Source organism: Cibotium barometz, chromosome 22 (assembly GCF_041138505.1).
Source record: "Cibotium barometz isolate CiBa-2024 chromosome 22, ASM4113850v1, whole genome shotgun sequence".
Taxonomy (NCBI): domain Eukaryota; kingdom Viridiplantae; phylum Streptophyta; class Polypodiopsida; order Cyatheales; family Cibotiaceae; genus Cibotium; species Cibotium barometz.
This window is the reverse complement of record NC_141067.1, coordinates 27,085,957-27,158,045: the sequence shown is the minus strand read 5'-3', so window position 1 is coordinate 27,158,045 and position 72,089 is coordinate 27,085,957. Positions and strand designations below refer to the sequence as shown.

Sequence of the window (72,089 nt, the reverse complement as noted above, 5' to 3'; positions counted from 1 at the left end):
TTTTCTCTCTTTTTTTTCTTTTTTTTCTCTCCTTTTTTTCTCTTTTTAAAAAAAATAAAATTTATTATTTTATGGTTTTTTTATTTTTTTTATTTTTTCTTCAATTAACAAAGAAATTAATAATAAAAAATTAAAAAAAATTAAAAAAATAAAAAATAAAAATACCACTAACCTTATCACCCTCGAATCTCTCTGCGCCTCGCCGGATTCTTCGTCGGCGTCTTCAATGCACCCACGCGTTGCCAGCTGCTCTTCTTCAATGAACGCGTCTTCGTTCACCACGCCGATGGCTCGCTTGGTGACGTTCCAGACAACGCCGGTGCGCCCATGGTAGAACTTGTGTGGCATGCCCTTGTGAACAGCGCCGTTCACCTTGATGACCTCCTCTGCCGGCCTTCGCTCCCAACTCCACACGCTTTGCTTGCGCCTACTGGTGCTTCACCTTCTACTGCACAGCTCGGCTTCATTGCCTCTTATGCTACTGCACTGCTTCTCTTGCAGCTACTCCACGCTTGCGCCTACTTCTACTGCCACGTGAGCTGCAGTCCCCACGCAACGACGACCTCTCCTCCGCCCTTCTACAGGCTACTGCGCGCCTACATCTGCTTACGGCCAACGGCCTTACGACCGCCACCTCCACACCTCCCACAAGCCTTCGCCCGGGGTGCTTCAGTCGCCTTCAACGGATGCAGCCGCCCTCCACACGTAGCTTTAGCTGCCTCCACACGCTTTGCTCCTTCTGCTGGCACTCGCTTCACAGCTGCTAATCGCCTCACCAGCAGCTCACTCGCGGTCACCTCTTCGCCTTCAGCCTTCTTCTCGTCTGCTGTGCAGCCAGCCCTACATAGCTGCAGCCAGCAGTTCAACACCGCCTACAACCAGCCGACCTCGCCGTACACCAACGCCTTCTACAGGCTGTAGCGTAAATATATATATAAATATTTTTTTTTTCAGCCGCCTTCAACACTTCCCAGCTACCTCTCGCCAGCCACATCAAAAAATACAAAAACAGAAAGCACTTAAACCTAACTAATGGCGGGATTACTCTACCGCAATGGGGTTTTAATTTTTTTGCTTCTAATCAAAAAACAGAAAACACACAAGGCGCCCTTGAGATCACACACTCAATGCCCTTGCAAACTCTACTCTAATCTACCCTAATCCACGATTTTGCAATCAATGGAGTACTTAGTAAGAAGTAATGGTTAACACCCTTCACTAACTTAGGTGTGCGTTCCCCGGCCAGCGCCGCCATTGTTTGGGACATCATAGCATAGCGGAGGCTACAGTCCAACCCACACACTTTGTCAATCCGTGAATGCAACCCGGTTAGCGCATAGAGGCTATCCCGAATGGGAGAAGATTAGTTAACCACACACTAATGACTTCTAATCCTACTCAATCCTTCTTCAACAATCAAGCAATCAATCGTTGATTCCTTCTCAATCTAACATAATCAACGCATCAAGATTAGGCTACACTTAAGCACAAAAATGCAACTTATGCAAAGAATCTAACATGCAAAGAGCTATCACACAAGCCTCAACTACACATCATTTCATGCACAAGCTTCATCACATGCACTCTACAATTCACAAATCAGATTTTAGCATCAAAACATCATTACGAAATCTAGATTAGCAAGTGTGTAGACCGCAACCTCAAATCATTGAATACGTAGAGAATAGAGAATACAAGATTGAAGCAAGAATGGAGATGGAGAGCCTTGGGAGAGCACATGAGAAGGAGCTATGGAGCAAGCTCTCTCTATGAGCCTCTCAACCAAATGACCAAAGAGTCCCCTTAGCTCTCAAATGAGCCACTTTTTATACAAAAACTCTAAAACTCTCAAAAGTTCCCATGTGGGATTATTATCAAGCCCACTCCCACATTAATCTACAACTTGGAACTCTTTACAAGAGCCCTAAGTGTCTTTTTTGTTGCATCCTTGCATTGATCTTCACTCGTCATGCAACAGCAGTAAAAGGAGGGTGAAGTGGTTACTTGCACTTATTGGTTTGTCGGGAAGATGTAGACGTCAGTGTTGCAGTGATCGTTGCCTGATTACCAGTAGCTGTTGGTGGACAAGGGATGGACAACTTAGTGTCAAAACATCATGCCCAATAGTTGTTGTTAGTGTAGGCAACAAGCATAAAGAAAACGCAATTCTACTTGATTGCTTGCCAATGCCGAAACTGGGGCAATGCTAAAATCTGCTTAGCTGTGACACTGCATACTAAACACAAGGTGGGTAGTGCATAGTTAATAAGGCATCTAACAGTTCGTAGATAAGAGGCAGCATCAAAAGCTTCTTCGCAGGATGCCCCCTCAATTGCTATAAATTGGATATCCAAATAGTGCAAAAGCCCAATGTCTGAAATATCAAACGCATGCTGTAATGTCACGTGCAAATCATGGCCAATTTCTACTGAATCTATTGAATGTCAGCCAATAGAAGACTGAATACATGACTATAACCCAATTATCATCCTCCAATGCATCAAAAAGAGAAGGTGGCTCCTCATGTAATGCCGAAGCAACAAGGGTGGAATCAGTAAAATAAAATGCATGTCCAAGAGGCAACATGTGTCCCGACCTTACATAATGTCTTAGCAGGGAACTCAATGGTTGCATCCTCTTCAATTAATGCATCACCCATGGCAGTAGAACAATATGGGAAAGGGGGGCTACTGACTTGACTGCAGAGGGTTGATTCAAATCCAAAGCGAGCTCATTTGAGTCAGCAAATAAGTAGAAGATGTCAGCACTGTGAACAACAACAATGTATAAGCTATCAAGATCCACTGAATGCCAATACATCAAAAAATAACCTATGTCAATGGTCAAGCCGACAAGGTGAAATCAGCGGTGGGTTAGACTGGGTTGATTTAGTAAACCCGGCCAAGAAAGTGCTGATATAATAATCTGTCAAGTGGGGGTAGCAAGGCATACATTCAGCTATACCATGAGAGTATAAGGTAGCCTCTCAACATGGCAATGTAAAAGAGGTGTAATCCCACACAGATTGATGTAAAGAAACCCTGAATTATGCATAGTGACAAGACAACCAAGCTGAAGACAATGTAATAGTTTGACTCCATTAGCATCCATGTCAATGAGTTATAAAGGTGAGGCAACTCAAACAAGGAGTTGGTTGAGCATAAGTAGTACATCTCAGCAAGTAATCATTGCATACAGGTATGTCTCCAAGACAAAGAACAACTGAGAGGTCAAGTGCATAAGTGACCATAGACATCACCATCAGCAATACACATCATGTGTCCCCCCCTCAAATGCAAAAGCCATTGAGACAATTTTGCTCAAAACTGCTATAAAGCATAATCAGTTAAGGACAAATCATCACCAGGATCAATGTCAGGCGTAGCACCAATTGACAATCCTGATTCAGAGTATGGATCATCTCCAGGATCAATGTCACGCATAGTAGCATCATGCAATTTTGCATCAGATTTTCTAATAACTGACAATCCTACATGTGACAAGTATTTCCCCCTTCGATCGGTCCGCAATGTCAAGAACTTGTGTGAGAGCTACATAGGTGGAAACTCTTGAACCATAAACTGATGCCTGTTAATTGCATAAGAGAGTTGAAGTTAGGGTGACCAAAACAAGCATGCTAGAACTTAGTATCATGCATAATCTGTGATGTGGAAGCAATCATTGCATCATCATGAGAGTCACTACTCCTGTCAGACATGTCAAGCCTGTAAATGTATCGGAAAGCAGAAGTGAATCGAAATCAGTTTTGTCGCAAATAGAGTAGTAATGATCAGAAAACTGGATGAGCAATTTTTGCATGTGCTGAGATAGAAATTAGATTCTTGCAGATGCTAGGTACACGCAAAGTGGTAGCAAGAGTACATGTCTCCCCACAACATGATGTTAGTTCCACATTGTGAATGCCTAATGGCATAGAATGTATTATTAGCACATGAAACTGCACCACCTGACGGAGCATCACTCAAGGTGCTAAACAGCTTCTTTTAGGAAGAAATGTGCTTTGTAGCACCCGAATCGAAGGACTAATCAGCATCCAACAATGACATACACGAAGTAGACAAATCACTACATCTAACTTTTAAGTCATCGTACATTTTACACAGAAAGAAATGGGCAAACTAAAGTATATCTGACACAAGCAGTAACTTGAAGTGACTCATAGTACCTCAAATGTCTGTTCAATGCATGTGCAAACTTACCAAATGAGAAATCTACAGGTCGAAAGCTACAGGTGAAATCGACGGTCATAGAATCTTCAGGTCGAAATCTGCTGACGTGGAGTCAATAGGTCAGAAGCTGACGTGGCCATGGCCGTCAGAAAGCAGGTTGGAAGCTGATGTGGAATCAGCAAGTCACTAGGTCAAAAGCTGACGTGGTGGCATAAGCAAGTCGGAGACTGACTTGGAATCAGCAGATTGAAAGTTGAAGGCGGAGTTGTCATCAGGTCAGAATCAGCCAACTAACAGACGCGGAACCAGCTAATGGATTTGAATTGGCTAATGGATGGAAGCTGAAAGGAAAATGCCGATGAATCGTCTGATTGAATCAACTATTGTTGCTGCTCTATTGATGAATGCTTAAAGTCAAATGCCAAATGCCAAAGGCAAAAGTTTGAATTCTAGATCCCAAAAGCAGAGTGCCAAAGCAGAGAGGTGACTGCTAATGGGTGAACCCGGCCAAGAAAGTAAAGCCAGCCAATGGAGTAAGCCAAGCCAACTGCTAAATGCTGACAACTAAAGGTTAAAAGCTATCTGCTGACGCGGAAGCCATAATCAAATGCTGAATGTTGATGGCAAAAAGTTGAATGCCAAATGCCAAGCACTGAAAGTTGATCGCCAAATGCGGAGAGTGAAAGCCAAGCTATTGACTTGGAGGTTGCAATCAAATGCTGAATGCTGATGGCTGAAAGTTGAATGGGGAAGCTAAGCGCTAAAAGATGACTGTGAAAAGCCTAGCTGAATGTTGAAAGCAAAAAGCCAAGCGCCAAATGCTGAAGGCTGAAGCTGAATGGTTCAATGTGGAGATCGAAGAGCCGAATGTTGAATGCCATAAGCCAAGTGTCGAATGCTCAAAGTTGAAGCTAAAATAGTTGAATGCTGAAGTCGAATGCTTTAATGTGGAATGCCTGGAGCAAAATGACTAAACTAGGAAAGCCAAATGTTGAACAGCTGATCGTCGCGGCGATACACCTAATGAATGAGGAAGTCCAATGCCATGAGCTGAAAGTCAAAGATTCAATAGCTAGCTGGGCAGAACCGACGGAAGCAGCTGGCTGATGAATGTTGAAGTCCAATGCTTTAATGTGGAATGCCTAAAGCAAAATGGCTAAACTAGGAAATCCAAATGTTGAACGGCTGACCGGGCAAAGCCGACTAATACACATGATGGATGAGGAAGTCTAATGCCATGAGAGTCTAATGCCATGAGTTGAAAGTCAAAGGTTTAATTGCTAGTTGGGTAGAACCGATGGAAGTAGCTGAATGGCTTATCAATGAGATCAAGTACAATTGAAGTTGAATGTGCAAATGTGCAAATGTTGACTAAGAAAAGCCAAAGGATGTTGATCTACTGATAAGGCCAAGCTGACGAACTCAGCTTAATAGCTGACCAAGCAGAATTGACAGACATAGAAGTCTAATGCCAAATGGAAATCTGAATGGTTGACAGGGCTAAATTGACAGATGCAGAAGTCCAATGTCAAAAACTGAAAGCTAGTACTCAAACAGCATCAACAAGAGCAAAAATAACAAAACTTGGCGGATATCGAAATCCAATGCCGAAAGCTTAAGCTGAGTGTAGTGCTAGTGTGTGGGGTTGGCTAGAATGTATGAACAGAAAGAAAGCTAACCAATGTACAGAGGAGGTAAAAACCTTAGATTTGTGGAAAGTGAGAAGTGCAAGAGCTTACCCACAAGTTATGTGGCACAAAGATGAAAGGATGTACAACAGTGTAGATGTAAAACACTAACGATGTATACCAAGCTTCATTGCTTCAAAGACTAATGGAAAGGAGCTAATGGCTTTGCAACCAAGCTCTGAAACTAGCTCTGAAAAGCACATCTGGTGGCCACGCTGACACAAGGAGAGAAGATGCTCTGCACATTCACACACGCACACACAAGTGACAAACAAGCTCAGAGAGCAAGAGAGACGAAGTTCAATGCTAGAAAGTACTCGATGATGATGATTGAGAAATGAGTGGAGTACAAGAGTACAAATAGAACCCTAGCCCTAGGGCTGATGTGGCTAACACACAAGAGTGTGTTCACACAGGGAAAAAACCCCACCAGCACAGGGTAAAAATTGCACATGTCAGGGCTATTCACACCAGGGACTTCCAGCTAACCATGCTAATAGTAGCAATCAAATGAAAGCATTTACACATCGACATGATTACTTTGTATTGGCGGTGGTGTTGCCTTGTCGGCATCAATGTTAGTGTGCCAGATGGTGGCTTGTGGTTGTATCGAGATGCTTGGGAAGAACATACACATGTTTGTTATACTTGTGAGACTTTAAGTCCTTCCACAGTGCCAATAGGGTGTCTTGTAAGAGCAAGACATCACAAAACAAGGGGTGTCTAAGTGCACTTTCCCTTGGTTAAAGATTATGATTCTTGGGTTTGGGTAACACCTTGAGGAAAGGTATCCAATTCATGCAAGTTGATCACATTGGCAAGGTGGCCAATATAATAGCATGTAATGGCATTTTTTTTCATCTTCTTCATATGGCTTACCATGATAAGGTTCTTGTGAGACCAGTAGTAATGACAAAGATGTTAGCAGTCTTGATAACATATTTAAGAATCAAGATACGAAGTCCTTCCATCAAGGCTTGCCAAGCACATATGGAATCCATCTCAATGACAACCACAACCCTTTTCACTGTTGAGCAGAATTTGTTACAACAAGATAGTCATGTTCATGACTAAAGTGAATCCTTTGGTAGTGAGCTAAGGGTTGTTCACCCACTGCCAATACCTAATCATCCTTGGTGCTGCAATTCATCAGAGATACTACCACATCTTCTCTACCCAGGACCATGCTATTTTTTGCCATTGCTCGTGTGGCAGTGCCTATGTCTTTGCTTGGAAGAGCAAAACCCTACAAGATTATTCATGGTGCACTGAGAGAGCCCTTAAGTGGGGCCCAGGCATTGGCCTCTGGATCTGATTTTTGGATGATGGTGGTGATGCCACTCTCCTTGTCCATGAGAGTGAGAAGGCAGGAGAAGATTTTGCCAAACTTGGTACCCCTCTTAGATCTTGCTTTTATAGGAGAGTTCTTCACCTTTTTTTCCTCCCTTTACCCTGTACAACTTGCACCATCTCTAAACTGTTATTTCCTTTGAATGTATATGGATGTTGCACCTTATACCAATGGACTCTAATAGAAACTATTTTTTTCCTTTTATCATCCTTTGTAATTCCAACCACTTTTGTAACCCAAAATGGATAGCCTAGTGGATCATCCTCGGCCAAGATTGCGACCGATCAAGACTTGACACTTCAGTGGTTCAGAACCACTTGCTTGACTCCGTAGAGCAACGACTATCACTACTGTGGCCAATGTGATAGGCATGCAAAATGCAATTATGCCCGGTCTGCACTCAAGGAGAAAGTTAGTGTCATGCATAAAACTAGTGCACATAACTAAAGGAGAGCAAAGACATGCAAGATGGAATATGTTATATACTTGAATGGACAAAGATAGAAGGGAAAAACAACCATACTTAGACACCAAGCTCTTACAGAGAGGGATAACATAGAGAGAGCTTAGAAAAATAGATGATACTTTCCTTGCTTTATTCATATCTTTGCCCGAAAACATGCTCTCTCTCAGGAGTCATACTTAGAAGTCCTATCTCAAAAAATTCATCTCTTGTTTCCACCATAAGTTTCTCTCTCTCTCTCTCTCTCTCTCTCTCTCTCTCTCTCTCTCTCTCTCTCTCTCTCTCTCTCTCTCTCTCTCTCTCTCGTTACATTTAGAACCCCTATATCAGGAGTGTCCCCACTCTTTCTTTTTTTGGGTACTACTCATTGAGCAGCAGTTGTTACAACAAGATAGTCATGTTGCTAATGACTGAAGTGAATCCATTAGAATTCCCTTTGGTGGTGAGCTAAGGGGTTGAGCAAAAGTTGTTACAACAAGATAGTCATGTTGATTAATGACTGAAGTGAATCCGTTAGGATTCCCTTTGGTGGTGAGCTAAGGGGTTGAGCAAAAGTTGTTACAACAAGATAGTCATGTTGATGATGACTAAAGTGAGTTCGTTAGAATTCCCTTTGGCAATGAGTTAAGGGCTATTCACCTGCTAAAACCTTTAACTCCCAGTGGACACTGCATTAGGAGTGAACCTTGTTCTTCATTAGTCACGAACGATTTTTGTAGGATACGGATAGGCGGATACCCGCTTCTTGGCCAACCTCTTACTTATATGCTCCCGATGCTCTAGTAGATGTGGGGCTAGTAGCTTCTAATACTTAGCTGCCTTGTGCTTGGCTTTGGCAACTCTTGCCAGATGAGGGGCTTAGCAAATTCTAATACTTGGCTACATCGTTTTTAGCTTTGGCTACTCTCTTCCTTCCGAAAAGACTTCCAAAATCCCATCTTAACTCCTTTATGGTTTGTCCCATCCTTTCTCAACCGGATCCTATTGAAACAAAAGTGATATGCATTCTTGATGCATACCTTGGCTCATATGCTCTCCGACTCCTGCTGAGTGGGGTGTGCCTGAGCCTTATTCTTTCCTCCAGCCTTCTATATTCCACGCCAATGGGCTTGGCATGTGCAAATCTCACCCTTGTTGGCTGCATTATTCAAGACAATGATGGCCTCCCTAGTTGTAAATGCGTGTGGTTTAGTGAGCTCAAGCTGAATGATTCTCCTAAACATGTTGTTTCTACTTTTCAATCCTCCCTCTCCGGCCTATGCTCCATGCCCATCCATGCCCATCCATGCCCATCTATGCGGTGGTTTTCCTGTCGCTTGCTGGATGTTTTGTACCTCCTGTCTTTGTTCTTCCCTTGTTGTTAGTATGGCATGTTGGTGAGGAGCAGTGACACTCTTGCTTTGAAAATGAGCCTTGACATCCTCACCTCGGTCCAGGAGTCATGCCACACTACCACTCCCTCATACATCTCTTGATCTAGTTTCTCAGCCCATGTTGGGGGGGATGCATGGGTTGTAGTTCAATTGGGCTCTTTGGATGTGTGCCTCTTCTCCATGAATTTGTTGATTTTTGTCCAGTTGTAGGGTGGCACACATCCAAATTTTCATGCCAAGTGTGCCAACTATTGCATGTATCCAAGTGCTTCCCTCTAACAACTCATATGCTTTGCCTCTTCAACTGCATTTGCTACCTTTTCTTGGTTGGCCCATTCTTGGAAATGTAGGATCATCTGATCCTTGCTCCTAAGCTCTTCTGCATGTATCTTTTGATACTCATGAGTTGTTCATTTTCTTTTTCAATATTTAGAGTGGGTAGTAGTGAGGTCCATGTTAAGTTCTTGCATCGTTGCTTTGCCACCCTTGCCCCTCATTGCTCTTGGTACTACGACCAACTCCAGCTCTTTGGTTAGTTTTGCCATCCTTGATTTGTTGTTCCTTATACTCTTTTATCACTACTTCCATTTCATCCCTAAATTTAATTTCTATGCTTAGAAAGATGCATAATGGAAATTTTTATTATAAAAGTGTTGTTTTCATAAATTTAATTTCTATGCATAGAAAGATGCATAATGGGAATTTTTATTTATAAAAGTGTTGTTTTCCTTGAATTTGATCTCTATGCATAGAAAGATGCATAATGGAAAATTTTTTATTATAAAAGTGTTGTTTTCATTGAATTTAATTTCTATGCATAGAAAGATGCATAATGGAAATTTTTTTATTATTAAAGTGTTATTTTCATTGAATTTAATTTTTATGCATAAAAAAATGCATAAAGGATTTATTTTTAATTCAAAAGTGTTATTCTCATTAAAATTGAATTTATGCATAGAAAGATGCATAAAGGATTTATTTTTATTTCAAAAGTGTTATTCTCATTAAAATTGATTTTATGCATAGAAAGATGCATAAAGGATTTATTTTTATTTCAAAAGTGTTATTCTCATTAAAATTGATTTTATGCATAGAAAGATGCCTAAAGGATTTATTCTTATTTCAAAAGTGTTATTCTCATTAGAGTTGATTTTTATGTATAAATAGATGCATAAAGAATTTTTATATCAAAATTAGAATTCTCTTAAATTCTATGTTTAAATTCTATGAAATGATGTGAATCAGATAGATGTGAATGAAGGGATGGATAGATGTGATGTGAATAGAGGTTATGAGATGTGAGGTAAATAGATGTGATGAGATGTGTGATGTGAATTAGATAGATGTAAATGAAGGGATGGATAGATGTGATTGAAGGGATGGATAGATGTGATTGAATAGAGGTGATGAGATGTGAGGTGAATAGATGTAATGAGATATGTGATGTGAATCAGATAGATGTGAATGAAGGGATGTGAATGAAGGGATGGATAGAGGTGATAAGATGTGAGGTGAATAGATGTAATGAGATGTGTGATGTGAATCAAATAGATGTGAATCAGATAGATGTGAATGAAGGGATGGATAGATGTGATGTGAATGAAGGGATGGATAGATGTGAATAGAGGTGATGTGAATAGAGGTGATGAGATGTGAGGTGAATAGATGTAATGAGATGTGTGATGTGAATCAGATAGATGTGAATGAAGGGATGGATAGATGTGATGTGAATAGATGTGATGAGATGTGTGATGTGAATCAGATAAATGTGAATGAATAGATGAGATGTGATGTCATGTGAATCAGGATGTAAATGAATAATATGGGATGTGAGTGGATGTATGTGAAAGAATGGATGTGAATGTATATCAAAGAATGTGATGTGGATGTGTATGCGAAAGAATGTGATGTGATGAAAAGAGATGTGATGTGACATGAATATATGTGGATGTGAAGTGATAGATATGAATGTATGAATAGATGTGGGTAGTCGTACATGTGAACGATTGGATGGATGTGTATGAATGAGATATGATGTGGATAGAAGTGATGTGATATAATGTGGATAGAATGTATGTGATGGAATGGTTATGAGAATGTATGTGGTGGGTATGAATGAACGAATGTGATGGATATGAATAAATGTGATATGATGGGTGTAAATGGATGTGATGTAAATGAATGTCATGGACGTGAATTGATGTGATGTCATGTGAATTGGGATGTGAATGAATGAGATGTGATGTAAATTGGGATAGATGTGATATGTGATGTGACTGAGATGTGATGTAAATTTGGATAGATGTGATATGTGATGTGAATGATGTAAATTTGGATAGATGTGATATGTGATGTGAATGATTATGAATGTGATGAAAATGGGAATACAGATGAAATAAATGAGGATTGATGTGGAACAATGTGGAAAGACAAGAGTTCGCTATAGAAACTGTATTTATGACCTGTTTTTAAAATGACTGTTTTATGTCAAGAATGCTGGGGAAGCATTTTGACCATCTTGTGAATGAGGTCGTGGAGACCTAATCTGATAAAGTTGCAACAGTTGACGGAGAGTCAATGGAGAACATCTCACGTAGTAGCAAGGTCGGCCGAGGTCTTGACCAGCCTCGGTTTGATTGAAATGGTGAGCTTCCGGTACAGTGGATGAGGGACTAAGGAAGCGGCCTCTATGAGTGAAGCGCTAGGTGACCTCTGCGAAGGATACTAGAGGGTGCTGACCATACGGTGCTTAGGCTCTGGGTCGCCGAAGATACCCACACGTGCATCGTGAAAGATATTGGAACAAGGAGTAAGAGTTGTTTTCTGAATTCGGGCATGGATTTGGTTGATTGACCTTGCTGGTCCTCAAAAACGGATGAGTCCATGGTTCTTTTATATGGATCTGTTGGTTGATCTTGCTGATCTTCAACGGAGATTCCATTTTGATATGTGAATATATTGCCGAGTACTATGAGCTAGGAACCATCGAAAAGGCCCTTGAGTGGACAGGTGGTGAGCGTTCTGGTTGTCAATGATGCCAGGTACACCGATGAAGGAATGATTGGAAATTAGGATTCAACCGGAGATTTTGGAGGATTATGATCAGTGACACTATGATTTCATTAAATGATTGTTTTAAAGACAACTGAATCTGTGAAAAAGGCAATTTCATGTTGGGTGTGTAAGTGGTGTGACTAGTTTTAAGTTTGCATGAATATCTGGCTAGGGGGCCTGGGAACTTTTTTCCTTATCCGAGATAAAACCTAACCAAATTCCTAATTGGATCCCATCACTATAGTGGTTGGGCGGTTGGCTAACCCATGGGACTGGATGGGGTTAGGCTGGACTGATGGATCCCTGAATCGAGACTCAATTCTGTTATGGTACGATAGATGAAGTAAATCCTGGACAAAAATTGTTCTATGGAAAAGAATCAATGGCTGTGTTCTCAATGAGGAAAAAAGCATTGGTCTCTATGATCCAAGTGCAATCTTTTCCCTGATCTGACTATGGGACTTACGGGTTTGGTCAGATCAGTTCAGTTAGTTAAGGCTTTTGACTACGATAGAGAAAAATTTATCATGGAGGAATCGCCTATGCTTTCTGGGTAAGGGAAGTTTTTCTGGGTTCGGTTTTGGAAGAACCGATGGATTGGGCGAGGCCCCGAGTGAGGGACCCTGGCCCATCATACAAATTGATATTTAGACTAAAATTCATAAATTAGTAATTGGGTCTTTAGATGGAAGTACTGCAATTATATGGAATCCTTGACTTGCTTGAGGCCTAGACATGATGGTATTTACCTTATAGTTCCAAGGACTGTGACTACCCGTATATACTGAGGGTATAACTGCAGCTCTTTACTGGCAGTATATACGAGTAAATCTAAGATCTTGAAATTATAAGCAAAAATGCTATCCAGATGATGAATTCGAATGTGGTTGATATGATTTTAAAATTCTGGTTGAGAACTGATGAGTTGATTTGGATTCTGATTGAAAAATGATGATTCCTGAACTTTGGTTGAAAAGCAATAAGCTGAGTAAAACCACAATGAGGATGAATGGGATGAGTCCCTGTGATGATGTTCGTAACTGGAATGACGATAATGACTTCAGCAAATCACTATGAGATTAGTGGATTGTGCTGACAAATTGCTACTGTTAACACTTAACCCAGTGGATCAAGGGATGATAAATTAAAAATCTGTATAATTGAAATTCCCATGGAGGACTGTTCAGATGGAAATTTCGGTCTAATGGACCATTATTATGTTAAAGATATGAATGATATGTTCTGAATGAATTGTTATTTGATAATGAGTTCTATATGAATATCTTTATCCCATGATTCTGTGAGGAACTGACCAATCTAAAGAACCCCAGAATTAGTTGAATCTAAAATCGGATTTGAATCATATGTTCTGAATGAATGATATGTTGTGAATGAATTATTATCTGATAATGAGTTCTATATAAATATCTTTATCCCATGATTCTGTGAGGAACTGAGGCCAATCTAAAGAACCCCAGAATCAGTTGAATCTAAAATCGGATTTGAATCATAAATAAAGGGACTTAACAAGAATTTTCGTATTGGTAGGAGCATGGATCGAGGTCATCGTGGTAGAAATGATAACCCCCAACTCAATGAGGAACAGCTCAACTTGGATGTTTGTAAAACTCTTCATAGATCGCAGCCTGGACCTTTCGAGGGTGAAATGGAAAACTTGGGTGAGGCTGTGGAAAAGTGGATCGAAGCAATGGAAGAGTACTTCGATGTCACCGGGCACAATGAGAAGAGCAAAATGGCTCTTGCAAGGCTGAAGATAGTAGAAACAGCCAGAGTGGCATGGAGAAACCACTGCGAGACAAACCGTCTGGATCGGAATACCCAGACATGGAATGATCTCAAAATTTACCTAAGGACGAGGTTTTGTCCTCCCGGCTTTTTGGAAACAAAGATGAATGAATTCTTAGAGTTAACCCAGGGGAGCAGAACTATTGAATTATATCACCAAGCGTTCGCTCTCCTCCTCAAATACTCACCACCGCTGGATGAAGAACAGCTGATGGCTAGGTTCATTTGGGGACTGAACGAACCTTTGAATATCCTGGTGATGAATGCCAAGCTAGTTTCCATGGCTGAAGCAGTGTGGATGGCGAAGGAATTCGCCAAGGCCTTTGATGTTAAAGTCCCGCCGAAGCCAGCACCATCACCTTTCAAAAGGTTTTTAATTCCAAAAGGTGATTCCAACCTTTCGCCACCTAAAAGATATCAGGGTCAAGCCCAGGATATGGGAAGTTCCAGAATGGAAGAAATGTCCTTTTCCCAAAACTCAATCCCCTTGAATTCAACTTCAGAAGTTCCACCCTTGAATAAGGGAGTGAAATGCTATAACTATCAAGGATTTGGACATCACAGTATGGATTGCCCAACTCCTTTTGGATCAAGGTTTTCGGGGCAGGGAAATCAGGGATCAAGATTCAAGATTCCAGCTCCTTCCTTCCAGAGTACTCAGGTTTTATTCCGCCAAAATCAAGGAAATCCCAGAGGTAGACCCTCTAATCAACCCACAGTCTCAATCCAAAGTAATGCAAGACCTTTGCCTTAGAATAGGGGAAGTCAAAGAGAGATGTTCCCAAATCAGCCGTTCCAAGGTAGTAACGCCGCTGGAAGTGATTGAAGAAGAAGAAGAAGATGAAAGAGATCATACTCCACCTGCAAGATGAGGACATCTCGCGTATTTTAAGTGGGGTAGGATGTAAGATTCCTCCCCAGCCCCTCAGGATGTCCAGTTTCTCCCCCTGTAATCAATCCCCTTTTTAGAATAATAACAGATCTTGTTTCTATCTATTTTGGCCTGGAGAGAGAAAATGTATAGAGGGAGGTAATTCAAAATTGAGATATTTTTGGATATAAAAATCCTCCTAGTGTCTAAAATGATTTCCCTTGAAACAGAAATTCAAAAAGAACTTTCCAATGTGCAATTGGAATTAATTAAAAATAAGTATAAAGGACCTTAGCCTGAGGGTCCAGATCTTCAGAAATTTTTGAATTATGCTCCAATTAAGGTTCCTATGGACCAATAAGATTAATCCAAATGTAAGGAGGAGATAAATTGAAGAATAAAAGAAAATCTCCCAAAAATGAGTAAATGCTCACATAAGATGAAGAGTTGACTAAGGACAAGGTTTATTAGTTAAAAAAGAAGAGATATTTAGAGGAAATGATGCATTTTTGACACCTCAGTGTGGGGAGCTCCTATTTCACATGTGTGAAAGAGTTTTAAACTAAAAAATAATGCGATATTTTCATCTCTTCTCTCTCCTGTTTCAACTAGATCCAAAAAGTAAGCTAAACTGACCCAAAAATGGTCAAAAATTGACCAAACTGATCTGGAAAATTCTAGAATCAGTTTGCTTGGTTAGAGGCTCACTTTTTCCTATAAATAGAAGCCTCCCCTTTTGTAAAAGGTTAATAGTGTTTGTGCACTGTTACTCTACTCCTAACTACCCAGAGCCAATTGCATTGAATTTTCTTGATAATTCAATGTAATTGGCTTAATCCTCTCCAAAGTAATTGGTGGCCACTCTTGCTCCAAACAAGAGTAGAACCCTCAATCCCTTAAGCCAATTACATTGAATTTTCTTGATAATTCAATTGTTTTTGTCTTAATCCTCTCCAAAGTAATTGGTGGCCACTCTTGCTCCAAAACAAGAGTAGAACCCTCAATCCCTTAAGCCAAAGGAAAGCTTACAACTCCATGTAAGCTAAAAATTTCTACTTTTTAATTTCAAATCTATAGTTTTCTGATTTTTTTATTTTTTATAAGGTGATTAAAGTAAATTCTGATGCTAAGCCTTGACCATCTCCTTCTCTTCATTATCTTTATCCTAGAATGATTAACAAATAGATTGACTAAACTTTTCTTATTGTTTACTCTCTTGGAAATTGAAAATTGTGTAGATTAGAGTCCTTTATATATCTAATTGGGGTTAATTTTAATTGAAAATAGAACATTAAAAATTGAGAAATGGTTAGCCATACAAAGGAGGTTATGGCAAAATTTTCTTGAATTTGGTGGAAAGAAAGTTTATTTTTATGTTATTCTAAAGGAGTAATTCCCGCCGTTTGTGCATTCTAAAAGAAATATTCTAATTTACTCCATGTACATATTCACCTATGAATATGCATGGATATCACTGATATTAAATTATTAAAATTAATTTCTATGCATAGAAAGATGCATAATGAAAATTTTTATTAAAAAATGTGTTGTTTCATTGAATTTAATTTCTATGCATAGAAAGATACATAATGGAAATTTTTATTATAAAAGTGTTGTTTTCATGAATTTAATTTCTATGCATAGAAAGATGCATAATGGAATTTTTTTAAATTATAAAAGTGTTGTTTTCATTGAATTTAATTTCTATGCATAGAAAGATGCATAATGGAAATTTTTTTATTATAAAAGTGTTATTTTCATTGAATTTAATTGTTATGCATAAAAAGATGCATAAAGGATTTATTTTTATTTCAAAAGTGTTATTCTCATTAAAATTGATTTTATGCATAGAAAGATGCATAAAGGATTTATTTTTAATTCAAAAGTGTTATTCTCATTAAAATTGATTTTATGCATAGAAAGATGCCTAAAGGATTTATGAAGGTGCATTGTGAAGAAACTATGGAGATAAGGTTTGAGTGGTAGAGAAGGAATTACAGTAGTTCTGGAAAATCGTGTGTTGGAAATGTGGGTGAGTACTTGTTGGTAGTACCTAGAGGAAAGCTACACTTAGTTTTACCTTTAATTTGGTTGTTTTTCGTTCACCAATTCCTATAGCGTGAGCTAGCAGCAGTTGGTGACACACATTGTGTTGTTTTTTCTAAAAATTACAAAAACTACAAAAACAAGGAGCCATTGGTTGTGTTCATGACTTGTATTGCATTCCTAAATCCTTGGCACAACCTTTTAGGATCATTTGGATAGGAAAATCACCCTCTAACCATCATTCTATCTACATGACTGTAAACACGTGTGTGAAAGTGTAGGAAACAATTCACGACATCAATCATAACCTGCTACGTCATGTTGTGAATTGTCATTTTCTAGTTTATGGAGACTTGCTAGTTCATGCATTAGGGATTGTCAAAACAGTGGTAAGATAGGTTCAAAAGTGCACAATTAGAGGTGCCCCGACTCGAATTAAGGTAATTTTGAGCTAAAAATGGGAAACGTGAAAAACAAGTTCCAACGGCGTGAAACACAGTTCACGATGTGAACTGTAGTCTACTACTTCACGATGTGAACCATTGTTTGCTATTTCATGGAGATCTGCTATTTCACGAGACCGAAAAAGACAATTTAGCAAAAACACCATGTGAAACGGTTGGAGTAGTGATTGAGCCTATTAAAACACATTCTCATGCACTTAAGGTCCGGGAAACTCATTGGAGATGACCTTACCCCCGAGGAGAGTGCATCAAATCACCCAGGTTCTTCTTACAAAAAAAGTGTTAGCTTGGGCCGCACGACGAGCACTCAATTGAGTGTTTCAGCTTGCAGGAATTTGACCACCGTAGAAACAAGTAGCGAGGAATCCATGGAAGAAGGGCTAAGATTCTTTTGCTTTGGAAAGAAAGAAAAACCTTCTTCTCTTGTGAGATCCAGCAGAATCTTTGATATGGCCAGGGGATTTTTTGGTCTTCAACACGGCATGGCAGATGAAGCGTAATTCGTGGGCACATGCCCATTAACAAGGGTGGGACATGTTCTAAGACCGGATTTACCAACACAATCTTTTGGCCCCAGGAGTGCTAACACAGTGAGGATTAGTGGGATGACCCCCAGGGTTAGAAGGGATAAGGAAAGCGCCGCCAGGACAGTTCAGGTCTTCTTCCCCACATTAGAGGAAATGGAAACGGACTTGTTTGATTACTTAGATAAAGGGTTACATACACATTACCTCGGAAACCGATACATGAGGTCTAGAATTATTGCTTGAGGGTAACCGATGTTCCATTCTCATTCGGTTTTTTGTGAGTAATTGCATAAATGCTCTAATGATATGTTATGAACCTGTATACTACGTTTGAAAGATGTACATGACTCATTATGTTTCCTTTCTTATAGTAAGATACTAATAAGACAATAGAAATTCATTGGTTTATGATTAGGGTAACGTTTTATACGAAAGTATGATACAAATACATGATTATTTTCTATCTATGTGATAGAAGACAAATTGAATATATTAGGGTATTCTAATTGTTCTAAGAGTATTTTATAGACAACTCTTTTCTACACATATAAACCAAGATAATGTCTAATTCCTTGACTCCTGAAGGATACTAGGATAATAAACCTAAGTTATATCAAGGGTCCACTATCTCGCTACCGCATAAATCATAAGATAGTTTGGGTGACATCTATAACACGTGGTAGATCCTATGACACCTGCAAGACACACACATGCTAACTTTTTGGATGTCTGTTTGGATGGATGTGGGTACCAGGATCTACTCTCTCAAAGTATTTTCATGGTTTATGCTCAGAGGCTCAAAATTCTCTTTCACCTAATGGAGTCACTGGCTCCAAGTATTTGTAACATGGTTATTGTAAACAATTTTGATATAATTATGTTTAATGTTTTCACTAGTCAAGTTGGATAAGGTTCTTGGAGTCTCTCTGACTGTAGATATAAAAGACTGAAAACACACACACACACACACACACACACACAATCTACATAATACATACATGTATTATGTATTATATGTTAATAAATCTCTCTCTCTCTCTCTCTCTCTCTATATATATATATATATACACACACACATATATATATATATATATACATATACATATATATACATATACATATATATATACATATACATATATATACATACATACATACATACATACATACATACATACATACATACATATATATATATATATATATATATATATATATATATATATATATATATACATACATATATATAAATGTAAACAGATATGCAACATTAGACAAAAACTTGCATCCTTTATACAAAAGAACATACCTAAGATATTAAAAGCATATTATTAAACACCACATGTTTGGGACAAAAAATACTCAAACAATAAGCAACTAATCTAATTGCGGTGGTTAGCACCTTGTAGCTCACCTTGTCGAATTTGGAATAAGCACCATAGAATGATCAACTCTTCTTTCACTCCTACCAAAGACAATTTGCAATGAGAATAAGATCAATGACGATATAACAAGTGCGAGTATATATGCACACTATTTTTTTCCTTTATCTTTAAGGAGAACTCTCTCTCCCTCTCTCTCTCTCCACACACACACACACACACACACACACACACACATGTATAAGATTTTATACACAACACCTGTATAAAATAGATAACTACATAAACCATATATATAATATATAATATACATACATGTATCATATAAATTAACCATACCTATTTACTATGGGCTTTCACTATGCCAGCTTTATGTCTCTTCTTATCCAAATTTTTAAATTTATATAAAAACATAAAGACATACATATATTATGTGTATGCATAAAAAGAATATATATACATACATATACACACACACACACACACACACACACACACACACACACATAAAGTGTGTGTGTGTGTGTTTATATATATATATATATATACACACACACACACACACACACATATAAAGTGTGTGTGTGTGTGTGTTTATATATATTTATTAACATGTGTGTATTTGATCATTACACACACACACACACACACATATATATATTTGTGTGTGTATATGTGTATATATATATATATCTGTGTGTGTGTATGTATGTATGTATGTATATTTAAAAAGTATAGCTAACCCAAAATATAGTCTTGTACATTGAGCTAAGTGAGGGCGATGGTCCAGAGCAGTTTGAGCTGAGGGCGTGGTCTATTGTGTCTCCGCGAGTTCAGACTTTAAAGCCAAGAAAACCGAGCAAAGAGCTAGAGTAAGTTGAGCTAGAGCGTGGAGGTGAGTGAACTGAGCTAGAGCATGGAGGCGATGATGAGCTGAGGTTAGTGAGGAAAGCGTGTTTAGACCCGAGTGAACTAAGCAAGAGCTAGAGCAAGTTGAGCATAGAGCGTGGAGGTGATGATGATGAGCGAGCGTTAAGTGGAACCGAGCGAGCAAATAGACGGAGTCGAGCTAGAGCTAGAACGTGGATGCAGTGCAAACTGAGCTAGAGCATCGATAGAGTGAGCGTGCCATGTAGCGATGGAGAAAAGTTGTGCATAATAGATAGTAGAGATGAGTGCGAAGTGGTGAACGTCCAGGTCACGAGACACAAGCATCTTTCCTCCATTACCACGTGGAAGAAAGGTTGGAAATTTTTACCCCATTTTGGATTAAGAAAGATGCTCCTCCAATTGAGAGCATTAATAAGTGTTATGTAAAGGCACTATAAAAGTTATACATTTTGAGATACTGGCCACCCAAGGCCTTAGTAAGTTTTGGGTGCCCAAGTGTAAATAAGGGCCATATGTATAAAAGGCAACTTCTCATAATGAAAGAACACAATCCCCCTTTGTGCTATGAGAGCTCTTGCTTTTGTCTAGTGACTGAGTGAGAGAGAGAGAGAGAGAGAGAGAGAGAGAGAGAGAGAGTGTGTGTGTGTGTGAGAGAGAGTGTGCTCTAGTGCATGTTCCTCTTCTATGCATGTGTGTGGGAGAGTGAGAGGTAGACTGCCTTAGATTGTTGTGAGAGAAACTCCACGGTGGTAACGTGGAGGTGGAGATTGGAGGAGTGTAGCTTCCAAAAGCGAGCTTGGGGAGCCTCAAGGGATGTGAGCTCAAAGCATTGGTAAGTACCCAAAGAAGCAATAGACAACGATAAATGTTGTCTATTGCTTCTTTCGATTGTGAATGGGTAGAGTTCTCTCGTGGGAGGTGCAATAGACCATAACATTTTTGGCACCGCTACCAGGGAAGCACTATTGTTTCTTCCATCCTCTTAGAGCTCCAGCTCCCATTATGCAAGATTCACTATTGCATTTGCATTTGGAAGGTCCATTGTGAAGAAACTATGGAGATAAGGTTTGAGTGGTAGAGAAGGAATTACAGTAGTTTTGGAAAATCGTGTGTTGGAAGTGTGGGTGAGTACTTGTTGGTAGTACCTAGAGGAAAGCTACACTTAGTTTTACCTTTAACTTTGTTGTTTTTCTTCACCAATTCCTATAGCGTGAGCTAGCAGTTGGTGACACACATTATCTTGTTTTTTCTAAAAATCACAAAAACTACAAAAACAAGGAGCCATTGGTTGTGTTTCATGACTTGTATTGCATTCTTAACCCATGGCACAACCTTTTTGGATCATTGGGATAGGGAAATCACCCTCTAACCATCATTCTGTTGAACACGACTGTAAACATGTGAAAGTGCAAGAAACAATTCATGACGTGAATCATAACTTGCTACGCCACGACGTGAACTGTCATTTTCTAGTTCATGGAGACCTGCTAGTTCACGGATTAAGGATTGTCAACAGTGGTAAGATAGATTCAAAAGTGCACCATTAGAGGTCCCTGACTCGAATCAAGGTAATTTTGAGCTAAAAAATACGAAACGTGGAACACAAGTTGTTACGGCGTGAAACACAATTCACGACGTGAACTACAATCTGCTACTTCACGATGTGAACCATTGTCTGCTATTTCACAAAGATCTGTTATTTCATGACCAGAAAAGACAATTCAGCAAAAAAACCAGGTGAAATGGTTGGAGTAGTGATTGAGCCTATTCAAACACATTCTCATGCACTTAAGGTCCGGGAAACTCATTGGAGATTACCTTACCCCGAGGAGAGTGCATCAAATCACCCAGGTTCTTCCTACAAAAAAAGTGTTAGCTTGGGCTGCTCGACGAGCACTCAATTGAGTGTTTCAACTTGGAGGAATATGACCACCACCATAGAAACAAGTAGCGAAGAATCCATGGAAGAAGGGCTAAGATTCTCTTGCTTGGGAGAGAAAGAAAAACCTTATTCTCCTGTGAGATCCACTAGAATCTTTGATATGAGGGGATTTTTTGGTCTCCAACATGGCATGGCAGATGAAGCGCAATCTATGGGCACAGGCCCGTCAACAAGCGTGGGACATGTTCTAAGACCGGATTTACCAACCCAATCTTTTGGCCCCAGGAATGCTAACATAGTGAGGATTAGTGGGATGACCCCTAGGGTTAGAAGGGATAAGGAAAGCGCCACCATGACAAGTCAAGTCTTCTTCCCCACATCAGAGGAAATGGAAACGGACTTGAAGAGGACTAAGGTAGAGTGACAATTGTGGCTATTGAGGTTAAGAAAACAAGAGCTTGATACGAAGAACGAGGGTGGAATAGAGGGAAATGGAGAATTTGAATCTGTTTCAACCACGTGGCAAAGAACCAAAAACATCTAGAAATGTCACTGATAGCATGTTGATAGGAATAACAGAAGGAGGGATACCAACTCTAGAACTCATTAATGAGGAACCAAAGGAGGCCGACGAAAGCCTTGAAACACAAGAAGAGGAGGACAATCTACCTATGGCAAATGTAGGAGGTGGCTAGGGCAACTGTAGGAGGTGAGGATCCTCTCTACAAGAGAGGATATACAAGAAATGATCAATGATCCCATGTTCTTGTAGAGCATGGAACTCCTAATCCAACAAAGGCATGCTAACAGTGAACCACACATGAGGAATTACCCAGACCCAACCATAGACCCGAATTGAATAGAAGAACCTATCTAGGAAGAGGACATGGTATAGGTAGGGAGTAGCTCCTCGGAGGCCAATTACAGATCCCAACGCAGATCTAAACGTAGTCACAAAGGTGGATCTGCTGAATATGGCCGTAGAAATGGGCCAAGGTATGGTTAGGGAACTAGGCACTGCCTAGAATCTAGACCATCCTAGATGAAGCCACACATCATTTCAATGCCTGTGCAAAAATTCTTGGGAGATGGGGACCCGATCGTACATTCAGCGCAACACAAATCGACAGGCGATCGTAAAGGGGGGTGACTATTCTCTCTCCACAATTGCTCATTTTATTAGCGTTCTTTTTTTTGTAATTTCCGAGTTCTCGCATTGTTTTTTGCAAGAATTAAAGATGTCTGCTAGGCGTAGTGTGTCCCCACCGCCTTCTACTTCTCTAGGTTTTTCAGGTCTCTTGTCCTCTCGGTCGTCTCGCGGGTTTGACCCCGACCGAATTGTCAGGCCGTACATGCCCGACCGTTGTTCGGTCCGGAGTGCGCTCGTCGATCACGCGTGATCCGCCAGCGCCCTCCTCGTCTATTGACCCCGCCTTAGGACCCAGCGAGCCCGTAGCGGCCGCATTAGCAGATGAACCCTTTCTGGCCGATGAGCCAGAGGACATGAACACCGACGTCGCCGAGGGGACCGAGGAGGACCTCTTGGAGTACGACGACGTCGCCGAGGGGACCGAGGAGGACCTCTTGGAGTACGACGACGATGATTATGACCTATTGGACCCTGCCGACGTCCTGACAGAGATGGAGCTCTCTAGTGGACTGTTTAAATATCTTAATGCCAAACTGAACAATATGGGTAAAGTCCAGGTTGATTTAGTCACGATGCTACAGAGCATCTCCACACGGCTAGATGCACTGACAGCCGCCTCGGCTAGTACTCCGACTCCTCGTGGTAGCCGAGCTCCTGCGGCACGGGTGAGCATAGCCTCGCCAGTGGTTGTAGGAGTACAGGCTGATGCGCCTGCGGGGCCGTCTGTAGCGACAGCTTCGTCGTTATTAAAAGACTTAAAGCCGCCTAGTTTTGGTGGCGAGGAGAAGGAGAGAAACAAGGACTCGGTCAATATGTTTCTAGCGAAGTGGTCAGATTTGCACGCGCTGCGACAGAAAGCAGCCTAGCCGTATACAGCCCGTAGAGGCTAGCCTCTCATTAACCGGCAAAGCGTACAAGTGGTGGATGAGTTTGACAACTCATCCTGCCACTTGGACGAAGTTTGAAACGATGTTTCGAAAAGAATTTTTGCCTGTTAATGAGGTAGAGAGAAGCTGGGAGTTATGGGACAAGTGCTCGATGGAGAACAAATCCCTAACTCAGTACATCTCAGACTATAGGGAGATAGTACTCAAGCTAAAGGGAATCGATGCATTCCAGGACCCGTTTCGGGCATTTTGAGTTTTTGGTTATGCCATTTGGGCTAACCAATGCTCCAGCGACGTTTATGACGCTGATGGACAGTATTTTACGTCCATATTTGGGAAAATTCGTAGTAGTTTTCCTAGATGATATTCTTGTGTACAGTAAGACACAGAAAGAACACATAGAGCATTTGCGTCTAGTGTTCGAGTTGTTGCGAGAGCACAAACTATTTGCAAAGAAGAGCAAATGTGAATTTTTTGAAACAGAAATTCACTACCTTGGCCATATTATATCCGCCGATGGTACGCGGATGGAGCCAGAAAAAGTAGAGGCTATTCTTAAATGGCCAGCGCCGAAGAATCTCGAGGAACTGCAGATTTTTCTTGGCATGTCGAGGTTCTACCGACAGTATGTAAAGGACTACGCGAAGATCGCAGTCCCGTTGACTGACCAGTTACGGTCAAAAACTAAAAACATTAGTTGGGGGGACGCCCAACAAAAAAGCTTTGATAAGCTCAAGGTGACCGTAGCAGCTGCACCTGTTTTGACTATTGTCGATCCAAATGAGCCGTTTGTTTTGGAAACAGACGCTAGTAATGAGGCCATTGGGGCCGTACTTATGCAAAGGGGACGCCCAATTGCATTTGAGAGTAAAAAGTTAGATCGTGCGCAGCGTAACTACTCGGCTTATGAGCGAGAGTTACTAGTGATAGTTCATGCACTGAAAAAGTGGAGACACTATTTATATGGTGCTACTTTTGAGGTCCATACGGACCATGAAAGTCTGAAATGGCTTTCAAGTCAAAATGAACTGAAGGGTAGAAAAGCTCGGTGGGCGGAGATTCTACAGGAGTTTGACCTTCAGATACGTTACCAGAAAGGTAAGTATAACGTGGTGGCAGATGCACTTAGTCGCATGCCACAGATTAATGAACTTAGTTTCACAGTCTTCAAGAATGATTTCTTGGAGTCCCTACGTGGTTTATGTGAGCACGATCCATCTTTTACAGAGGTCTGGCGCGCTGTACGCGTACGCACTTCTTCACAGACGCGACCACCTCCCTCGTTGGCACGTATTGCTAGTCCAGAGAGACTGGCCGAAGGTGCAACGAGAAGGGAAGCGAGAGTTAGTCCGAAGAGACTAGCCGTGTCTTCTGGGTATAGTTTGTAGCCAGAGAGCTCTGACGTAGGCCCTTCATCACCTTTGACTGCCACGGCTTCAAAGGGGAGTGATAAACTTCGTCGCGGGGAGAAATATGCTAATTACTCCATTGACGACGACGGGTACTTACTCTACAAGAGTAGAGTATGTGTACCAACTATTGGTGACTTTTGGGCCCAAATTCTTAAAGAAAGTCATGATAGTCCAAGTGCGGGTCATCCTGGGATTCAGAAGACCTATGCACTAGTAAAAAGACAGTTTTATTGGCCTAGTTTGTTTAAGGACGTCGAGACTTATGTGCTGAAATGCAATAAGTGCCAGGTCAATAAACATGAACGTCTTAAGGTTGGAGGACCACTCCATCCGCTGGAGATTCCTCAAGGGAAATGGGAAAGCATTTCCATGGATTTCATTATTGGTTTACCCAAGACGAGTCAAGGGAATGACTCGGTGTGGGTGGTAGTGGACAGGTTAACTAAAATGGCAAAGTTTATCGCCACGAAGAAAACTGTTAAAATGCCAGAGTTGGCAAAACTCTTTATTGAACATCTCTATAAGCTATATGGCCTGCCCGCAGATATAGTGTCGGATAGAGATAGAAAGTTCAACAGTCATTTTGGGAGGGAAGTCTTCAAAACGTTGGATACTACTCTGAGTATGAGTACGGCAGATCATCCGGAGCTTGATGGTCAAACTGAAAGAGTTAACCAAATTCTAGAGGATATGTTACGTTCTTATGTTAGTAAGAAGCAATCTAATTGGGAAGAGTACTTGCCCTTTTTGGAGTTTACCTATAACAGCTCCAAACACTCAGCGACTGGATTTACACCAGTCATGTTAATGTATGGATTCCAGCCCCGAGATCTCCGATGGCTGTAGGCCTAGAAAAGGAGAAAATTAAATCTGTCAAGGATTTCCTTGAAGATATGAATGATATGCTCAGAGCCGCACGTGAGAGCATTCGTAGCGCTCAGGATCGCGCTAAAACTTATGCGGATAAAGGACGTAGAAAGGTGACCTTGCAGAAGGTGACTTTGTATTCCTCAAGGTTCCTGCGCAGTCAGAAACCATGAAAACGGGAAAGTGTGATAAACTTTCTCCGAGATATTGTGGTCCTTTTAAAATCCTTAAGAAGATTGGGGACGTAGCATATAAACTTGAGTTACCGGAGAGTTCTCAAGTCCATCCTATCTTCCATGTCAGTAAACTGAAGAAATCAGTTCACGGGTTAGAGAACGCAGTTTCTCCAGAGATTTTGGTGGACTTGATAGAGCCACCAAAGATACCACATGAACCTGAAAAGATTCTACAGTATCGTGATAGACAAACCTGAAATGGACAGATAGGGATGAGGAGGTAGCTACCTGGGAACGCCGTAGTGCAATTTCCAAAAGGTTTCCCCAGTTTGTTTTCGAGGACAAAAACTCTTCTTAAGGGGGGGGTAATGTCACGTAGGCTGTAACGCCTGTGAGACCGACGGCAGACCGGATGGCCATGTCCGGGGTTCAGTGGGAGAGGACGCCCATGCGGAGTCATGGGCGGCTAGGCTAGTGTGGACGGCAGGCCACACACTATATAGCCTGGGGGATGAGGGGCAATCCTCATTCTTCCTCTATGGCTGGGTGGTGAGCCAGAAGCCGTCCCCTCCTGTGGTAACGCCCGTAGCGGCGTTACAGGTATCTAACATAGCTTCTTTGAGGTAGACATGGGTCCACCCTACACGAACAAGGAGGACAAGCTCAGTGGTTCAAACTATGATCACTGGAAGCTCCAGATGAAGGTCTAGTTCACACACAAGGGACTCTGGGAGATTGTTCAAGGCCACGAACGAAAGCCCGAACGCCCTACCAGATCTAGGAAGTGGACTCAGGAACCAGGAGGATGCCTTTCTCGTAGAACTTTCAGCTTGGGAGAATCAAGACTCAAAATCTCACTCTGCACTTGTACGAGCCATCTCACTAGAGGTCTCCCCCATCGTGCAAACATTGGATTGTGCTACTTCTGTTTGGAGAAAGCTAACAGATCTATATGCACGGGACTCTACAATGCGGTCTATCAACCTATTGGGTCAGCCCTTTTCTCTAGAGTTTACAGAGGGACTTCCATGCAGTCGTTTGTGATGAAGGTTAAGGTAATCCATGACCAATTAGTGGCAATGGGTACTGTCTTGACCTCTTCTGAGTTAGCTGCTCTCCTCCTCATCAAGCTTCTGGCAGATTATGTCCTGAGCTTTGCGGGTTCAGATCACAACACGTTCCCTTGAGTTTGATGATCTGTGTACTCTCCTCTTGGAAGAGGAATCCATCCTAGTTTCACAGGGGAAGTTGACAGTTTCATCGTCTATTGGACCTGATCAGGCACTCCTGAGATAGTGCAGAAGAAAGTTCGGAGTCGGTGTTACAAGAGTGGTAAGAAAGGCCACCTATCAAAGCATTGTCAGTCATTCAAAGGACAAAGGCAAAGGTAAGGACAAGGGCAAGTCTTCAAAGAAGGGCAAAGACAAGTCACATGACACTAACACAGACTCGTCTAGTGATAACCCTAGCTCTCCCAAGGCCTTACAGACTGGAGAGAACATGGCTGGTGTCCTGCTCTGATCCTAAGGGCATCCCCCTGCATGCTGTCTTCCAGAAATGGCTTGTGGGCGGGAGAGGGGGCTTTCAAAAGCTCTCTTATATTAAATCTGGAGCATGGGATCCATATGTCGGAGTTCCAAGTATAAAGACAAGCAAGTTCACTTGATGGTCCGGATGAGTTCCAGGATCAACCAAGTTTCCTTCATGGTTCAGATGAGTTCTAGAACTATTGGTCAGTAGAGACTATGGACAGGATGTGTTCCACGTTCATTTGTTCAAGGTTATTAGATGTGATGTGTTCACAATTCTACTTTGAGTTTGGAGCCAAGTAGATTTTCTTTTGCTCTTTATAGTGGCATTATGTTTTCTGAAGACAACAAGCTGACATGTGCATTTTCTGAGGTGTACTTAGTACTGGCCATGTTGAGGTGTACTTAGTACTGGCCATGTTGAGGTGTTCATGGTCGCACCTTTGTCATCAGTTTTCTTCTGACTTTTTTGCACACTTCAAGATGCAAAGGGGGTGTTAAAATATTGCATCTTCTTTTACTGTCGTGGAGGTCCTGTCGGCCTGTTTTCTACAGCCCCGACTTGCCTCATGCACAAGTATATAAGAGTTACTCTCTTTTATTCATTCAATCATCTTACATTGCCCTATTTGCTGGCTCTTGTACTCTGTAACCTCAAGCTAATAAAGCTCTTGTTCTTGCTTGCAATCTTTCTCTCTCTCATGTTTATTTGCTTCCGTTTGTGCACATTCTTGCAAAACGGACACCCAGTGGGGCTAAGATATCTTGAGGTCACTAAGGTACACGAGGAGTTTTCTAAGAATTGAGGTGAGGAGTTGAGCAAGATAACCCTAGAAGGAAAACGAGAGGAAAAGGCTACGCCACAAGAGCCAGAAATCCCTAAAATCACTAAGGTAGGACGTAGAAAATGAAATAAGGCTTTGGCTGAAGCCAAGCACGAGGCAAAGAAGGCGATGGCTTGGACAAAAGATGAGGAGGATGACAAGCCAGATCTACTCTCAGTGATGGACCATTTCAAAACCTACACCATTGATGAACGAAAGGTGGTCTAATTGACGACCAAAAGAGTGAAGGAAAATGACCAATCCATGTCTTACCAACGGACCAACGAAAGTTAAGGAGGTAGACATTACAGAGCCAAGGGAGGATACCAAACCTGTCTATGTTGCTAAAGACTTAACTGTGGCTGAAGAAGAAGAGCTCATTACTCTCTTAAAAGAATTCAAAGATTATTTTGTTTGAAAATACACAAAAATAAAGGGTGTACCACTCAAGGTGGTTCAACATACTATTCTGATCATGGAAGGATCGAGACCATCTAAGCAAAAATCGTATCAGATGAATCTGAAATATGCAGCGATTGTAAAGGAGGAAATTGATACTCATCACTGCGGATTTCATCTATAGATTGGCTTTCACCAAAGATTTTGTGATTGTGCCAAAGAAGAATGGAAAATTGAGAGTCTGTGTTGATTTCAAAAAGATCAATGCAGCCACCAAGAAAGCCCACTACCCACTGTCATATACGGAACATGTATTAGAACGGGTAGCAGGTGAAGAAGCCTACTTTTTTAGGCTATAATCAGGTGCCCATAGCACTAGAAGACTAGCACAAGATGGCTTTCAATACAAATGTAGGGGACATATGCTTATAAGATTATTCCTTTTGGCCTCACCAATGCCCTAGCAACTTTCCAACAATTGATGTGCATGGCCTTCAAGGACTACTTGCAAAAGTGGCTGGAGGTATTCATTGATGATCTGTGTGCACACTCACGCTGGATCGAACACTTGGCTTGCTTGAGAAAGGTTTTTGAGAGATGACGATTATATCATATATCTTTAAATCTTTTAAAGTGTCAATTCTGGGTCAAGCACGGTGTAATCTTAGGGTACATTATGTTTAAGAATGGTATTTCCACTAATGAGAGTAAAGTAAAATTGATTTTGGAATTACCTCCAACAACAAACTACAAAGGTGTACATCGGTTTATGGGACACATTGGGTATTATTAATGCTTCATTATATTCTATGCTAAAATTGCCAAGCCATTGTATAGACTACTCATTGTCTTTGAATGGACTGAGGAATGCCAAGAGGCATATGATAAGTTGAAGAACGCACTCCCTAGTGCACCAATTCTATGACCACCCAACTGGGATGTATTCCACATGCACATTGATGCATCAAACTTCGCTATAGGATGCGTATTGGCGCAACCTGGGGAATTCAAATTGGATTACCCAATTTGCTTTGCCAGTCCTCAACTTATTGATGTAGAGATAAACAACACCACCACGGGAAACACTATTGTTTCTTCCATCCTCTTAGAGCTCAAGCTCCCATTATGCAAGATTCACTATTGCCTTTGTTTGTTATGCCTACAGGGAACCATGGAAGAGGAGTAGCTTCTAGGACATTCTTGGATTTGCGCTAGCTGTCACATCCAATGGGCAAAATGGGAAGTACAGCTCAATGATGACAAAGACACCATCACCATGGCATTGGAGTCTATCGAATATAAGGGAAAACAAGAAGTGGCATGCAACATGGAGTCTCAAATGCCAACAAAAGCAGAAGGCTTAATAGAACAAGCATCCACATCGAAAGATCATCCCTCTTCAAGAGAACCAAAACAAAGACAACAAAGGTATCCAGTCACACAACAATGGGTTTTGAAAACCCAGCTTCAAGCACAAGGATACTATGGTATAGACAAAACCTCATGCGTATCAAAGAAAAAAGCCATGCTACAAGCAAGAGACAAGGAAATCCAACCAAGGACACGAAGTTGTATTCCAAGCAAGCCCACACACAACTCAACATTCAACAATGCTGGGTCCAAAAAGAGTTACTAGCAGCACAGGGCTATTATCAAGGAAATGAAACGATATGGGTACCAAAAACCAATCTAAAACCCAATTCCGCATGTACCGCCAGAAGAACAGAAGAGGTCCATAAGCACATATAGGACCAAGTCTCAGCTAAAGCAAGTGCTAAGGAAGCACCAAAATTGGTTTGGAGAAAGAAACTAGTTCAACCAAGTAAACAAGGGAGTGCGACACTGCCGATGTCATATCCACCAATGAGGAAAAGCTGAACCAAGCTATGGACCAAGGTAAAGAAGGCGTGCACTCACATGCACGGGAACCAAAACAAGTTCACTAGGATTTGGTGGATGTACTCCTCCATTGGATGGAAGGAAAATTCAAAATTTCTCACTCAGAACTTAAGCGGTTGCAACAATACATACCCACAGGCTCCAAAGTACAACATTGGTTCCCATGACTAAAAGGACGGAGGATGACGAGCGGTACCCAGCTCCAAGAAACTGGGTACAAGGTAAAGGGGTATGCTTTTCATGCCGTAAAACATTTTCATTCGTTTCACGTGTACACTTCTACTCCTCTGAATGCATAACATGTGGCCTTGGAGTGTTCGAACATATAGGAATCCATAGGGTATCAATATTTGCATGCATAAGGGTACCAACTGTTTCACGTCATGAACCACTTTGGGCTAGTTCTCGCCGTGAAACACTCAAAGCTATTTCACGTCGTGAAACACTTTAAGCTATCGGTTTATGTCGTGAACCAACTCATGCTAGTTCATGCCATGAAACGGTCAAAGAACCTCCACGAATTGCAGATGGACACATGGTATACCCAATTAAGATGGTCGCCGAATAGATCATAAATACTTATTTTTTACTTTTTTGTGGATTCTTCGTTGGCTTTCTTCATGTGCTTCTCATCTGTCATCGTCTTATTCCTCTTCTCCATAATCGGCGCGCTTTTCGCCCAGCTCTTCTCCATCATCGATTGCTTGTGTGTGACCATTGGTTCTTAGGTAGGAGCTCAATGCACACTTTCACTTTTTTCAATCGTTAAGCATAAAACATTGTTGAAGCTCTTTTAAAACATTGAACACATCTTTGCACAAACTGAATCGATTGCATATGTGCCTTTTCTTGTTTTCATCTTGCCATTTCATCATCCCTCCATTTGCATTTTTCATCAAGGTAATAAAATCCCCTCACAAAGAATTAGGAAATTGATCCGTGAAATAGCCATCTGCTATTTCATGGAGTCCAAACTAAAATCTTACTTTGGATAATAGTACACCAAGAGCGCTAAGGTTTGATTTCCCACACCAACCACAAACCACTAATAATCAGTCCACACTATTAATTATCACACCAAAATCTGCTATTTCACGAACTAATAGACTGCTAGTTCACGTACTAACACTTCATGAGAGTTAAGCCCTTCACGGGTTACCACTTCACGTACTAACATTTCACGCTTCAAACTTTCACGGGTTAAGCTTTCACGCTTTAACCCTTCACGGGTTAAGCTTTCATGATTTAACATTTCACATACTAACGCTTCATGGGTTAAGCTCTCACCGATTAATACCTCACGCACTGCTACTTCATGGGTTAACACTTCACGGAATAAGACTAATTCACGCAAACACTAATTCACACACATCCCTTCTTGATTCATTGCTCACCATACTAAAACTCTTCCCATCATACATCCATGCACATATACACCCAAAAAAGGGGCAGCAAGCTCCTACTAGTCACAATGACTGATGTTCTTTTTAAATGTTATAGATGGCCTCCTCCGCTACTTCCAAACTAGAGGTTGAGGGGAACGTGGCCGTAACTCAGGCCCGTGCCATAGGGTCGCCAACAGAAAAGAGGAAAAGAGCACCATGCGACACCAAGCTCACTTACCTTGGTCCGTATGCACAAGAGCTGCAGGGGACAATGATCCACTCCAATGTTTAGAAAACTCAAGGGAAGATCATGTTCCAATATCACAGCCTGAAGTGTTTGAAGACATTGGAAGATACCAATGTCAAGTACAAGTTGGAGAAGGGGGACTTGGTAGAATGGCAGAGGTCCTCCCCCACACCATCAACCCAACCTTATGTGCAAAATTTCTGAAGTCTTACGACAGAAATACCAAGCGAGGTATAGTCATAAAGTCGGATGGATTGATTGAGCAAGTCCTCATCACGGAGGAAATGATACGGGAAGCTCTATAGTTTTCCCCACCCATACCGACACATGTCCATACAATCTATCAGATGCCCATGGAGGACATGCTGAAGAGGGTTTCCTATAACTCGAATGGGGCAGAGAACGAGAATATAAGGGATGAAGCAGATGAAAGAGCTTGCAGAGCAATGTCAATGCTCATGCAAGTAAAGCCGCCAGCGACTCATGTTTGACAGTTAATATACGAGGATAAACTTGCTGACCTTCAATCTTCTCAAGTACCCAGTTGTCTGGTCCCTCAATGGTTATATATAGCCAATCGTAGCTCTTCCATGCTCAAAACCTTGCTCGTGTATTTCCTTCATCTTCACCAATATTATATTGAATGCCCCCAACCATGTCGAACCCGCATGGCTACCGTATCTACTCTCCTAATATGGGCATCCATGTGCAATCAAAACCAAGTTAAGCAACCAATGGAGGCAACCCAAAACCGAGGATCATATTCACTTTGGATATTTGGAATCGAGGATTGAAGGTTAACAATTTATATTTTTGATTTCCTTTCTATTGATTTGTAGTGTTTTAAAAACATGACATTATATTTTATAGAGCCACCTCTTTGGTGTGCACCCCTTCCTTATCAACATGTTGCTGAGATTATGCTAGACGGTCTCACAAGGATGGGTATGTAAATTGCAAGAAATCATTATAGGTGTTAAGATAGAAACATTTGCATGTTTTTATATATGACTTCTTAATTTCTTCTTTGTTTTGGGATTCTACCTATGGTGGACTTTTTTATGGTTAGATTTGTGGATGAGAGGATTGAGAGATACGGGATTAGCATTCTTGATGAGGAGTATATTTATTTACAAAAGAGTGCGTGTTTGACATGGCCCATGACATGGAGAGATGTGTTGCCGCTTTGGAGGGTTATTCTATACCAGAGGCTTGGGTTTTATTCACTACATATAGGACCTTCTCCTTCCGATACGATTACTTTGTGCCTGGCATAGCTTTATTTCCATCTTCGTTTGTCTGGTAAGATTACTTATAATAGATTTTCATTATATTTTTAATTAATATTTTATCGTAGGTCTGTGCAAGAAGAAGACATCCACAGTTCATGGTCAATGTACTGGGAGATGTGTCACCATCGTACCATGTTGGGTGGTGATGTCATACATTGCCCATTGGTTGATGGCTATAGGAGGCAGAAGCTTGGCTTTTCTACCGATCGCTAGATTGGTTGATTGATTATGTTAATTTTACTATTTTGTTTTTTTTGATATTGATCCTTTTTACTGCTATACAATGAGGATGTTCTTTGCATGTTTATTTGGATATCGTTACTTATTCGATGATATTATTAATACATACATGTGTTTATGCTTATTTTTCATGGAGAGAGAGAGAGAAGAAGAAGCTCTTTTAACGTCGTAGGAACAATCCCAAGAGACCAAATATGATCTATCCGATGGGAGTGAGATTTGAACACAAGACGTGTTGAATAACAACTCCATGAGCTAACCAATCTACCACACATTGGGTGATAGGAAGGTTACACATTGGGTGATAGAGAGAGAGAGAGGTGTATGTACATGTATGTAATGGAGAGATGCACACGCACACACATGTAGGAACATTCATTGTACGCTAGAGGAACACGCAGAGAAAGGAGGGACACATGGCAGAATAAGGGAAGAGGGCACGAGGTGCAAGCACATGTAAGCCAAGGAGTGAACACTGTGTTTTTTTGTACCACAGTAACGTGCGGGGCACTAACTCCATGCATACACACACGCACGCACGCGAGCCGCCGCAGCAACGCACGGGTCACCTACTAGTCTTGACTCTTAATCCACGCTTCCTAATCCAACGGTTGAGAGTTTGGCACGTGGAGAAGACCGACTGTAAAAAAATGGTGTTTTCTGAAATACGCTGGGTTTGCACCCCAAGTCAAGCTTTTCTTGTTGCAGGAGGGCACAGTGAACACCTTCAATCTATAGAATCGCACACCTCCATGCGGCACAACGACGCTCTGCAGCCGTTTTGATCTCGTCCTCATGGCCCAATCGGACGCTGGCAGGCGCCATTCCCCTCTCCGTGTGGTATGCCAAATCGCCTCTCTCTTCCTGTTTCTGCTTTTCATCAGAGGGAGATTTGCCACTACAAAAAGATTAGAGCATGGTGGTGCGAGGAGAAGTTTGCTCGGTTTTGAAGACGAAGGGAATAAAGCCCAAAATAATCTGCTGCGGGATGAGGCTACAGAAACCCTAAATCTGCTGCAGGATCAGAGAGGGGAAGCCCTTAATTTGTTTCAGAAGGACGGCAGGGAAACCCTAAATTTTCTACAGGACAAGGGCAGGGAAAGACTTTTTTCGTGGCAAGAAACCCTCAGAGATGGCGGCAGAGAAACCCTAGCCTTACTCCCTGAGGACACCGTAACCCTAATTTCAGTGGCAAGCAACAGCAGTAGTAATGGCACAGACCAGTTGATGGAGGGTCTCCCTTGTGAAGGTGTGACAAAGCACATAGGGTTTGCTACTGCATGTGATTATGTGAAAGCCATCCCACAGTGCAAGTCTGCATCTGTTATTGATTACACAAGATTCTTCTTCTGCACCTGCGCCAAGTTCCCCATCATTGGATACATGGTCCTAACCATTTGGCTTTTGATCCTCTTCTATACCCTTGGAAACACAGCAGCAGACTATTTCTGTTGCTCATTAGAGAAGCTTTCAAAGCTGTTGAAATGCCCTCCGACCGTCGCTGGGGTTACCCTGCTACCACTTGGAAACGGAGCACCAGATGTCTTTGCAAGCATCGCCGCCTTTGTTGGGGCTGGCGTTGGACAGGTTGGCCTCAACAGTGTCCTAGGGGGAAGTGTTTTCATAACCACTGTTGTAGCAGGCTCTGTTAGCCTGCTAATTGCAAATGCTCAAGCAGTTAAGCTTGATAAGAGAAGCTTTATCAGAGATGTCTGCTTCTTTCTGTTCACAATATTGGCGCTGGCTGTCATTCTGCTAACTGGCCACGTATACCTATGGAGTGCCTTGGCTTTTTTATCAATATACGGACTGTATGCCATTGCGGTTGCTGCATCAGAGATTCTGAAAAGGAGACCACAGAAGCCACAATGGAGTCACATACAACTGTTGCCATTCACAACAGGCCCATCCCTACTTGAAGAAGAAGATGATTCCATTTATAGTCCTTTGTTAGATCCTACAACATTGCCGATTGCGGCAGTAGAGAGGACGACGCTGCCTCAGTGGATGTGGGCTTCTAATGTAGCAATATACTCTCAGCAATCTTTTGGGAAAAGAGGGGAGACTTCTCGTCCTCTGTGGGGATGGAGTGAGGAACAAGAGACACAGGGTTATTGTTCTGCAGGTAATATATTTAGGTGTGTGTTGGAATGGCCACTATCACTTCCAAGGCGGCTCACAATCCCTGTGGTGGAAGATGATAGATGGTCACGCAAGTTTGCATTGGTAAGTGCTGGGCTGGCTCCGATTTTCTTTGCCCTTGTACTGGACTCACAAGAAGAGAATGCTTTCGGCAGTAACAAGGGTCTTTACATCGGGGCAGCATTGGTTGGTCTCTCCCTTGCATTGCTGGCATTTTTTACAACTAAACCTGAGAGGCCTCCAAGAAAATTTTTGTTTCCTTGGGTCATTGGAGGCTTTTTTATGAGCATTGTGTGGTTTTTCGCCATAGCCAATGAGCTTGTCGCCTTACTGGTGACATTCGGAACAATGCTGGAGATCGATCCCTCTATTCTAGGGTTGACGGTTCTTGCTTGGGGAAACTCGATGGGAGATTTGATGGCAAACATAGCCCTTGCATGCAATGGAGGTGATGGTGTACAGATAGCTATTTCCGGGTGCTATGCAGGTCCGATGTTCAACACACTAATAGGTTTAGGGGTCTCTTTGGTACTGGGGAGTTGGGCATCCAGGCCTCAGGCTTTTCCTATTCCACGCGATGACAGTCTATACTATACTTTGGCTTTTTTGGTTGTTGGCCTTCTTTGGGCTCTAATTATTTTGCCAATCAAGAAGATGCGGCCAAGCAAATTGCTAGGGATTGGGCTCTTGACGCTATATGTATTGTTTTTAGCATTCAGATTGGCTCATGCACTGGGTTTTATCCCAGTTTCCTGGTGGTAGTCACTGCACAAGTCGTTACGCTCTTCTAAAAATAACAACTTTGTACATTATTATATTTCTATAATTACTACACTTGAGATAAAGCTATGTGATTCCATAGCTTACATTTACATGTCGCGGCATGTTGTTGCATAGGAATTGCAGGCTATACTGTTTTTGTTCATGTGTTTCCTAGTTCTGTCACAGCAGTTGTTGAATGTTGGGCTACACATCAGCAGAATACTGCTAGTTTTTTTGTGTCATTCTTGTAACCATTTGCTTGCATGCAAGTGTCAGGGCAAAATGTACACATGGAGACGCCTGAAAGGGGCCATAGTCCCATGTATCTTTTGTGGAATGTGTGCCCAAGGGGAAAAATATCAAAGATCAGTATCATAGGGCCCGGGATATTCTTTTTTTTTTTTTTCAAAAGCTTGGTAAGGATATTCTTTTAAAACCTTTGGCAAGGATGCATTGTAGTTGCTTGTATACTGCTAATTATTTTCTCCACGAATCACACGGAGGAAATTTACACTTTTCTTGGCAGCTATGCACTGAAAAATCTGAAATCAGTCAGGTATTAATGGTGCATTAACTGGTACTTTGGTTTCTTTGGTTTCACTACACTAGCTTGGGCATGATGTGGACCAAGAATGAGAACCTACTCTAAGCTACAGAATTTCACTATTTCTTGGCTCCCACTAAGAGTGACTACCATGTATTCACCGACAACCCCTTGATCTCTTGGCTCATTGGAGATGGACAAAAATGCGATTTTTGAATATTGGATAATGTATGGGAGAGTGTAGATATGAGAGTCCCATATTTGTCCAGTGTTGATAAGTCAATTATGTCAGTGCTGGTTAATAGTGTTGTAATAATCATTGCATCAGTCATTATGTTCATTGATCTTAACAATGTTGTAGTAGTACTCTTAGGAGTTTGGGTGAGTGTTACAAATGAGTGTGTTGTTACCCCTTGGAGTACACAAGTGCTCTCGTTGCTTTCTGTTGTATTACCACCTAAGCTACATAAGGCAAGTGGGTACTTCATTGAGAATTTGGTGGTCATGATGGGGGGATGCTAAGAAAAGGAAATGTTGCACAAGCAGATGCTTCAGTGCTTGTAATAATGGCTCCTTTTTGTTATACTAATTTTTTAGTAGGGGGACCTTAGATCGATTGTTAAGCTGATATACACCTTAGTCAGGCTGCCCTCCCACTTTTCTTACATAGGATGTGACATGCACTCTATGTACTATGCTACCCAAGTTTTTTTGCTGACTCTGGTGTAAATTTCGTTTTGGATTGGTGCTTTTAATAAAGCAATTCTGTTTGTGTGGATCTCATTTTTTTACCCTTATGCTCAAAATCTTATTCTTGTTAAACCGTTCTTCTCTCCATGTGTATGATAAGAAATAAGTATACAATACTATACAATACGAATCATGACTTTTTTTTAAAGATAGGGTCTTAAAGCTAGCGTATGGGCATAGGGAATTCTACCCTAATGCTACATTCATGCACACACCCGACTACCCCAAATGGCTACCACCCTTCCAAATATTGGACCACTTTTTGAAGGCAGTGGGCAAGCTAGAGGATGAGCCTTGCAAGTGAATTGCTCGGCCGATTGGAGTGAACACCTTGGAGAGTTATTAGTGACTCATCATTACAATTGAGTCACGATCTTGGATGTCCAGGGCAACCACTGTCCTTGACTGAGAGTGTTGAGCTTAAGGGGCAAGCACAGCATCCTGTTATCACCACATGATCGTTTGGTGATGAGGTGAAAACGTCTGGATGACGTAGCGATGATGACTTGACTAATGTGTGAGATGGCGACCTTCATGCCCACTTGCACACGAACAGATAGTAGGAAAAATGTCCTAAGAGGATTTGAACTCAGAAACTCTCAAATGAGAGATCCTAGCTCTATCCACTAGCCTACTTTTGCCTTGGGGATATTATAAATTAATGCCTGTATTCGTAGTATTTAAAATTCATTACAAGAATTCAGAGCATTCAAATTTGATTTACAAGTATTAATGCAGGTATTCAAAAAATTCATTTACAGGTCCCTGAGACATTATCCATTTTTTGGGAATATATTACTAGAATCATGACACTATAACCTTATGTAAGTACTTCAATAAAACAAATAGTTGGCTTAACATTTTTAAATATGAATGAACCAATATATTAGTTCACCATTGACATGTAATTGGTTCAGAAGTTTCATTTAGCTAGTTCACTAGTGTAAGATTCCTCTCTCCAGCTTTTGAGGTGTGCAGGTGTAAGAACCTCCCCTTCTAATCTTATAATTATTCCCCTCTTTGAAATAAAAGAAATATCCTGTTTTACCCTGTTTTAGCCTAGAGAGAGAAAATGTCTAGAGGAAGGTAATTCAAAATTGAGATATTTTTGGATATAAAAATCCTCCTAGTGTCTAAAATGGTTTCCCCTGAAATAGAAATTCAAAAAGAACTTTCCAATGTGCAATTGAAATTATTTGAAAATAGGTAAAAAGAACCTTAGCTTGAGGGTCCAGATTTTTAAAAAATTTTGAATTAAGATTCCTATGGACCAATACGATTAATCCAAATGTAGGGAGGAGATAAATTGAAGAATAAAAGAAAATCTCCCAAAAATGAGTAAATGCTCACATAAGATGAAGAGTTGACTAAGGACAAGATTTATTAGTTAAAAAAGAAGAGATATTTAGAGGAAATGATACATTTTTGACACCTCAGTGTGGGAAATTTTCCTCATGAAGGAGACGCCTATTTCACATGTGTGGATGAGTTTTAAACTCACAAATAATGAGATATTCTCCTGTTTTAACTAGATCCCAAAAGTAATCTAAACTGACCTAAAAATGGTCAAAAAGTGACCAAACTAATTTGTAAAATTGTAGAATCGATTTGCTTGGTTAGACGCTCACTTTTTCCTATAAATAGAAGCCTTCCTCCTTGTAAAAGGTTAATGGTGTTTATGCACTGTTACTTTGCTTCTGTCCCGAGCCATTTAACATTGAATTTCTTCTGTCTCGAGCCATTTAACATTGAATTTCTTGATAATTCAATTGTTATTTGACCTAATCCTCTCCAATTGAATTTGGTGGCCACTGTTGCTGTAAACAAGAGTAGAACCCTCAATCCCTCAAGGCAAAGGAAAGCTTATAAGCTCCATGTAAGCTTAATTCTTACTTTAAATCTGTGGTTTTCTTAAATTTTATGTTTTGTAAATGTTTGAATTAAAATATGATGCTATGCCTTGATGGAAAGGCCACCCCTTCTCTCTTTACAATTCAGCCCTTCTTAATCCTAGAAAGTTTAATTAAATGATTTATTAAACTCTTTTCATTGTTTACTCTCTTGATTTTTAGAAAATGGAGTAGATTAGAGATATTAGAATTTAAATCAGATTAATTCAAGTCATAAATTGAATGTTAAAATTGAGAAATGGTCAGCCATACAAAGGAGGTTATGGCAAAATTTTCTTAAATTTTGTGGAACTAAAGTTTATCTCATTAGGTTATTCTAAAAGAGTAATTCCTTCCATTTGTGCATTCTAAAAGATCAGTGTTATTCCCATTAAAATTGAATTTATGCATAGAAAGATGCATAAAAGATTTATTTTTACTTCAAAAGTGTTATTCTCATTAAAATTGAATTTATGCATAGAAAGATGCATAAAAGATTTATTTTTATTTCAAAAGTGTTATTCTCATTAAAATTAAATTTATGCAAAGAAAGTTGCATAAAAGATTTATTTTTATTTCAAAAGTGTTATTCCTATTAAAATTGAATTTATACATAGAAAGATGCATAAAAGATTTATTTTTATTTCAAAAGAGTTATTCTCATTAAAATTGAATTTATGCATAGAAAGTTGCATAAAAGATTTACTTTTATTTCAAAAGTGTAAATTGAATTTATGCATAAAAAGATACATAAAAGATTTATTTTTATTTCAAAAGTGTTATTCTCATTAAAATTAAATTTATGCATAGAAAGATGCATAAAAGATTTATTTTTATTTCAAAAGTGTTATTCCCATCAAAATAGAATTTATGCATAGAAAGATGCATAAAAGATTTACTTTTTTTTTCAAAGAGTTATTCTCATCAAAATTGAATTTATGCATAGAAAGATGCATAAAAGATTTATTTTTACTTCAAAAGTGTTATTCTCATTAAAATTGAATTTATGCATAGAAAGATGCATAAAAGATTTAATTTTATTTCAAAAGTGTTATTTTCCTTAAATTTGAATTATGCATAAATAGATGCGTAAAGAATCTTTATATCAAAAATTAGGATCCTCTTAAATTTTATGTTTTAATTCTGTGAATAGAGGTGAATAGGATGTGATGAGATAAGATGTGAATCACATAGATGATTGGATAGATGTGATGTGAATAGAAGTGATGAGAATATGAGATAAATAGATGTGATGAGATGTGATTTGCGAATCAGATAGATGTGAATGGATGGATGGATGTGATGTGAATAGAAGTGATGAGAATATGAGGTGAATAGATGTGATGGGAATATGAGGTGAATAGATGTGATGGGAATTAGATAGATGAGAAGAATGGATGGATGGATGTGATGTGAATAGCGGTGATGAGAATATGAGGTGAATAGATGTGATGAGATAGATGTGAATAAGATAGATGATGATTGGATGGATGGATGTGATGTGAATAGAAGTGATAAGAATATGAGGTGAATAGATGTGATGGAAATTAGATAGATGAGAAGAATGGATGGATGGATGGATGTGATGTGAATAGAGGTAATGAGATGAGAGGTGAATAGATGTGATGAGATGTGATGTGAATTAGATAGATGTGAATGAATGGATGGATGGATGTGATGTGAATAGAGATGTTGAGAATGTGAGGTGAATAGATGTGATGAGATGTGATGTGAATCAGATAGATGGGAATGAATGGATGGATGGATGTGATGTGAATAGAGGTGATGGATGGATGGATGTGATGTGAATAGAGGTGATGAGATGTGAGGTGAATAAATGTGATGAGATGTGATGTGAATCAGATAAATGTAAATGAATGGATGAGATGTGATGTCATGTGAATCAGAATGTAAATGAATGATATGAGATGTGAGTGAATGTATGTGATGATAATGGATGTGAATGTGTATGTGAGGAATGGATAAGGATGTGTATGTGAAGAATGGATGTGAATGTGTATGTGAAGAATGGATAAGGATGTGTATGTGAAGAATGGATGTGAATGTGTATGTGAAGAATGGATGTGAAAATGAGTATATGAAAGAATAGATGTGGATGTATGTGAAAGAATGGATATAGATGTGTATGTGAAAGAATGTGATGTGATGTAAAGAGATGAGATGTGACATGAATATATGTGGATGTGAAGTGATAGATATGAATGTATGGATAGATGCGAGTAGTCGTACATGTGAACGATTGGATGGATGTGGATGAATGAGTTGAGATGTGTATGAATGAGATATGATGTGGATAGAAGTGATGTGATATAATGGTGATGAGAATGAATGTGATGGATATGAATGAATGTGAGGTGATGAGATGTGAATCGGGATAGATGTGAATGAATGAGATGTGAGGTAAAATGAATGAGATGTGATTTGAATGAATGTGATGTGGTCTGAATGGATGAGATGTGAGTGAATGTGATGTGGTATGAATGGATGAGATGTGAATGAATGTGATGTGATGAGATGTGGATATGGGTAGATGCGAGTGGATGAGATCTGATGAGGATAAATTGAGGAAAGATGTGATGAGATGAAAATGATGTGATTGCATGAGAATAGGAATACTGTTACCATATTATAGTAGTGATGTGTGTGAACACACTTAGGACCGCCGGGGCATTTTTTCCCTCACTAGGAGGTTTTTTCCCCCGTGCATTGTATATACGCCCATTATCTTCTAGGGCTTGTTATCTTTAATTTTTGGCACTCATAATACACTACTGTGTTGTGCTCAAGCTTCCTCATCTTCTTGAAGTTGTGTGTGCATTCCTGCAACCCTAATTCCAACAATTGGTATCAGAGCAGGCTTCCTCCTCCCGGGCAGCATCACCGGCACCTGCCGCTTCATCTCCTCCGATTGCAACGAGGTTTCACGAGCGTCTGCAGGTTAGTATATGCCGTGGGAAAGCCCGTAGGGCTTGTTCATTTCAGAATTTTGATCTGAAGTCATTTCGCCCTCCGTTTTCGCATTCCAAGTACTGCGCAGGCAAAATCGTCCTACTGTGCAGATTTTCTGTCAAGATTAAAATCTGCAGGACAGGTGCCCATTCGTCTGTTTTGGGCTGTGCTACATAGCACAGGTCGATTTTATACAGGTTTACCTCTTACAGACAGCATTTACATCTAGTAGTACAGTCATTGGCCATGGCTGACAACAATGATGTATTCCGCATGTTGGCTGCTGAGGATAAGTTGGATGGCACCAACTATCCATTGTGGGCATATATGATGCGACATGTATTGGTAGCAAAGGGGTTATGGAACATTGTGCAGGGTATTGATGCACGTCCTATTGTGGCTGGGAATGCTGCAAACACATCAGAAACAGGTACTGTTGATGATGGTGCAGGCACAAGTGCTGTAGCAGCTGTTCGAGAACCACCACTTTCAGCAGAGCAGATTCGTTGGGATGGTAGAGATGCGCAGGCTCATGCCTTGATTGCGCTGTCTGTCAAACGTACCATTATCCCACATATTCGTTCCTGCAGGACTTCTAAGGATGCTTGGGATGTACTTGCCACATTGTATCAGGCAAGAAATGAGGCTCGTGTTGCTTATCTCCGAAAACAGTTGGAGAGTGAGCATATGAACGAAGGTGATTCTATGGATAGCTTTTTGACAAAGATCAAGGATTTCAAAGAGCAGCTCATTTCTGCAGATGAAATCTTGTCAGACAGTTCACTTGTGCAGACTGTTTTGAATGGTCTACCAGATTCTTATCAGGGTTTTGCTTCCACTCTTCGCTTGATGATGAAAGGCAATCCCAATGCCTTATCATTTGAGGAGTTAGTTTCTGTTTTGCTGCAAGAAGACCAGTCAAGGCAAAACAGGAATATTATGCGTGTCGCAGATCAAGCTTTCGTTGCTAGTCAGAGAAGCGGGAAAGGTAAAGCTGGCTTTTCTTCTAGTAAGCAGAAATCTGCAAATGCTGCGCAACCAAAGAAGGAAGACAAAGATGAGAAGAAGGGTGACAAACAGAAGACATTTTGCAAGTACTGTAAGGGAAATGATCATGTCATCAAAGCGTGTCCTAAGCTGGCTGCGAAAGAGGCTAAGAAGAAAGAGGCTGGTATGGCTGTTGCAGATGCCTCTCCTTCTAACAATGAATCTGCTAATGTTGTTCAAGATACAGAATGGGCATTCAATGCGCAGTGCAGTTATGACCCATCTTTGCATGACACATGTATGTCTGCAGTAGATTCAGATGTATGGTACTTTGACAGTGGTGCCACTAAGCATATCACCTCGCAGCGCAGTTTATTCACTTTTCTTGAGTCTGCTCCCACAGGGAATACTGTCACTTGTGCCAATAACTCCTCTTATCCCGTTAAAGGAGTTGGACAGATTGTGCTGAATGTTGCAAATTGCAACACCTTTACACTTTTTGATGCATTGTATGTGCCAGGGATCAAAAAGAATCTGCTGTCAGTCTCCGCATTTGCCAAAACAGGTTTGGTTGTAAAATTTGTGGATGACAGATGTACTGTTCATGATCTCTCTTGTGGTGACATCATTGTAGCATCTGGTTCACTATGTCGAGGGCTGTATAAGCTCAATATGGATGGCAAATGTGTAGAGGATTCAGCATGTGCTATTATGGATACGCAGGCTATTTCAAATGCAAAACTGTGGCATGCACGTTTTGGTCATCTGAATTTTGCAAGTTTGCTGCGCCTGCAGAAATCTGAAACGGTGTCTTCTTTGCCTAAGCTTGAGGCACCTGTCAAGCATGTTTGTGAGGGCTGCATATTGGGTAAAATGCAGCGTGCTTCCTTTCCCAAAGATGGATCAGTGAGAGCTGAACGCAGATTGCAGCTTGTTCACAGTGATGTTTGTGGTCCCATGCAAACTCCATCATTTGGAAACTACCTTTACTTCGTGACTTTCATTGATGATTTTACCAGGCATGCATGGGTATATCCTTTGAAGGCAAAGTCCGAAGTGTTTTTGTGCTTCAAACAGTTTTTGGTTATGGCTGAAAATGTGTCACAAAGTAAGATGGGCACCCTCCGTTCAGATCGAGGGGGGGAGTATATGTCTTCAGAATTTAATGCATTTCTGGCTGAGCGTGGGATAAAACACCAATGTACAGTGCCGTATACACCACAGCAAAATGGTGTGGCTGAGAGAAAAAACAGGTCTCTCATGGAAATGGCAAGATGTATGGTTAAGAGTCAAAGTCTACCACATGGTTTTTGGCTTGAGGCTGTCATGTGTGCCACTTATGTACTAAACAGGTGTCCCACCAAAGCATTACAGGTTGTCACTCCATATGAGGCTTGGCATAGCCGCAAGCCATCTGTTGGCCATTTACGTGTTTTTGGTTGCCTGGCATATGCATTAGTGCCTGTGCAACATCGCAGAAAATTGGATGACAAAGCTGTCAAATGTATTTTTGTTGGATATAGTGCTGAGAGCAAAGGCTATCGTTTGTATCATCCACAGACAAAGCGCATTTTGGTTAGCCGTGATGTTGTATTTGTGGAAGATGCAGTTCAGCCCTTGGTTTCATGTACTAAGGAGACAGATATCAGCTCACGTGATGTCTATGATACATTGTTGCCTCTTTTCAGTGGTGCACAGTCAAGTGCAATACCTCATGAGGCAGTTTTTCAGCCTATGCAAGTTTTAAATGATGGCACAGATCAGCCTATATCTGATGCAGATGTGCATGATGCACTTGAGGATGAGAGACAAGAGATTGAGGGCTCTAGGAATATGCCTAGATGGCTGGTGCAGACTTTGCGTGACAGCAAGTTGGATGCCCCTTTGTCTAGTCGCACTCGTTCTGGCTCTCATGGTGCCTCTTATGCGTCAGATTGTTATGCATTGGCTGTTTCTAGTATGTGCGATGAAAGTGAGCCTGTTTCATTTGATGAGGCACAAAGTTCAGAAAATTGGATGGCTGCTATGCAAGCAGAATACGATGCTATTATGAAGAATAGTACATGGTCTTTATGTGACTTGCCCCCTGGCAAGAAGGCCATTGGCACTAAGTGGGTATACAAATTGAAGCGTAAGCCTGATGGCACAGTGGATCGCCATAAGGCTAGGCTTGTTGCAAAAGGTTATGCTCAAGAGAAGGGCATTGATTTTGATGAGACTTTTGCTCCCACATGTCGTATGACCACTGTTCGTAGCATCTGTGCATTAGCAGCTCATAATGGTTGGAATGTACATCAGCTGGACATAAAGACTGCGTTCTTAAATGGAGATTTGCATGAGGAGGTGTATGTATCGCAGCCTCGTGGTTTTGTTCAAAGAGGGCAGGAAAACAAAGTGTGCAGGTTAAAAAAGGCTTTATATGGTTTAAAGCAAGCTCCACGAGCTTGGTATGAAAAAATACATGCATATTTGACTGCACATGGGTTTCAGAATAGTCCAACAGAAAGCACTTTGTATGTTAAACGTGTGGATGGTGTACATCTAATCATTGCTCTCTATGTCGATGACATGCTGCTCACAGGACCAAATAAGAGTCATATTGCTGATTTTAAGGCTGATTTGAATGCCTCTTTTGAGATGTCAGATTTGGGGCATTTGCATCATTATTTGGGGATACAATTTAAGCAGTGTGATGGAGGTATTGCTTTGTGTCAGACAAAGTATATTGAAACATTGTTGCGGAGATTTGGCCTTGAAGACTGCAAGCCTATTGCTACTCCAATGGAGACAGGTTTGAAGTTGAGTCTTCATGATGCTGGAGATCACTTTGATGTCACACTCTATCAGACAGCTGTTGGTTGCCTCATTTATGTATGCATTACGAGGCCAGACATTCAGTTTGCAGTCTCACAGGTGAGCAGATTTATGCATAGCCCAGGCATTAAGCATTGGCAGGCAGTGAAGCGTATCTTTCGCTATTTGAGTGGTACTCGGCATCTTGGGTTGTTTTATCCCAAGGGGGGATCATTGCCGCCAGATTTACATGCTTTTTCAGATTCTGACTGGGCTGGTTGTTATGACACACGCGTGTCCACGAGTGGTTTTTGCTTCATGCTTGGAAGCTCATGCATATCATGGTTGAGCAAGAAGCAGCCTACTGTGGCCACTTCTAGTTGTGAAGCTGAGTACAGGGCAGCTTTCACAGCTACGGTTGAGTGTGTGTGGCTCAGACGCCTTATGGCTGATTTGGGTGTTGGGCAGCCATCTGCCACCACTATCTTCACTGACAGTCAGAGCGCATTGGCAGTTGCGCGGAACCCAGTGTTCCATGCTCGTACGAAGCACATTGAGGTGCACTACCATTATGTCAGGGAGAGACTCTCTGCAGGAGAGATCAGTTTGGCTTATGTGCCAACACAGGATAACCTTGCAGACCTTTTCACAAAGGCTCTGCCTCGTGAGAAGTTCGAAGCTTTTTGCAAAGCTTTGGGCTTACTCCCTTTTGTGGATTCGTCCACATAGCTAGACACTTCCCTATACATGAGTGCTAGCTCTTGTTCACCGCATCACTCCAGGGGGGATTTGTTACCATATTATAGTAGTGATGTGTGTGAACACACTTAGGACCGCCGGGGCATTTTTTCCCTCACTAGGAGGTTTTTTCCCCCGTGCATTGTATATACGCCCATTATCTTCTAGGGCTTGTTATCTTTAATTTTTGGCACTCATAATACACTACTGTGTTGTGCTCAAGCTTCCTCATCTTCTTGAAGTTGTGTGTGCATTCCTGCAACCCTAATTCCAACAAATACTTATGAAATGGTTGTGGAATTAATTAATGTGGTTTGATGTGGAGCAATGTGGAAAGACGAGAGTTCGTTATAGAAACTGTATTTTTGAGAACTAGTTTTTAAATGACTATTTTATGTCAAGAATGCTGGAGAAGTATTTTAATCGTCTTGTGAATGAGATCGTGGAGACCTAATCTGATAAAGTTGCAACAACTGACGGAGAGTCAATGGAGGACGTCTCGCGTAGCAAGGTCGGCCGAGGTCTTGACCAGCCTCGGTTCGCGATTAAAATGGTGAGCTTCCGGTATGGTGTGGATGAGGGACCAAGGAAGCGGCCTATGAGTGAAGCGCTAGGTCACCTGCGAAGGATCCTAGAGGGTGCTGACCATATGGTGCTCGAGCTCTGGGTCACCGATGATACCCACACGTGCGTCGTGGAAGATATTGGAACAAGGAGTAAGAGTTGTTTTCTGAATTCGAGCATGGATCTAGTTGATTGACCTTGCTGGCTGGTCCTCAACGGATGAGTCCATGGCTGTTTTATATGAATCCGTTGGTTGATCTTGCTGATCTTCAAACGGAGATTCCATTTTTGATATGTGAATATATCGCCAGTTACTACTATGAGCTAGGAACTATCGAAAAGGCCCCGGAGTGGACAAGTGGTGAGCGTTCTGGTTGCCAATGATGCCATAGGTACACCGATGAAGGAATGATTGGAAATAAGGATTCAACCGGAGATTTTGAGGATTATGATCAGTGACACAATGGTTTCATTAAAAGATTATTTTTAGAAGATGTTGATTCTGTGAAAAAGGCAATTTCATATTGGGTGTGTAAGTGGTGTGACTAGTTTTAAGTTTGCATGAATATCTGGCTAGGGGGCCTGGGAACTCTTTTCCCTGGTACCCGAGATAAAACATAACCAAATTCTTAATTGGATCCCATCACTACAGTGGTTGGGCGGTTGGCTAACCCACGGGATTGGATGGGGTTAGGCTGTACTGATGGATCCCTAAAATGAGACTCAATTCTGTTATGGTACGATAGATGAAGTAAATCCCAGATAAAAATTATTCTATGGAAAAGAATCAATGGCTGTGCCTCTCAATAAGGAAAAAAGTGTTGGTCTCTATGATCCAAGTGCAATCTTTTCCTTGATCTGACTTTGATACTACGGGTTCGGTTAGATCAGTTTAGTTAGTTAAGGCTTTTGACTACGTTAGAGAAAAATTTATCATGGAGGAATCGCCCGTGCTTTCCGAGCAAGGGAAGTTTTTTCGGGTTCGGTTTTGGAAGAACCGATGGATTAGTCTCTTGTCCGGATATCCATGGTGGGCGAAGCCCCGAGTGTGGGAACCTACCCCACGCAAGAAGTGCTACTTCCGTTGCTAGCACCCTTGAATTCGTTGTGGGGTGGGGACAAGGATCTCACAAGCTGGTATCAGAGCGAATTGGCTAATGAGGATCAACCGAGAAGCCAAAAATGTCAAAAATTTATGAAGAAGCAGTAAAAGATTGTAATTGCGTGATAAAATTCATACAAATTGTTATTCAGACTGAAAATAGTAATTGGGTCTTCAGATGGAAGTACCGCAATTGCATGGAATCCCTGACTTGATTGAGGTCTAGACATGATGGTATTTACCTTATAATTCCAAGGATCATGATACCGAGAGTATAACTGCAGCTCTTTACTGGCAGTATATACGAGTAAATCTAAGACTTGAAATTATAAGCATAAGTGCTATCCAGATGATGAATTCGAATGTGCTTGATATGATTTTTAAATTCTGGTTGAGAAGTGATGAGTTGATTTGGATTTTGATTGAAAAATGATGGTTCTTGAATTTTGATTGAAATGTAATAAGCTGAGCAAAACCATAATGAGGATGAATGGGACGAGTCCCTGTGATGATGTTCATAACTGGAATGACGTTAATGACTTCAACAAATCACTATAAGATTAGTGGATTGTGTTGACAGATTGCTACTGTTAACACTTGACCCAGTGGATCAAGTTAAGGGATGTTAAATTAAAAATCTGTATAATTGAAAATTTCCATGGAGGACTGTTCAGATAGAAAGTTTGGTGTAATGGACCATTATTGTGTTAAGGATTTAAATGATATGATCTGAGTGAATTGTTATCTGATGATGAGTTCTATATAATGGATCTTTATCCCAGGATTCTGTTGGGTTCACTAGACGATAAGGAACCCTAGAATCAGTTGGATCTTAAGGGAAAGAGTTGTCCTCTACTTTTGTGAGATGAGGACATCTCACGTTTTTTAAGTGGGGTAGGATGTAAGATTCCTCCCTCCAGCTTTTGAGGTGTGCAGATGTAAGAACCTCCCCTTCTGATCTTATAATTATTCCCCTCTCTGAAATAAAAGAAGTATCATGTTTTACCCTGTTTTGGCCTAGAGAGAGAAAATGTCTAGAGAGAGGTAATTCAAAATTGAGACATTTTTGGATATAAAAATCCTCCTAGTGTCTTAAATGGTTTCCCTTGAAACAAAAATTCAAAAAGCACTTTCCAATGTGCAATTGGAATTATGTCAAAATAGGTAAAAAGGACCCTAGTCTGAGGGTCCAGATTTTTTGAAAATTTTGAATTAAGGTTCCTATGGACCAATAAGATTAATCCAAATGTAGGGAAGAGATAAATTGAAGAATAAAAGCAAATCCCCCAAAAATGAGTAAATGCTCACATAAGATGAAGAGTTGACTAAGGACAAGGTTTATTAGTTAAAAAAGAAGAGATATTTAGAGGAAATGATGCATTTTTGACACCTAAGTGTGGGGAATTCCCCTCATGAAGTAGGCACCTATTTCACATGTGTGGATGAGATGCGAGTAGTCGTACATGTGAACGATTGGATGGATGTGGATGAATGAGTTGAGGTGTGTATGAATGAGATATGATGTGGATAGAAGTGATGTGATATAATGGTGATAAGAATGAATGTGATGGATATGAATGAATGTGAGATGATGGGATGTGAATCGGGATAGATGTGAATGAATGAGATGTGAGGTAAAATGAATGAGATGTGATGTGAGTGAATGTGATGTGGTCTGAATGGATGAGATGTGAGTGAATGTGATGTGGTCTAAATGGATGAGATGCGAATGAATGTGATGTGATGAGATGTGGATATGGGTAGATGCGAGTGGATGAGATCTGATGAGGATAAATTAAGGAAAGATGTGATGAGATGAAAATGATGTAATTGGATGAGAATAGGAATACTTATGAAATGGTTGTGGAATTAATTAATGTGGTTTGAGGATAAATTGAGGAAAGATGTGATGAGATGAAAATGATGTGATTGGATGAGAATAGGAATACTTATGAAATGGTTGTGGAATTAATTAATGTGGTTTGATGTGGAGCAATGTGGAAAGACGAGAGTTCGTTATAGAAACTGTATTTTTGAACTGTTTTTAAATGACTGTTTTATGTCAAGAATGCTGGAGAAGTATTTTGACCGTCTTGTGAATGAGATCGTGGAGACCTAATCTGATAAAGTTGCAACAGTTGACGGAGAGTCAATGGAGGACATCTCGCATAGCAAGGTCGGCTGAGGTCTTGACCAGCCTTGGTTCTATTAAAATGGTGAGCTTCCGGTACGGTGGATGAGGGACCAAGGAAGCGGCCTATGAGGGAAGCACTAGGTTACCTGCGAAGGATCCTAGAAGGTGCTGACCATACGGTGCTCAGGCTCTGGGTCGCCGACAATACCTACACGTGCGTCGTGGAAGATATTGGAACAAGGAGTAAGAGTTGTTTTCTGAATTCCGGCATGGATATGGTTGATTGACCTCACTGGTCCTCAATGGATGAGTCCATGGCTCTTTTATATGGATCTGTTGGTTGATCTTGCTGACTCTTCAACGGCGATTCCATTTTTGATATGTGAATATATTTCCACTTACTATGAGCCAGGGACTATCAAAAAGGCCCCTTAGTGGACAGGTGGTGAGCCTTCTGGTTGCCAATGATGCCATAGGTACACCGATGAAGAAATGATTGGAAATAAGAATTCAAACGGAGATTTTGAGGATTATGATCAGTTTCATTAAAAGATTGTTTTTAGAAGATGTTGATTCTGTGAAAAAGGCAGTTTCATATTGGGTGTGTAAGTGGTGTGACTAGTTTTAAGTTTGCATGAATATCCAACTAGGGGGCCTGGGAACTCTTTTCCCTGGTACTCGGGACAAAACCTAACCAAATCTTAATTGGATCCCATTACTACAATGGTTGGGTGGTTGGCTAACCCACGGGCTGGACTGACGAATCCCTAAGATGAGACTCAATTCTGTTATGGTACGATAGATGAAGTAAATCTCGGATAAAAGTTGTTCTATGGAAAAGAATCAACGGTTGTACCTCTCAATAATGAGGAAAGAAGGTTGGTCTCTATGATCCAAGTGCAATCTTTTCCTTGATCTGGCTTTGATACTACGGGTTCGGTCAGATCAGTTCAGTTAGTTAAGGCTTTTGACTACGTTAGAGAAAAATTTATCCTGGAGCGTGCTTTCCGGGCAAGGGAAGTTTTTTTGGGTTCGGTTTTGGAAGAACCGATGGATTAGTCTCTTGTCCGGATATTCGTGGGGTGGGCGACGCCCCGAGTGTGGGACCCTACCCCGCGCAAGAAGTGCTACTTCCGTTGCTAGCACCCCTGAATTCATTGCGCGGTGGGGACAAGGATCTCATAGCTGGTATCAGAGCGAATTGGCTAATGAGGATCAACCGAGAAGCCAAAAATGTCAAAAATTTATGAAGAAGCAGTAAAAGATTGTAATTGCGTGATAAAATTCATACAAATTGTTATTCAGACTGAACTTAGTAATTGGGTCTTCAGATGGAAGTACCACAATTGCATGGAATCCTTGACTTGCTTGAGGTCTAGACATGATGGTATTTACCTTATAATTCCAAGAATCATGACTACCCGTATATACCGAGGGTATAACTGCAACTCTTTACTGGTATATACGAGTAAATCTAAGACTTAAAATTATAAGCATAAATGCTATTTAGATGATGAATTCGAATGTGGTTGATATGATTTTTAAATTCTGGTTGAGAAGTGATGAGAGTTGATTTGGATTTTGATTGAAAAATGATGGTTCCTGAATTTTGATTGAAATGTAATAAGCTGAGCAAAACCATAATGAGGATGAATGGGACGAGTCCCTGTGATGATGTTCATAACTGGAATGACGTTAATGACTTCAACAAATCACTATAAGATTAGTGGATTGTGTTGACAGATTGCTACTGTTAACACTTGACCCAGTGGATCAAGTTAAGGGATGTTAAATTAAAAATCTGTATAATTGAAAATTCCCATGGAGGACTGTTCAGATAGAAAGTTCGGTGTAATGGACCATTATTGTGTTAAGGATTTAAATGATATGATCTGAGTGAATTGTTATTTGATGATGAGTTCTATATAATGGATCTTTATCCCAGGATTCTGTTGGGTTCACCAGACGATAAGGAACCCCAGAATCAGTTGGATCTTAAGGGAAAGAGTTGTCCTCTAATTTTGTGAGATGAGGACATCTCACGTTTTTTAAGTGGGGTAGGATGTAAGATTCCTCCCTCCAGCTTTTGAGGTGTGCAGGTGTAAGAACCTCCCCTTCTGATCTTATAATTATTCCCCTCTCTGAAATAAAAGAAATATCATGTTTTATCCTGTTTGGCCTAGAGAGAGAAAATGTCTAGAGGGAGGTAATTCAAAATTGAGACATTTTTGGATATAAAAATCCTCCTAGTGTCTAAAATGGTTTCCCTTGAAACAGAAATTCAAAAAGAACTTTCCAATGTGCAATTGGAATTATTTGAAAATAGGTAAAAAGGACCTTACTCTGAGGGTCCAGATTTTCTGAAAATTTTGAATTAAGGTTCCTATGGATCAATAAGATTAATCCAAATGTAGGGAGGAGATAAATTGAAGAATAAAAGAAAATCCCCCAAAAATGAGTAAATTCTCACATAAGATGAAGAGTTGACTAAGGACAAGGTTTATTAGTTAAAAAAGAAGAGATATTTAGAGAAAATGATGCATTTTTGACACCTCAGTGTGGGGAATTTCCCTCATGAAGGAGGTGCCTATTTCACATGTGTGTATGAGTTTTAAACTCACAAATAATGAGATATTTTCATCTCTCCTCTCTCTCCTGTTTCAACTAGATCCAAAAAGTAAGCTAAACTGACCTAAAAATGGTCAAAAAGTGACCAAACTGATCTGAAAAATTCTAGAATCGATTTGCTTGGTTAGAGGCTCATTTTTTCCTATAAATAGAAGCCTCCCTCCTTGCAAAAGGTTAATGGTATTTATACACTGTTACTCTGCTTCTGTCCAGAGCCATTTAACATTGAATTTCTTGATAATTCAATTGTTTTTTGGCCTAATCCTCTCCAAGTGAATTTGGTGGCCACTCTTGCTGCAAACAAGAGTAGAACCCTCAATCCCTTAAGCCAAAGGAAAGCTTATAAGCTCCATGTAAGCTTAATTCTTACTTATTGTGAATTTTAAATCTATGATTTTCTTAAATTTTATGCTTTGTAATTGTTTGAATTAAAATCTGATGCTATGCCTTGATGGAAAGGCCACCCTCTTCTCTCTTTACAATTCAGCCCTTCTTAATCCTAGAAAGTTTAATTAAATGATTGATTAAACTCTTTTCATTGTTTACTCTCTTGATTTTTAGAAAATGGAGTAGATTAGAGATATTAGAATTTAAATTGGATTAATTCAAGTCATAAATTGAATGTTAAAATTGAGAAATGGTCAACCATTCAAAGGAGGTTATGGCAAAATTTTCTTAAATTTTGTAGAACTAAAGTTTATCATTAGGTTATTCTAAAAGAGTAATTCCTTCCGGTTGTGCATTCTAAGAGATTATTTTTATTTAAAAGTGTTATTCCCATTAAAATTGAATTTATGAATAGAAAGATGCATAAAAGATTTATTTTTATTTCAAAAGAGTTATTCTCATTAAAATTGAATTTATACATAGAAAGATGCATAAAAGATTTATTTTTATTTCAAAAGAGTTATTCTCATTAAAATTGAATTTATGCATAGAAAGATGCATAAAAGATTTATTTTTATTTCAAAAGAGTTATTCTCATTAAAATTGAATTTATGCATAGAAAGTTGCATAAAAGATTTATTTTTATTTCAAAAGAGTTATTCTCATTAAAATTGAATTTATGCATAGAAAGATGCATAAAAGATTTATTTTTATTTCAAAAGTGTTATTCCCATTAAAATTGAATTTATGCATAGAAAGATGCATAAAAGATTTACTTTTATTTCCAAAGAGTTATTCTCATTAAAATTGAATTTATGCATAGAAAGATGAATAAAAGATTTATTTTTATTTCAAAAGTGTTATTCTCATTAAAATTGAATTTTTGCATAGAAAGATGCATAAAGGATTTAATTTTATTTCAAAAGTGTTATTTTTCTTAAATTTATATTATGCATAAATAGATGCGTAAAGAATCTTTATATCAAAATTTAGGATCCTCTTAAATTCTATGTTTAAATTCTGTGAATAAAGGTGATGAGATGTGAGGTGAATAGATGTGATGAGATAAGATGTGAATCAGATAGATGATTGGATAGATGTGATGTGAATAGAAGTGATGGAAATATGAGATGAATAGATGTGATGAGATGAGATGCGAATCAAATAGATGTGAACGGATGGATAGATGTGATGTGAATAGAAGTGATGAGAATATGAGGTGAATAGATGTGATGAGATGTGATGGGATATAGATAGATGAGAAGAATGGATGGATGGATGTGATGTGAACAGAGGTGATGAGAATATGAGGTGAATAGATGTGATGAGATAAGATGTGAATCAGATAGATGATGATTGGATGGATGGATGTGATTTGAATAGAAGTGATGAGAATATGAGGTGAATAGATGTGATGAGATGTGATGGGAATTAGATAGATGAGAAGAATGGATGGATGGATGTGATGTGAATAGAGGTGATGAGATGAGAGGTAAATAGATGTGATGTGAATTCGATAGATGTGAATGAATGGATGGATGTGATGTGAATAGAGATGTTGAGAATGTGAGGTGAATAGATGTGATGTGAATCAGATAGATGGGAATGAATGGATGGATGGATGTGATGTGAATAGAGGTGATGAGATGTGAGGTGAATAGATGTGATGTGAATCAGATAAATGTGAATGGATGGATGAGATGTGATGTCATGTGAATCACAATGTAAATGAATGATATAAGATGTGATGTGAATCAGATAAATGTGAATGAATGGATGAGATGTGATGTCATGTGAATCAGAATGTAAATGAATGATATGAGATGTGAGTGAATGTATGTGATGATAATGGATGTGAATGTGTATGTGAGGAATGGATAAGGATGTGTATGTGAAGAATAAATGTGAATGTGTATGTGAAGAATGGATGTGAATGAGTATGTGAAAGAATGGATGTGGATGTATGTGAAAGAATGGATATAGATGTGTATGTGAACGAATGTGATGTGATGTAAAGAGATGAGATGTGAAATGAATATATGTGGATGTGAAGTGATAGATATGAATGTATGGATAGATGCGAGTAGTCGTACATGTGAACGATTGGATGGATGTGGATGAATGAGTTGAGATGTGTATGAATGAGATATGATGTGGATAGAAGTGATGTGATATAATGGTGATAAGAATGAATGTGATGGATATGAATGAATGTGAATATGATGGCTATGAATGAATGTGAGGTGATGGGATGTGAATCGAGATAGATGTGAATGAATGAGATGTGAGGTAAAATGAATGAGATGTGATGTGAGTGAATGTGATGTGGTCTGAATGCATGAGATGTGAGTGAGTGAATGTGATGTGGTCTGAATGGATGAGATGTGATGTGAGTGAATGTGATGTGGTCTGAATGGATGAGATGCGAATGAATGTGATGTGATGAGATGTGGATATGGGTAGATGCGAGTGGATGAGATCTGATGAGGATAAATTGAGGAAAGATGTGATGAGATGAAAATGATGTGATTGGATGAGAATAGGAATACTTATGAAATGGTTGTGGAATTAATTAATGTGGTTTGATGTGGAGCAATGTGGAAAGACAAGAGTTCGTTATAGAAACTGTATTTTTGAGAACTAGTTTTTAAATGATTGTTTTATGTCAAGAATGCTGGAGAAGTATTTTGATCATCTTGTGAATGAGATCGTGGAGACCTAATCTGATAAAGTTGCAACAAAACTGACGGAGAGTCAATGGAATACGTCTCGCGTAGCAAGGTCGGCCGGGGTCTTGACCAGCCTCGGTTCGCGATTAAAATGGTGTGCTTTCGGTATGGTGTGGATGAGGGACCAAGGAAGCGGCCTATGAGTGAAGCGCTAGGTCACCTACGAAGGATCCTAGAGGGTGCTGACCATATGGTGCTCGGGCTCTGGGTCACCGACGATACCCACACGTGCGTCGTGGAAGATATTGGAACAAGGAGTAAGAGTTCTTTTCTGAATTCGAGCATGGATCTGGTTGATTGACCTTGCGGGCTGGTCCTCAACGGATGAGTCCATGGCTGTTTTATATGAATCCGTTGGTTGATCTTGCTGATCTTCAACGGAGATTCCATTTTTGATATGTGAATATATTGCCAGTTACTATGAGCTAGGAACTATCGAAAAGGCCCCGAAGTGGACAAGTGGTGAGCGTTCTGGTTGCCAATGATGCCATAGGTACACCGATGAAGGAATGATTGGAAATAAGGATTCAACCAGAGATTTTGAGGATTATGATCAATGACACAATGGTTTCATTAAAAGATTGTTTTTAGAAAATGTTGATTCTATGAAAAAGGCAATTTCATATTGGGTGTGTAAGTGGTGTGACTAGTTTTAAGTTTGCATGAATATCCAGCTAGGGGGCCTGGGAACTCTTTTCCCTGGTACCCGGGACAAAACATAACCAAATTCTTAATTGGATCCCATCACTACAGTGGTTGGGCGGTTGGCTAACCCACGGGACTGGATGGGGTTAGGCTGGACTATTACTAGTTGAAATATACAAGTGAATAGGGTGCGTGCGGGAACAAGCCCTTGTCTAGAGGCTGTAAAAGAGAATCTGTTTATGTGAGAGAACCTGTGAAAAGGTGAGAAGAATCTACTGGGAGAGAATAAAGGGTAGCATGAGAAGATTTAGGAAGTGTGGAGATATTCTGGGAAAAGTAAAGAGGTGGAGAGAATCAAGCAAAAGAGGCGGAGTGAATCAAGGAGAAATCAGTGGGATTAGATGCTTGGATGTAAATTCTATAAATTGAGGCATTAGCCTAATGAGAATTTTCTGGTTTTTGATTATCCATGCCTACATTAAGCTATTAGTTAATTACTCACTAATCCCATCTTAATTACTCACTAATCACATCTTAATTATCGTCTAATCACTTTGGTAATGATGTTGATTCTAGCATTTGATCCACCATAGCTCATCACATTGCTGTAATTTTTGTTGGAATTAGGGTTGCAGGAATGCACACACAACTTCAAGAAGATAAGGAAGCTTGAGCACAACACAGTAGTGTATTATGAGTGCCAAAAATGAAAGATAACAAGCCCTAGAAGATAATGGGCGTATATATAATGCACGGGGGAAAAAACCTCCTAGTGAGGGAAAAAGTGCCCCGGCGGTCCTAAGTGTGTTCACACACATCACTACTATAATATGGTAACAAATCCCCCCTGGAGTGATGCGGTGAACAAGAGCTAGCACTCATGTATAGGGAAGTGTCTAGCTATGTGGACGAATCCACAAAAGGGAGTAAGCCCAAAGCTTTGCGAAAAGCTTCGAACTTCTCACGAGGCAGAGCCTTTGTGAAAAGGTCTGCAAGGTTATCCTGTGTTGGCACATAAGCCAAACTGATCTCTCCTGCAGAGAGTCTCTCCCTGACATAATGGTAGTGCACCTCAATGTGCTTCGTACGAGCATGGAACACTGGGTTCCGCGCAACTGCCAATGCGCTCTGACTGTCAGTGAAGATGGTGGTGGCAGATGACTGCCCAACACCCAAATCAGCCATAAGGCGTCTGAGCCACACACACTCAACCGTAGCTGTGAAAGCTGCCCTGTACTCAGCTTCACAACTAGAAGTGGCCACAGTAGGCTGCTTCTTGCTCAACCATGATATGCATGAGCTTCCAAGCATGAAGCAAAAACCACTCGTGGACACGCGTGTGTCATAACAACCAGCCCAGTCAGAATCTGAAAAAGCATGTAAATCTGGTGGCAATGATCCCCCCTTGGGATAAAACAACCCAAGATGCCGAGTACCACTCAAATAGCGAAAGATACGCTTCACTGCCTGCCAATGCTTAATGCCTGGGCTATGCATAAATCTGCTCACCTGTGAGACTGCAAACTGAATGTCTGGCCTCGTAATGCATACATAAATGAGGCAACCAACAGCTGTTTGATAGAGTGTGACATCAAAGTGATCTCCAGCATCATGAAGACTCAACTTCAAACCTGTCTCCATTGGAGTAGCAATAGGCTTGCAGTCTTCAAGGCCAAATCTCCGCAACAATGTTTCAATATACTTTGTCTGACACAAAGCAATACCTCCATCACACTGCTTAAATTGTATCCCCAAATAATGATGCAAATGCCCCAAATCTGACATCTCAAAAGAGGCATTCAAATCAGCCTTAAAATCAGCAATATGACTCTCATTTGGTCCTGTGAGCAGCATGTCATCGACATAGAGAGCAATGATTAGATGTACACCATCCACACGTTTAACATACACTTCCTCATGCAAATCTCCATTTAAGAACGCAGTCTTTATGTCCAGCTGATGTACATTCCAACCATTATGAGCTGCTAATGCACAGATGCTACGAACAGTGGTCATACGACATGTGGGAGCAAAAGTCTCATCAAAATCAATGCCCTTCTCTTGAGCATAACCTTTTGCAACAAGCCTAGCCTTATGGCGATCCACTGTGCCATCAGGCTTACGCTTCAATTTGTATACCCACTTAGTGCCAATGGCCTTCTTGCCAGGGGGCAAGTCACATAAAGACCATGTACCATTCTTCATAATAGCATCGTATTCTGCTTGCATAGCAGCCATCCAATTTTCTGAACTTTGTGCCTCATCAAATGAAACAGGCTCACTTTCATCGCACATACTAGAAACAGCCAATGCATAACAATCTGACGCATAAGAGGCACCATGAGAGCCAGAACGAGTGCGACTAGACAAAGGGGCATCCAACTTGCTGTCACGCAAAGTCTGCACCAGCCATCTAGGCATATTCCTAGAGCCCTCAATCTCTTGTCTCTCATCTTCAAGTGCATCATGCACATCTGCATCAGATATAGGCTGATCTGTGCCATCATTTAAAACCTGCATAGGCTGAAAAACTGCCTCATGAGGTATTGCACTTGACTGTGCACCACTGAAAAGAGGCAACAATGTATCATAGACATCACGTGAGCTGATATCTGTCTCTTTAGTACATGAAACCAAGGGCTGAACTGCATCTTCCACAAATACAACATCACGGCTAACCAAAATGCGCTTTGTCTGTGGATGATACAAATGATAGCCTTTGCTCTCAGCACTATATCCAACAAAAATACATTTGACAGCTTTGTCATCCAATTTTCTGCGATGTTGCACAGGCACTAATGCATATGCCAGGCAACCAAAAACACGTAAATGGCCAACAGATGGCTTGCGGCCATGCCAAGCCTCATATGGAGTGACAACCTGTAATGCTTTGGTGGGACACCTGTTTAGTACATAAGTGGCACACATGACAGCCTCAAGCCAAAAACCATGTGGTAGACTTTGACTCTTAACCATACATCTTGCCATTTCCATGAGAGACCTGTTTTTTCTCTCAGCCACACCATTTTGCTGTGGTGTATACGGCACTGTACATTGGTGTTTTATCCCACGCTCAGCCAGAAATGCATTAAATTCTGAAGACATATACTCCCCCCCTCGATCTGAACGGAGGGTGCCCATCTTACTTTCTGACACATTTTCAGCCATAACCAAAAACTGTTTGAAGCACAAAAACACTTCGGACTTTGCCTTCAAAGGATATACCCATGCATGCCTGGTAAAATCATCAATGAAAGTCACGAAGTAAAGGTAGTTTCCAAATGATGGAGTTTGCATGGGACCACAAACATCACTGTGAACAAGCTGCAATCTGCGTTCAGCTCTCACTGATCCATCTTTGGGAAAGGAAGCACGCTGCATTTTACCCAATATGCAGCCCTCACAAACATGCTTGACAGGTGCCTCAAGCTTAGGCAAAGAAGACACCATTTCAGATTTCTGCAGGCGCAGCAAACTTGCAAAATTCAGATGACCAAAACGTGCATGCCACAGTTTTGCATTTGAAATAGCCTGCGTATCCATAATAGCACATGCTGAATCCTCTACACATTTGCCATCCATATTGAGCTTATACAGCCCTCGACATAGTGAACCAGATGCTACAATGATGTCACCACAAGAGAGATCATGAACAGTACATCTGTCATCCACAAATTTTACAACCAAACCTGTTTTGGCAAATGCGGAGACTGACAGCAGATTCTTTTTGATCCCTGGCACATACAATGCATCAAAAAGTGTAAAGGTGTTGCCATTTGCAACATTCAGCACAATCTGTCCAACTCCTTTAACGGGATAAGAGGAGTTATTGGCACAAGTGACAGTATTCCCTGTGGGAGCAGACTCAAGGAAAGTGAATAAACTGCGCTGCGAGGTGATATGCTTAGTGGCACCACTGTCAAAGTACCATACATCTGAATCTACTGCAGACATACATGTGTCATGCAAAGATGGGTCATAACTGCACTGCGCATTGAATGCCCATTCTGTATCTAGCACAACATTAGCAGATTCATTGTTAGAAGGAGAGGCATCTGCAACAGCCATACCAGCCTCTTTCTTCTTAGCCTCTTTCGCAGCCAGCTTAGGACACGCTTTGATGACATGATCATTTCCCTTACAGTACTTGCAAAATGTCTTCTGTTTGTCACCCTTCTTCTCATCTTTGTCTTCCTTCTTTGGTTGCGCAGCATTTGCAGATTTCTGCTTACTAGAAGAAAAGCCAGCTTTACCTTTCCCGCTTCTCTGATTAGCAATGAAAGCTTGATCTGCGACACGCATATTATTCCTGTTTTGCCTTGACTGGTCTTCTTGCAGCAAAACAGAAACTAACTCCTCAAATGATAAGGCATTGGGATTGCCTTTCATCATCAAGCGAAGAGTGGAAGCAAAACCCTGATAAGAATCTGGTAGACCATTCAAAACAGTCTGCACAAGTGAACTGTCTGACAGGATTTCATCTGCAGAAATGAGCTGCTCTTTGAAATCCTTGATCTTTGTCAAAAAGCTATCCATAGAATCACCTTCGTTCATATGCTCATTCTCCAACTGTTTTCGGAGGTAAGCAACACGAGCCTCATTTCTTGCCTGATACAATGTGGCAAGTACATCCCAAGCATCCTTAGAAGTCCTGCAGGAGCGAATATGTGGGATAATGGTACGTTTGACAGACAGCGCAATCAAGGCATGAGCCTGCGCATCTCTACCATCCCAACGAATCTGCTCTGCTGAAAGTGGTGGTTCTCGAACAGCTGCTACAGCACTTGTGCCTGCACCATCATCAACAGTACCTGTTTCTGATGTGTTTGCAGCATTCCCAGCCACAATAGGACGTGCATCAATACCCTGCACAATATTCCATAACCCCTTTGCTACCAATACATGTCGCATCATATATGCCCACAATGGATAGTTGGTGCCATCCAACTTATCCTCAGCAGCCAACATGCGGAATACATCATTGTTGTCAGCCATGGCCAATGACTGTACTACTAGATGTAAATGCTGTCTGTAAGAGGTAAACCTGTATAAAATCGACCTGTGCTATGCTGCACAGCCCAAAACAGACGAATGGGCACCTGTCCTGCAGATTTTAATCTTGACAGAAAATCTGCACAGTAGGACGATTTTGCCTGCGCAGTACTTGGAATGCAAAAACGGAGGGCGAAATGACTTCAGATCAAAATTCTGAAACGACCAAGCCCTACGGGCTTTCCCACGGCATATACTAACCTGCAAACGCTCGTGAAACCTCGTTGCAATCGGAGGAGATGAAGCGGCAGGTGCCGGTGATGCTGCCCGGGAGGAGGAAGCCTGCTCTGATACCAATTGTTGGAATTAGGGTTGCAGGAATGCACACACAACTTCAAGAAGATAAGGAAGCTTGAGCACAACACAGTAGTGTATTATGAGTGCCAAAAATGAAAGATAACAAGCCCTAGAAGATAATGGGCGTATATATAATGCACGGGGGAAAAAACCTCCTAGTGAGGGAAAAAGTGCCCCGGCGGTCCTAAGTGTGTTCACACACATCACTACTATAATATGGTAACAATTTTAACATGGTATCATAGCCAAGCCTAGAATCCATCAAGTTTATGAGCCCATTATCTAGTTAATTAGGATTAGTAATTAGGAAATAATCAATTTTTTAGTTATTTTCAAGAAGCTTTCTGTATCCCCAACCAGTGGAGGAGATCCCTCTCCTTGTAGGCTCAACATTAGCCCAAACCCTTCTAGCCCAACATAGCTACCTCATTGCTGCTCCAGCTCATCAAATCAGAAGCACAAACCGCCAAGAAACGCAGCTGATTTTCGTTGATTAGTGGGCATCGTTTTTTTATAGTAGCAAATCAAATATTTCTACTTTATCAAATCAAATCAGCCTAATTCCTCTTAGCTTCAGGGGTTTTCAAGTATTCTCTACAAGCTGGTGAAGTCAGAATTTGATCAAGTCTACAGTGAGATCCAAGCTCTTCATCAAATCTGTAGGTGACTTTGGTAAAACAGCGATTAAGCATTCAATGTTTGGTCAAATCTTGTGTTTCTTGGCTTAATACTCTACTAGACTAATTGCTATTGATGGCCTTGAAAGGGTTTGAGCTCATTTGAACTCTAAGGCCTCAGATCTGGACTCCCCGCATACTCTGTTTTTGCACACAAATAGTGGATTAATTTGCTAATCAATGGATTAATCAATACTAATCACTATATTTTGGTGCAATTGAGGGTTCAAATTAACCATTAGGTATCTGATACAGATCCCTATAACTTCAAATTGCAATTCGAAGATGGTTTGATACTCCAACCATTCCGTACAAATTGGTTACCCTTGATTTAATGTAATTTCTGGTAAAATTATGCTGATAAATTTCTGGTAAAATTATGCTGATAAATTTGTGGTAATCATCATTTTGCATTTAACCCTTGGCTAATGCCTGCAAATCACACTCAAATTCAAGATTATTCACAACCAGAGTTGCATTTGGAAATGTGCATAAGAATGAATGCTATACGCATTATGTAGATTGGGCACATTACATTAGTGTAAAAATGGGATCAGACACTGCCCTTGTCCAGAATAAGGCAAGAGGTAAGACCTCCCACATAGATTTGGGTTTGCATTGCATAATGACACAAGATAAACATCAAAAGCCCAAAAGAATTGTCAACAAAACATTTAAACATGTTGCTCACATGGAGCAAGAAGAACTGAGACGGACAAGCTCATGGCCCCAGCCATCTTTCATGGCCCCAGCCATGAAAGAAGAAGAACATCTCTTTCCAAGAGGAAGATCCACACCAAGAAGAAAAGCTAGAGGAAGCATTGAAGGAAGACATGGACACGAGAAGAGAAGCTGCCACAACAAGAAGACTGAAAGAAGAGGAAGACATGGACGCATGAAGAGAAGCTGCCACGACATGGACGCATGAAGAGAAGCTGCCACGACAAGAAGACTAAAGACAAGAGAAGATGTGAGGCTCCAAGAAGTGAGGAGCCATGTGAAAATCTCTGTGAGAGAGAGAGAGAGAGAGAGACTCCACAACCCAATGTAACCTGCCCCAATAGAGTAAAACCACCTTTGAGCCACCAATGATGTAGGCCACGTGGTAGATGTATGTGTGAGCACTTTAGTCAAGGTCGTGGGCACTTGTAGTAAGCCTTGGACACATAGAGAGAGAGAGTGTCAAGGACTATGAGTTTAGGGACTTGAGGCACTGGTCGCGGGCTATCAAGTAAGAGAGAAACTTGGTATAGGGTCGAGGTGTGCTAAGTTAACTTGAGGGGAGGAGTGCTAGACACTGGTCGCGGACTATCAAGTAAGAGGGAAACTTGGTATAGGGTCTAGGTGTTCTAGGTGTATTCACTTGAGGGGAGGTGTTGAAATATACAAGTGAATAGAGTGTGTGCGGGAACAAGCCCTTGGCTAGAGGTTGTAAAAGAGAATCTGTAAATGTGAGAAAACCTGTGAAAAGGTGAGAAGAATCTACTGGGAGAGAATAAAGGGTAGCATGAGAAGATTTAGGAAGTGTGGCGATATTCTGGGAAAGTGAAGAGGTGGAGAGAATCAAGCAAAAATTTTAACACTAGTAAGATGACTCTCTAGTCCTAACATATCATTTGGCTTTCTAATAGGTGAATTTGATGGCAATTTAGTATATTTGATTTTCTAACAACATTCTAATGTTGAAAAATGAAAAATAAACAATCACAATGATCATTGGTTTAGTTATGACTGTCATTTAGCATGTATCTATGATTGTCGAAGTGTGGCTAGTTCTAAGGAGTCAGTATATGAGACCACTAACTCGACAAGGAAATAAAACCTTGAGAATAAGCTAGCATCGGAGAAGCTCTCTGATGGAAAAGCAATGGATCAATTATCACAAGGATAAATATTATGTGCACAACACCCTCACCTTTGCAAAGCTTATGTCCTATAGTTGATAGAAATTTTGACTGGTAAAAGCTTAAGATGCAAATATTGATGTAAAAGTCTAAACGGTAGACTAAAAGAATCCTCCCTCTAGCTTTTGAGGTGTAAAGGTGTAAGAACCTCCCCTTTTGTTCTTGTAATTATTCCCATCTCTGAAATAGAAGAAAGATCTTGTTTTACCCTGTTTTGGCCTAGAGAGAGATAATCCAAAATTGAGATATCTTTGGATATAAAAATCCTCCTAGTGTCTACAATGGATTCCCTTGAAATAGAAGTTCAAAATGAACTTTCTAATGTGCATTAGGAATTAATTAAAAATGGTATAAGGGACCTTAGCCTAAGGGTCTATATTTTCAGAAATTTTTGGATTATGGTCCAATTAAGGTTTCAATGGGCCAATTGTATTAATCCAAGTGTTGGGATGAGATAAATCTAAAAGAATAAAAGAAAATGCCCAAAAATGAGTAAATGCTCACATAAGATGAAGAGTTGACTGAGTACAAGGTTTATTAGTTAAAAATTATGAGATATTACTAAAAAAGTGAGATATTTTAGAATAATGATGCATTTTTGACACCTTGGTAAGAAAAGGGGGACTCTTGAGGTAGGTGCCTTTTTCACATGTATGGAAGGATTTTTAATTCAAAAAAATTGTGATATTTTTATCTCTCCTCTCTCTTGGATCAAACCAAATAAAAAAGAGAGCCAAACTGGTCCAAATCTTGTCCAAATTGAGTCAAACTGAACCTAGAAAATTCTAGAACCTAGTTGGACTTGGTTAGTGGTCTCCCTCACCTATAAATAGACCCTCAGTCATTTGTATTTGGATATTGAAGCTATACCATGCCAATATTATATTAAAATAATCATATTTTCTATTATCCCTTAAATTTTCCTCTCTTGGGAGCTTGGAGCTCTCTCTCTCTACAACTCTTGGAGTTGCTCTTCTCCTCTTGGTGGACCAATTGATTGGTCGGGGGCTTCATTGCAATTAGAGAATCAAGCCAAACTTGGAGGTAAAATCAAATTTTATGGTTTTTTTTCTAATTTTCTCAATAACTTTCTTGTTCTCAACCCCTCTCAAGCTTGAGAAGCTTTCTAAATGATTGTTTAATTCAAATCAAGCTTTCCCTTAAAGTCTTAATGTTTAATTAAGAGAAAGTTAATCTTTATGCTTATTTGTAATTCTTTCTTTAAGTAAATCTCTCTCTCTAAAAGAATAGCCATCTTTATGGCTAAATCCCTTGGAAAAGGATGCTTCTCAATGATTGTCTCTTAATTCAAAGCTAAACTCTAGACTTGATGAGCTAGAGAGTAAGAAAATGATATTTTCATGATTTTTTGCTATTAAAATAATGGTAAATTCTTTTAGATTATTTAAGAGTAGTTAACAACTACTCTTAAATAGTGGTAAATTCTTTTAGATTATTTAAGAGTAGTTAACAACTACTTTAATTCATTCTAAATGAGAATTGGATTATCCTAACAATTTGGGAAAAGAGGAATGTTGAAATTAGCTTAATTTAGTGGGATAATCATAGTTATGTTTAATTTTATGGTTAAAATTATGATTTAAATTCATAGTTTGATTTTAAGCATAAAAGAGGAACTACTATTATATTTTCATTACAAGCTTTTATTCGTTAGAAAAAAATTGAGCATTATCAGTAATAGCAGCGAAGCCATGGTAAAATTTTCAAAAAATAATACATATCTTATTTTTATGCATAATGCTAAAAGAGGACTTCCTACCATATTCTAGGATTAGACATCCTCTGCAAAAAAAATGGTTTTCATCATATTCATGAGAAATAATTTTTTTATAATTATGCATAATTAATTGATTATGAGAAAAGAGTAAATTTTGGTAAATTTATTTTTATACAAAAAGAGGAATTCCCATGATATTTGAGATCCAAGTAATTAAATGGTAAAAGAAGAATTTTTGACAAATTTATTTTTATGCAAAAGAGAAATTCCCATGACATTTGAGATCCAAGTAATTAAATGGTAAAAGAGGAATTTTTGGCATAATTCAAATTATGAGTATTTATCAAAAGTAGAATTTTGAGTATTATTATTATTATTATTGGGAAATATGGGTAGAACTCATTTTTGTAAATCCCATGAATCTTTTACTCAAAAGGAAGAATATTGCATATATCTTACTTGAGAAATTTGAGAAAGAATATGAAAATATCCATCAAGAAAACTTGGATAATTCTTATTCAGAAAAGAGAATCTGGAATCCCTGGGAGGATCAAGGATCCAATGAGTAAACGAAAGTTTAGAATTAATTCTCATTAATGAAGCTTAAGGAATGAAAATACAATACGTAAATGCTCTTTCTGAGTTTTTACTATTCAATTCTGATAAGGTTTATTTTCCCTTTTTAAACCTTTAACAACAATCTTATACGTAGATTCAATGGGATCCAGAAAAAGTACCTTTAACTAGGCCAAGCAATTGGCAGCAGAAACTTAGAAAAGCCCTATCAGCAGTAAAGTAGAAAACGGTACTAAAAGTGGATGTGATAAGATGTGATGTGGATCTGAATGAATGTTAATAAATGTGATGGGATGTAAATGGATGCGATGTGATTAGATGAGATGTGAATGTGATAGGAGGAGATGTAAACGTGATGTGAGGGATGTGGATATGAATGTGAGGAGATGTGGATGAGATGTGATGTGATGTAAATGGATGTGAATGTGAATGTGATGAGATGTGAAGGGATGTGATGTGATGTAAATGGATGTGGATGTGAATGTGATGAGATGTGAATGACATGTGATGATATGTGAAAGGATGTGATGTGATGTAAATGGATGTAGATGTGGATGATATATGAAAGGATGTGATGTGATGTAAATGGATGTGGATGTGGATGATATGTGAAAGGATGTGATGTGATGTGATGTAAATGGATGTGGATGTGAATGAGATGTGATGATATGTGAAAGGATGTGATGTGATGTAAATAGATGTGGATGTGAATGAGATGTGATGATATGTGAAAGGATGTGATGTGATGTAAATGGATGAGAATGAGATGTGATGTGATAGATGTGCAGTGAATGAATGGATGGATGTAATGTGGATGGAATGAATGTGATTTGATGTGGATAGATGTGAACAAGATGTGATAAGATGAGGATGAATATGACAAGATGTGAATGAATGTGGGATGTGAATGGGTGTGATGGATGTGAATGGATGTGATGAGATGTGAGTGGATGTGGTGAGATGTGACTGTGATGTGATGAGATGTGAATGGGTGTGATGGATGTGAATGGATGTGATGAGATGTGAGTGGATGTGGTGAGATGTGAATGGATGTGATGTGATGTGGATCTGGTTAGATATGAATGGATGAGATATGATGTGGATAGATGAGATGTGGACTTGGGTAGATGTGAATGGATATGACTGTATGTGGATGTGATGTGGATCTGAATGAATGTAGATGGATCTGAATGAATGTATGAATGGATGAGATGTGATGTGATGAGGATAGATGTGGATAGATGTGATGAGGATAGATGTGGATAGATGTAATGAGATATAATATGATGTGATTGGATGAGATATAATCCAAGTGTTGGGATGAGATAAATCTAAAAGAATAAAAGAAAATACCCAAAAATGAGTAAATTCTCACATAAGATGAAGAGTTGATTGAGTACAAGGTTTATTAGTTAAAAATTATGAGATATTACTAAAAAAATGAGATATTTTGGAATAATGATGCATTTTTGACACCTTGGTAAGGAAAGGGGGACTCTTGAGGTAGGCGCCTTTTTCACATGTGTGGAAGGATTTTAAATTCAAAAAATTTGTGATATTTTTATCTCTCCTCTCTCCTGGATCAAACCAAATCAAAAAGGGAGCTAAACTGGTCCAAATCTTGTCCGAATTGAGTCAAACTAAACCTGGAAAATTCTAGAACCCAGACTTGGTTAGTGGTCTCCCTCACCTATAAATAGACCCTCAGTCATTTGTATTTGGATATTGAAGCTATACCATGCCAATATTATATTAAAATAATCATATTTTTTGTTATCCGTAAAATTTTCTCAATAACTTTCTTGTTCTCAACCCCTCTCAAGCTTGAGAAGCTTTCTAAATGATTGTTTTAATTCAAATCAAGCTTTCCCTTAAAGTCTTAATTAAGAGAGTTTATCTTTATGCTTATTTGTAATGCTTTCTTTAAGTAAATCTCTCTCTCTAAAAGAATAGCCATCTTTATGGCTAAATCCCTTGGAAAAGGATGCTTCTCAATGATAGTCTCTTAATTAAAAGCCAAACTCTAGGCTTGATGAGCTAGAGAGTAAGAAAATGATATTTTCAGATAAGTATCTCCAAAAATAGAAATTCGAATTTAGGTGATAAGAGGTCATATTTAGAGTACTTTTACATATTTAGAGTCCATGCATACTAAAAATGTGGAAAAGCAATGCGTTTCTAAAGATGGCTTGTTTGCGGCTATATATAGACGTTTTTGCCTATATTACCCACGATGGCTTGTAGAACAAATGGCTTCCGGTTCTTTTGACTGGCTATATGACCATATTCTGAGTTTTTATCAGAGAGTTATGGCCGAAACAATTTGTTGATTCTGTAAGGGTCTCTACACAGGGAAAATTGTAAGAAGGCAGCAAGTAGCCTCAAGGTAATCCTAGAGCTTGAGATGTATATATCCCTTCATTCTTATCTAATATCTTAGAAAAGAAGCTTAGATTGCTATGGTCTTTCGGAGGAAGATACCAAAACTCCATAGCTTTTCTTTTTTAAAGAAAGAATAGTATGTCGTAGCCCTACAGCACAAGAGAAGGCTATTTTGCCATAGACCTTCGAAAGAGAGAAAAATCACAGTACGAGTAAGAGGAGATACATCTTGGGGATGATCGGATGATTTCAATCGTAAGAGAAGGTATTAGAAGACTCTATTCTCATATGTCAAGTTCTAAAGCTCTTGTTATCGAGCAAAGATCATAAATGACAAATTTCTATAAGGTATATACATATTTTGTTTTTCAATTACATATCATTCTTAGGGGTTGAGGTATGGCCCCGGCTTGTTACTAGTGATCTATTTGATTGATTTACTAGTTAAAGTTTGTATTCTTTTAAACAATAGCATATGCCTTAATAAAGAATGTCGTAACAATCTCAAGTTGAAATGCAAAAATCTTTGTGAAAAGGATTGTTTTCTTAAGAAGGTAACATGGATTCTAGTCCTATGGTTTAGTTGAGTAAATGGATTGTTATCTTGGTTAAATTTAGGTACAGGTACAACTTCTCCCTGCCTTGACGCTGCCCCGTTCTTGTGCTTGTGTAGCCGTTCGTGAAACCTCGTTGCAATCGGAGGAGATGAAGCGGCAGGTGCCGGTGATGCTGCCCGGGAGGAGGAAGCCTGCTCTGATACCAATTGTTGGAATTAGGGTTGCAGGAATGCACACACAACTTCAAGAAGATAAGGAAGCTTGAGCACAACACAGTAGTGTATTATGAGTGCCAAAAATGAAAGATAACAAGCCCTAGAAGATAATGGGCGTATATATAATGCACGGGGGAAAAAACCTCCTAGTGAGGGAAAAAGTGCCCCGGCGGTCCTAAGTGTGTTCACACACATCACTACTATAATATGGTAACAATTTTAACATGGTATCATAGCCAAGCCTAGAATCCATCAAGTTTATGAGCCCATTATCTAGTTAATTAGGATTAGTAATTAGGAAATAATCAATTTTTTAGTTATTTTCAAGAAGCTTTCTGTATCCCCAACCAGTGGAGGAGATCCCTCTCCTTGTAGGCTCAACATTAGCCCAAACCCTTCTAGCCCAACATAGCTACCTCATTGCTGCTCCAGCTCATCAAATCAGAAGCACAAACCGCCAAGAAACGCAGCTGATTTTCGTTGATTAGTGGGCATCGTTTTTTTATAGTAGCAAATCAAATATTTCTACTTCATCAAATCAAATCAGCCTAATTCCTCTTAGCTTCAGGGGTTTTCAAGTATTCTCTACAAGCTGGTGAAGTCAGAATTTGATCAAGTCTACAGTGAGATCC

At 40.0% G+C, this 72,089-nt stretch overlaps 1 protein-coding gene across 1 annotated transcript; it reads left to right on the top strand.

Moving 5' to 3' along the window:
* Window positions 1–34,962: 34,962 nt before the first annotated feature.
* On the top strand, window positions 34,963–37,311 carry LOC147626479 (cation/calcium exchanger 4-like). The gene has a single exon (XM_086816543.1). It carries the CDS (start codon window positions 35,091–35,093, stop codon window positions 37,197–37,199), a length of 2,109 nt encoding a protein of 702 aa, XP_086672669.1. The 5' UTR covers window positions 34,963–35,090; the 3' UTR covers window positions 37,200–37,311.
* The last annotated feature ends 34,778 nt before the right edge of the window (window positions 37,312–72,089 follow it).

What these genes read in the sequence shown, in the direction of transcription:
- LOC147626479 (XM_086816543.1), top strand. Translation starts at nt 35,091, where the DNA reads ATGGCCCAATCGGACGCTGGCAGGCGCCATTCCCCTCTCCGTGTGGTA.